Source organism: Arvicanthis niloticus, chromosome 30 (genome assembly GCF_011762505.2).
Source record: "Arvicanthis niloticus isolate mArvNil1 chromosome 30, mArvNil1.pat.X, whole genome shotgun sequence".
Classification (NCBI taxonomy): domain Eukaryota; kingdom Metazoa; phylum Chordata; class Mammalia; order Rodentia; family Muridae; genus Arvicanthis; species Arvicanthis niloticus.
Window position 1 is genome coordinate 14,459,055 of NC_133438.1, and position 72,089 is coordinate 14,531,143.

General features: G+C 37.4%; 1 pseudogene; it reads left to right on the forward strand.

Annotated features, from left to right (window-relative positions):
* The first annotated feature begins 21,776 nt into the window (after nt 1–21,776).
* Nucleotides 21,777–23,586, forward strand: LOC143440698 (ezrin-like; annotated as a pseudogene).
* The last annotated feature ends 48,503 nt before the right edge of the window (nt 23,587–72,089 follow it).

The window sequence follows — 72,089 nt, forward strand, 5'->3', positions numbered from 1 at the left end:
GTAAACTCAAACAGAACTGGAAACAGATTTCCTAAATAGTCATGAAGTCCTCTTTATCATAGCTATGAATCTCAGTTTCTGAGAAAGACTGGGCAGAGCCCAAGAACAGGAGCACTGGCTAGAAATGAAAAAATGAATAAGATTGCACCTCTATCCTTGCAAACTGTGGTGTTAGGGCTAGCTGTCATGTGGATTTTGCTTATGAAAATCGGCTGCGTGGGACCAGGGCTTGTGTCATCTCCCTATTATCTTATGAGAGGCACAGGATGGAGCCCTGGAACTGGATCCTTATCTTCTGCTTCTGCTATTAGGACGATGGACTATCTCAGTCGTGGGTCAAGTAGGACACTTAGCAATAGGAAGAGTAATCTCTCCTAGGACAATCTCCTTCCTGAAGTGTTCTCTGGAATTTTCCCTGACAGGCATCTGTTTAAGGACATTTGTAGACATTTGACAGTCTGTTATGTATTCATTTTGTTTACATATAGCTACCCCTCTTTCCCAAGACAAATGACCTACAAGACAAAGGTGGGCTGATCTCTGTGAGTCTGAGACCAGCTTGCTCTACATAGTGAGTTCCAGGACATCCAGAGTTACATAATGAGTTCTTGTATGAACAGGCCAATAAACAAGCAAAATAACAAATAAATAGATAAATAGATAAAGGAAATGAGATTGAGCAGAACATAAGAACAGAGCACTGGATGGAAATGTGAAAATGGGCAAGATTACATCTCTGTCCTTGCAAACTGTGGCAATGCAACTAGCTGTCATATGGATCTTTTCTGTGCGAATCAGCTGCTTACTATCAGAGCAACAATGAGAATAGATGGAATCTAAAAAGAGCTTGAGAGTCAGACTATCTGCAGAAAACCATCAGCAAAACTCATCACTAAGACTATGTTCCTGTAAGTAGAAATTAAAGACTTTGAAAGTCCTTATATCTCAAACATGTATTTTATCTATGCACAAACGAACACAGATTGAATACATGTCCACAAGGAGTAGGGAAACCGTAAGAAATAGTAACAGAGGTAACTACCTGAGGTTGAAAGCCTCTGATGTCCTGGTTTTGTAGGTCATTTGTCTTGGGAAAGAGGGGTAGCTATATGTAAACAAAATGAATACATAACAGACTGTCAAATGTCTACAAATGTCCTTAAACAGATGCCTGTCAGGGAAAATTCCAGAGAACACTTCAGGAAAGAGATTGTCCTAGGAGAGATTCCTCTTCCCATTGCAAGTGTCCTACTTGACCCACGACTGAGATTTCTAGCCAGTGCTCCCGTTCTTGGGCTCTGCCCAGTCTTTCTCAGGGACTGAGATTTATAGCTATGATAAAGAAAGAGGACCTCATGACTACTTAGGAAATATGTTTCCAGTTCTGTTTGAGTTTATAGTAAGTTGATAAGAAACTCAGAACAAGGAAATATACTATGGCTTCAAAGTTTCTCTTCTTGAAGCTTTCTGATCTAAATCGTATAGAACTCTAGTTTCACAGTATCAGCTGTACACTGAGCACGTCTCTATCCATACTCTAAAGATGCTTAAACAAACAGGGGCCCAGTGTTTAATATGCCCCAAAGTAAAAAAAATTAAAAACAAGCTAGCAAAATCCTCTACTTCTTTCAGCTTTTCTTAAAAGAGTAATGCAGTTGACCAGATCAGAACCAGCTCATTCCTGTTCAATTCCTATTTCTTTGAAACAGTTGAAGCTAGTCTCATTAAGTCCTCATAATTCTAACTGCAAGAACAGTTGTCAAATATTCTTCTGTTTCTACCACTTCAATTTCTCTGCATTTCTTGTTAAGATTGCATATACTTCTCCAGCCTTATCCTAGGTCTTCTTCCTAGCATATAACACTATTATATTAATATATTGTTAAAATGCTCTTGTTCTAAGGGTCATCTACAAACATCAACACAATATGTGCTCAAACACCTACACACACGTGCATTTTTTTTTTACAAAGAGAAATTTGGTGGATAGAAAAAATAAAGACAGATTATTTTCATTAAGTTAAAACAAAATTTCAAAACCTAATATAGAAATCTTTAAAATAAAAACAAAGTATTTACCTTTAAATATAGAACATTTAAAGAACTATCAAAATTGGGAGGCATTCCCAAGGAAGAGTGTCACTAATTACTTCATCAGATACATTGATAAAAAGACCATTAATGCTGTGGGTATCAACTCTGGGTTTTATTTTATTCCATTCAAACAAGAAATAAACTTTAATTGCACACAAAATCTCATTGAAAAAAGACACCATCGATGTGCTGTGACCATATAAGTTTTCTTTTTCTTCTGATGTAAAATTCCTTAACATAAGACAATATTTTACTAATGTCTGTTCAGACCTGGGATCAACATGTCAAACTAAAATTGAGCTTCATTCTGCTCATTTTACAATTTCTATCAAATTCCTAGAGTACAGTTAATATTAGATATTTTTAAAAGAGGTAACAATGCATTTATTAGTAGTATGATGCTATGTTTCTGGGAGTGAGGAATTCACACATGAAACACTCTCAATAAGTTCTTGGGCATGAAGACTACATGTCCAGTTCCCACTGTCCTGAAAATTGTGAGTCAGAGCAGGAATTCTAGCTAGTAAGTCCTAGAGCAAAGTGGGGTTTAGGGCTGGTATTGTCATGACAAAACACTGAACCCAGAGGAAAAGGACATTCCATTAAGAAAGGGAACAGCTCATGGTCATAAGCTAGAAACACTATCCCTTGGGGACTCGCTACAGGCATTGTGATTGCAAAATGATAATTTACCATTCTCCCAGTTTAGATGGCCTGGAAAGATCTCACTCACACTTTGTTGTATGTTCTTCATCTGTTACCATTAAGTATGGGACCAGAATCAATGTCTCATAATTAATTAAAAGTTGCTGAATGTTCTAGGAAATGGAATGGTATAAGGTGTCATGCTTTGTAGAAAATGAATTTGATAGGTTGTGCATGACAGCTTATAGCATGAAACAAGACATATTGGTTGCATTTTTCTTACAAATATTTTGATTGTGGTTATTGAAGTTAATAAAAGGTAATGAGGATTCTTAGCCTCTGGACCAAACTAACACAGAATTTAATTTGCACTAGTCATCTGATGGCACAAAATGTTCCTGGGGGAAATTATGCTGTTCTATGCAAACATGCATCTCTTACTGACAGCTCCTTGGAAATCAGGCTCAAAAACTTTGTATTCAAGCAAGGAGGGAGAACTAAGAACGACTAGAACAAAGTAAGTGCTCTTTGTAACAATTTAAGTATTTTTAGACTTTAATTTCCTTCCTAAAGTTCAATATTTTATTTTATTTTGTTTTTCAACTTGAAGCAAAGGGCATTGGCAAAAAAAATACATAATCACTGGCATCAGGGGTATTTTTATTAAGGAAATTTAGTAAGAAAGTGTAAGAATGAGTGAGCAGGAGAGAGAGAGAGAAAGAGAGAAAGAGAGAGAGAGAGAGAGAGAGAGAGAGAGAGAGAGAGAGAGAATATGAAGCTAATTCTAATTATTTCTTAATGGTGAGCACATGATCTATATTCCTGAATACTGGAGATGAAGGTGACTTTCTTTTGGTAATTGGAACAGAGTTTTTTTTTTTTTTCTTCTTCTAGTTTTTAAAGTGAGAAGCATACGACCTTGTAAGTCATTCTCATTACTGAACTATTGACAGACATACATATTGGCTGTTGCCAGCAGGAATATGGACTGACATTTAGGGGAGGAGGAAGAAAGAACAGGTGGAATAGGGAATAGGAATTAGGCAGTGGGAGGTGCACACAGACAGCTGGTGGGGGTCAATGCTGCTAAGTTCAGGGGGAATAAGGGGTGCAATGGCTGGGAAGGTGATAGCCATCAGTCAGCTTCCTCATTCTGAGGAGAATGAGCTTGTGTTCTGAGGATGGAAGAAAGGGGCTGGTCATCCCACACATCACAGTGGGGGGGAACTTATCTTTCACCTTGTCAGAAGGAAGAATAAGAAAGTTATTCTGAAAACATATTGTTGTGGGTCCTTTTCAGAAGACTCAGTTGACTAGCTATCTAGAAGCTGTGAATTTTCAAGAGTTTTTGTTTTTCAGTAAATATTTTGCTGAGCGCCCCTTGGGAATGTATGAAAACATTTTGATAAAGTTTACCAGGTGGTGCTCCAGTTACACAATGCCTTTCTGGCAATGTGCAAGACATGTGGAGTGCTGTCAGGGAGGCTACCTGCTGGTGGGTTTGTATGCTCCACAAGATAAGTGATTTATGGACCTTGTTCATCTCTCATATCTATGGGTATGAAACAGATGAAAATATTTATCAAATGAAATAAGTCAAATTGTCAAAAATGTGCCAAAATGATTTTACAATTCAAGCAGACCGATTTTCCAGCCCATTCTCTGACTCTGTTATAACTTCAGAGGCAGGCGGATTTCTGAGTTCGAGGCCAGCCTGGTCTACAGAGTGAGTTCCAGGACAGCCAGGGCTATACAGAGAAATCCTGTCTTGAAAAAAACAAACAAACAAAAAAACACTTTATTTTATTTTTTATTTGAAACTTCTGCAGTTATGCAAGTCAGCTGAAGTAAGAGGTCACATAGCAAGTGGCATCGTGACCTGGAAGAAGTTCATAGTCACATGGGTGTGAGGTGATACACTAGAATTTCTGCTTAAGAGGAAGCATGATCCAACTCTGAGAAGAATGCTCATTTCCTTCTAGAAAGTGCACCCCACCTCACTGCAGCTCTGAGAACTGATTCAGCTTCAGGGACCGTCAGGGCAGAACACAACTGTCTGCCTCTCAGCTCTGTCATAAAAACAGTGAGAGTTAGTGTGAAAGCAAGGAATTTAAACAATTATTTTGTACTTATATAATTTTTAAATCAAGTATGGTTTCCAAGAGCTGTAGAAGACACAAAATTACATGTGTGTGTGTGTGTCTGTGTGTTTGTATATATGTGTGTGTTTATGTACGTGTGTGTCTGTGTCAGTATGTATTGAAAACATGATCCCATAGAAAGTAGAATAGTTTTATAAGTCAGAACAATGAAGTGACTAAAAATAAACTTAATAATTAATTATAAATGGATATAAATTCATCATTAGAAAAATAAATTAATTAACATTAAGAAAAGGATAGGCAGGAGTCAATGGCATATGAAGGTCTCTGATATGACTTGCATGCCATTAAGACTCTACATACATACCTTCTTTCCTAACATCTGTCTTTTTTCCCTTCTTTCTCTTGCCTTTTTTGTGTGATCAACAGATTTTAACCAGCACTTGATGGGAATCCAAAAAGATGTTCAGGAGGATAGCTCAGTAATGGCTGGGATAAGGTTTCTGGGATGGTATTGTTTATAATCTAAGCTTTAGATTAATGGTTGGGTGTTTTTACCAAGGTTCTTATGATGGATGCTGAGTCATGGCATGGCACTGTTGACAGAACCTTGTGAGAGGCGGGGTCTAGAAGATGATCTTTAGGTCTTTGTGTGTTCCCATCTTTGGAAGGTTTTAATACCATTGTCACAAGACCCTAGCTAAGTCCTTTGAAAATTGTTATAAAAGAGAAAGCCTATCCCACACTCTCTCTGACTTCTTGTACTTATATCAAGATAATCTGTAATTATGTAAAGCAACACAAGGGGCCTTAACCAGAGGCTATACAGATAGTGTTACCCAATCTTAATTTCCAGCCTTCAAAACTATAAGCTAAATAAGCCTCTGTTTTTGTTGTTGTTTTTTGTTTTTTATAAAATTGTAAATCTTGGATATTTTGTCAAGGCAATGAAAAACATATCAATACATTAAATGGCAATGTTAGGTTTACATAAACAAGTCTTAGATTACGTAAGTTCACGTCTACATTGTTAGAGAAAGTTGTGATGAAATGTTTGGAGCTCTAAGACATTGACTGGACTCTCGGACTGGTCATGTGGCTTCCTGTGGATTAACTAACCTACACATTTTCTTTCTCCTGTGAATCTATATGCACATTGAAACATATAATACATGTGAAACATATGCATATGTGATATCTGAAACAAGAATACTCAGCGTTTTATTGTCATGGTCCCTGTTAGCTGTACTAATGTTACAGTTTATGTACTAAACACTCAGTCATTTGGTCCTTTTCATTCTGTTTTTCCTAAAACTACATTTAAACAACATCAAAGAATTCAGTCTTTTTTTTTTTTCTTTTAATTTACCTCCTTTCCTTCCTTTTGTTCCTATCAGTTTTTGTATTGTCATGTGGTCAATAGACTTTTAACTGGTACTGTATGGGAAATCCAAAGGACTTTGAAAAATAATTGTTGCAGATTTCAGAAAGTGTAACAGTATTTTATACCACCTGGATTAGACTACAAGAGGGGAATGCCCTAGAAGCAACAATAAATGCTCATTATCACATGATTTGACTCTGGTAAAGTTTAGTTGAGAATTTGAATTATTACAAATAATTTAAATTTAATAACATTAAACATAGCATAAATAGTCACTGTAGATTGAATGCATTTCCATTAGGCCAATTCTTAAGTTTTGTGGTGATGTGGTCTTGATCATGGCTCTCTTGATTATCTTAAATACATTGAAACATTTATTTTCTTTATATGTATTTTCTTTTTCAATGTGTAAGATGCTCATTTTATTTAAAAATAAAAAATGTTTTTATTTATATTGTAAATGTGGGCCAGCCCCCTGCCGCGTGACCCATCTCTATCTCCCAGTTTAATCCGTGTGCAATTGTTTGGATTTCTATTGACCTTAAAACAACACAGAGGCACAACTGGTAAGAAAAAGTCATGCTCGAATATTTCTACATTTCTAGTTGGATTTGTGATTAAAACTTCAGGCCTCAGTGTTCAGAAATTGTGAATTGAGCAGCATGTAAGACCATAATATGAATTAATTTTCAAATGCTTTGGGTTTGGAGAAAACCTGAAATGATTATTGCCAAACTCCTTTCTTCTTCATTAAAAAAAAAAAAAAAAAAAGTCATTTGTGTTTCAAGGGACATTTAATCCACATTTTCTGATTCATTTGTACTCACGCTGTCAGTTTTGTGAACATAAGTCTCTACCTTTCTCCACAGAAAGCTGAGTTTTTCCAGAGCATATGAACACATCTCTCAGAAGAATGCATTAAATTTTAAAAGCAGAAATCAGGGATGGGGAAAAAAAAAAAAGAATCTGACTATCTCACCTGCTATGAAGGGATAGACTTTGGGAGCTTTTAACTCTGACTCAAATCTTTTGATGTAGCTGCCCTTAGAAATATGTGATTCTTTCGTACAAGAAAAATTCCTTTAGAGTTCAAAAGATTACAGGAGAATGTGGTAAATAATCAATGAAACATTTAAGTATAAATGAATGTGAACAGTAAATATTAGAATTTTATAGAAAAAACCCTACTCATTTCAAACTTCATCTCCACATTTAAGTTTTGTTCAATTATTAAACCTTTTTCTTAGATATTAACTTAATGAAACAAACATACAAGCTTTCTTTTTCCGTAGTACATTATTTAATATCAGCTTGTTTTAAAAATAGATGAGAGATGACAGATACTTGTTTAAACCTTGTCATTTCTTCTCTGAATATAATTCAGAACTTGCAATGGCCCTCTCTTTTGAAAAAAGTCCTAGAGCATGGTTCAAATGCCGGGGAAGACTCTTAATAGCCCTGTTTGGGAACACCCAGGGCTTCAGTTTTATGAGTATCTTACAATAGCTACCCCTGTTTGGATCTTTCAGGAAGTGTTGATTCTGAAGACTTTCTCTTTTATCATGAGATCAAACCATTTAGAAGGCTTATTATCGTGTACCTTGCAAAACTCAATCTGTTGTGTTAATTATGTAAACACATTTATGGAGATGAAGAGGCAAGCAGACAACTGGGTAGGTGAGAAAAGATCAAAGGTCTTCCTGGGTAAATGGGGAGACTAATTAGCACCCAATTGTCTTCTAGATCTTTGCCAATGGAGCCTTTTAAATGCAAGCTTGAGAAAATGTAATGAACCCAAAAGCTTTTGCAAAACAACTCTTCCAGGCGTTTAACAATTTTAAAGCAATATATGGAAAAGAACTATCTGATCAAATATAACCAACTAGAAAACTGCTTTTTTCTGAGCTGTGTCTTAACAAGACTGCCTATGGATAGCTTGTTGTGAGATCATGTAGAGGACTTCAGTATCTCTGCTTTCATGATATGCTCTATCCAAAGCACCTAAATTTTAGTAAGAGGAAAACCTCTGGAAAGTATTGGACTCTCTGTAAAATTACTTGGGCTTTTCCTGGCCTCATACAAATATACCAAACACTTTTCCTTTATCCCTTTTTATAGAAATGTCATGTGAGAGATACAGGACTTCTTTACATCTGCCAGTTTTGCCCCATGATGACTGAGTGACTGACTGATTGATTGAATGAATGAGTGAATGAATGAATGAAACACCGAATTTTTTCAAAATTTTAGTCCTATGAATTTTACAGCATGTTCTTGGTCACCACAAATAAATCTAATAGATACAGGGATTTTAATAAAGTATAATGTCCTTGGCAAATATAAAAGTCTTTATCTTTCTTATAAAAATTCTTTCCTATCTACTTCTTGATTCCCAAATGCAGTATAGGTCAGGGGACATGGCATTTCCAGTCCTTGGTGTTGATGTTTTTAAACCAAGAGCATAATTACCCACTTTCCTCATGTTTTTCAAGTGAAGTCATATATGCTGCTTTATAGGTGCAATTGAGTTGCACTATCCCCGGCCCTGTGTAAGTTCTGCTCTAGGACCTATCTCAATTGACAGCTCTTTCCTGGCACCCCATCCATGAAGAAAAGAGTTAGATACAAAAACTCAAGGAATTGCCTTTTCAGCATGACCTTCACATGGCACCCTGCTGGTTCACAAGCTCCTGGTTGCCACCAGAAATTCAACTTAAATGCTTCCTCTAGCCTACCAAAGATTTCCTTTGTATAAAAAAAAATAATATGATAAAAATAAAATATCTGGTTGTTTTAGAAAACATTGCTAGATATATGGAAATGAGTGAGATCATCTGTAATCTCAGTAGTCTAACTTTACCTAGCTTACAAATATGCTTTAAATATGATATAGTGTCTCTATATATTTTAGGGTTTTTGTTTGTTCGTTGTTCTTTTTGTTATTTAGCATAAATTAAGCATTCCTAACACACACACAATCATTTTTACAATGTCACTGAATGGCTTCATCCCTATTAAGACAGTTCTTTGTCAGTAGATATCTTGGGAAATGTCAAATGCACGAAATAAGGCCCCGGGGCAGCAAGGGAAATGATGACCCATGGACCTGCTACATAGATCAGAAAAGTCTATTTTTCAGAGCAAACAATAAAACCATCAAGTTTTCTTATAGTAAAGAAGAGGGGGAAATGACAATTTTAGTCTTTCCCTTGCACAGTAAAGACAATGCTAGTCTTCCTTTTCTCTCGGGTATACCTCACAGAAAAATACTCAGTCTATACACTCATGTCAATAATGTCAAACTCCAATCAAATTTTGTTCTACATTTTTTTTCCTCATTGATTTCACACTGCTGTCCCATAAACAACATTTCTCAGTGAGCATCGGGTGGGTTAGTGAGTGGGTGCTGCTAAGTCACCCAAGAATACCATCTGCTGATGTTTACTTCGGGATTTTCTCCAGTTTGATATGTTTTTTTTTCACTATTGGATTCCAGGGATCTGCAGTGTTTTTACATGCCTATCTTCTAAGTGTCACCATTACCTGTGCTTAACTTAGTGATCTATAATGCACAGGTAACCCAGCTGAGGGTGAGAACACTTGCTGTAAATGCAAGCTAGATAGACTCCACCCTGAGTATGCTGATGCACCTTATCTGTATTCAGATCCCAGAAAACTAAACCGAAGACATTGTACTATAGGACATGATGCACTTCCAGGCAGCAATGGATGAAGAATGTATCACATGAAAAAGAGAACTTTTTCATGTGATACATTCTTCATCCATTGCTCCATCCATGAAAAAGGTAAGAATAGTGGTTTGTGACTTCATCCATTCTTCATCCATGAAAAAGATAAGAATAGTGGTTTGTGACTTCATCCATTCTTCATCCATGAAAAAGATAAGAATAGTGGTTTGTGACTTCCTAGGGGATAGCAAGAACTTAATGACTCCAAAGAAGGCAATTTTGTTTTGTGTGGAAACAATTTTATTTTGTAATTCTAATAGAGGAAGGAAGGTTGAGACTAACAGTCTAGGTTTATAAAGCTTTTTGTTTACACTAAAAGATTTCATTTTATGCATAGCATCTTATGAGATGAAAATTCTTGAGAAAATGCCCCTGTTCTGGCAATTAAAAAAAAAAAAAAACTATAATGTATACAGGATGTTTTCTTGTACACTTTTAGAAGTAACTAAGTCTGCATAGGTATTGTCCAGTCTCCAAATGCATTCATTACATCACTATGTCCAATCAACACAAAGAGAACCAAAAAACAATATTCATTTTTTTTCAGGAATATGTGAAAATTAATATGGCATGTAGGTGCTGTTGGTTCCAATTAAAATCAATATCTGTCCTGATTTGTGCCTCTTGTCTCTATGACAGAAAGGGGGCTAGCTAAGGGGATACATCTGCTCCTCGCTCCCAAAGGGGTTCCAAACAAGTGAATGACCCGCAGTGTTTATTATTAAGTTTTCAAAGGGAAAGTTGTTTTGGTCTAATTGAAGCAATAATATGAGAGAGGTTATTTCTGGTCAGTTCCCTGCTGTTTTCACTCTGGAGAATATATTCCAGGTGTTCACTGGTCTGCTCTGCGGCACGAGGCTGCCTTCCCGTGAGTTTAGGCCTGCTTGTGCCAATAGAGCAGTAAACTAGAATCAGGAGTTTAAGCCAGTTTGGATTTCTCAGAGTAGCCCATTTTAGTTAACTTCACAGTGAAGCAGATGGTTAATGCATGCATAATTTTCACAGTATCCATTATCCATGGACTTAAGTGATCTTCAGTCACTAATACTTTAAAGTTTTTATTTAATTCCTCCTAGTCCCAATGGTCACAGCACAAAGAGGATAGTCATCATTTTATTATTTGTGTGCTAGTCTCTTTAAAATAAATAATGTTTTCTTTCCTTACAGATTAATTACTGGTCTTTTGAAATAAGTGAAGGAATGAAATCTCTCTAAATTACTCAAAATAGTTCATTATTGAACCATAGCAGAGTGTTGTGTTTCTATGTTTTCGAGAAATAAAATAAGCTAGATCATGGTTTTTAAATGTCCTGGAGATTTTATAACTGCCATCAAGGCTGACTGGCTGAGGCTACAGACTCTAAAACTAGATTTTAGATATAAGGTAAATATATAGTGTGCATTTGTCTACAAGTTGTCCAAGGTTTGTATAATGAGCATTTTAAAGAAAGTATGAAGACGGCAGCAAGCAACAGTTAGAGAATTTTAATAGTAGCTTTGCACTTATTTACTAATGAGTGTATGCTGTAAACTTGGATGTTATTTTAAGATATTTTCCCTTAACGTTAAAAAACAAAAACAGTGAATTATTCAGTAGCAATTAATCTTAATTTTAAGAGTTGCATGCAGTATTTATTTGTATCAACTATTAGTTGAATGCGCAAACAATCCACATCAGTAGTTGCAGGAACAAGAGACTCTTAAAGTTGAAATTCAATGTCTTCTTGGTTGCAAATAGAAGGGGAAGTTTTGATTTTGCTTAATTTCATGTGTGAACCTAATATGAACCCTCAGAGCAAAATAGTCACATTAACAACACAGGCTGGGTTTCAGGCTAATCAGGGGAAATGCCTGGGGAGGGTGGTGGTGGTGTCCTCTGTTGCTTACCCCCTTAATCATGCAGACTTTCTGAGTAAGAGATGCTTACTAACTCAGAATGGTAGCGATTTCTCAGTTCACATTCCCAGATGTGGGAGTCAAAGTGTCCTCCAAGGAGATACCCGGGATGGGAATAACTTTGGTTCTCCAGAAAGAGAATAATGACCAGCACTGTGTCAAGGGCATTATATTTATAAAGTGCTTTGGGTTCTTTGGATGCTCTTCAAATGCTCTGAAAGATGATTACTTACCTGTTTTCCCCGAGAGGGCAGAAGCCCAGCTCCAGTGGCTCTGTATCAATCAAAGGAAGCCGACACCACATTCCTTTCCTTCTTTTTTGCCTGCCTCTCCAAATACCACACACACAGCTAAGGTCAGTGACCAGGGAGCAGGTGAGGTGTGCAAATTAACAAGGGAGAGAAGAGGCAAGAGTCCTGGGGGAAGGGAGGTTAAAATGGAGAGAAGAGAGAAAGCTGGAGCTGGCTAACTGGGAAGGGAAGGAACAGTGCCCCCAATAAAGGTGAAAATGAATAAAGAAGATTTGAATTGTGATGAGGAAACAAGACACATTCAAATGCTGCTCGCCAAGTGTTGCCAAAGGTATGATGATGATGGAGACCTGTCCCAACACAACATCAAAAGGAAGTTCCTAATATGTGACTAGAAAAGAAATAGATGCACCTTCTAATAAATAATTCAAAACAAAGAAAAATAGAATTACATTACCCTACATTGTGGCCATTGTTATCAAGATCGTACAATAACCCAAATACTGATGAGCTTACTTAATCATTTTACTGGGAACATCTCAGAGATCCATAGTTGTTAGAATGTGGGACAAGATTTCATTTACACTCTGTTCTTCAAAACCAAAGGTGATGTTTAAGTATTTTTTTTCTGATATAGCAAATTATCTCATTTTAAAATAAAACAGCTGGCTTACTAATTTGCTTATTCACTATTAAGAAAAAGTGCATTGATCATCTGTATTTTTAAATCCATTGATAATTATGAAGTTTTAAAAAGTGCCTATCACTTGCATAACTTGCTAAATGAGAACTGAGTAGACCTAGTAAACAACACAAACCACCCACAAAACTGTGCCATAGGTGTTAGCATTTCCTCTAGGCTCTACCCAACAATTACCTAGTGGTAGTCAGGTACCAGTCTGGATTGCTATAAAAGAACTGTTAGGCCTTCATCTCTGGCCTCCCTCTCTCTCTCTTTCCTCTTCTCCCTCCTTTTCCCTGTCCTCTCTCTCTCTCCCATCCTTCCCAAGTCCATGATCCTAGCCGGCTTCTTCCTTCTTTCTCTCTCCTCTTTCTTCCTGTCCTTCTCTGTCCCCTTTCTTTCTCTGCCTCTATTTTCTTCCCCACACTCCTTTCCCATGCCCCAAATTAACATCATTTTATATTAGACCAGTCATAGGGCTGGTATGTGGAAGCTGGGTGCCTCAGCATGGGCTCACTAAGGTACCATGCTGCCACATTATGCAACATCTCAAAAGACAAATGGAGTACTTTGGAGATCAGGACAATCTGAACCTATTGCTTATTTATGGAAACTATTGTTTTGGAGTGGTGGAGTGTGAGATACTGTAGGCCCCTATAGATCAGAGCAGAATGAGCTCACCATTGCGGATTGTATACAGACATACTTATAGGATGTCCATGTAATATTTGTAGCAGCTGTCAACAGTTACTAATAACTTATGTGAAGTAAAAACTTCTGGTTTGTTTGGAAAGTCAGTTATGTCAAATGATGTTTTGCTGGGGCACACAGGTAAAAGGATGTCTTGTTAAAACAGATATGTGACACAGTGTTTTCCTGAAGCAGACACAAGTGAAAGGATGTTTCGATATAGCAAACATGTGAAAAGACTCATAATAAAGGAGTGTAAATATGACCCCACAGACAGTGGAAGACAATCACTGAGCATTGGTTTGGTTTGTTCTGACCTGCTATTCTTCACTAACGACAGAAATCTATTGTTTTGCCTTACATGCAATTGTTGAGCTCAACTTGTGATAACACCACCATTGATAGAAATTTGTCCAAGAAGTAACTAACTGCTTAGGAGGTTCCTGTGGCAGTTTGCCTTCTCCCCTCAAGTCAGTGGTGAGCCAGTTTCTTCAGGATTGAACTACAGATGCTGGTTCATGCCTGTGTCTGCTTACCTAGAGGACTGGAATGAAGCTACTGAGTCATATTTGTTGTTTTACTATGGGACTGAACTGTTGAAAAAGAAGATCAAGTTTGCATCCAAAGAACTATTTCTAAATAGGTCCACTTCCCCCATATTCTAATAACTTTTCTCTTCCACTACCTCTGGTGGATGGTGGGCAACAGGAGAGGTTGAACACTCATTAAAAGTAGGTTGTAAAAAATTTATGTACATGAGTACTTCATGCTCTTCAAAAGATTTATAGTATGTTCTTTTGGACTTTGAAGATGTTTTATATCAAGTAGACAGACAACTTGATTTTTACAGACATGGGAACTGAAGTCATAAGGCCAGTTGTTTTTCTAAGGTCATAAAAAAGAACATAGTGACCAAAAGCTAAATCTAAGTGACTGAATATTTTATTCCATGGCCCATTCTGTTATAGTATATACATATTATTTTATCTGCACAACAACTTTTATATAATATAGAAATCTCTACGTATATGTTTGTTGTGCAAATGTTTTTTGTTTGTTTTTAACTTGACACAAGCTAGAGTCATCTGAGAAGAAGGAACTTCAATTAAGAAAATGCCTCTATCAGACTGGACTAAAGGCAATTCTCTGGGGGCATTTCCTGATTAATGATTGATATTGGTAGGTTCAGTTCATTGTCGGTATCACAATACCCAAACAGGTAGACCTGGATTGTGGAAGAGCAAAACAAAACCAGTTTAGCAAGCCATAAGAAGCAAACAGTAAGCCGCATACCTCTGAAAGTTTTTCTTCAGTTCCTTTCTTCAGGTTCCTGCTTTAAGTTCTTGCCACGCCTCCCTTAAACGATGGAATGAAATGAACTTTTTCCTCCCCAAGTTTATCACAGCAAAATGAAATAAACAGGAGGCATGACTCTAAAGAATTATATGACACTCTTGCTTAAGTCTCAAAAATTATTAGAGAAAAAGTTTGGTTTGATATTCTGGCTTTATTAAAATCTTTATCAGCCATCCTCAAGACCTTGCATTTCTGCTAAGGACCCTTTGCATTTTTTCAGTTTATCTGTGTGTTGTTTATTAAGGTCAGTGGGAGTGCACATCACTTGGTCTTCTAGAAGAATTATGAGGCTGTTGTGGTTTGTGTTGAGTTATTGTTATAGCTCCAGAAGATAAATGTTCCATTATGTTGCTATCTCCTCACAAAATTTGAGAATGAATGAACTAGGTTATTTTGCTTGGAAGTTCTGAGTATCTGAGTTAAAGATATGAATCCATTAACTCAAAACCAACCAACCAACCAACCAACCAACCAACCAACCAACCACAATAACAACAACATGAAAATGAAAATGAAAAGGACACTGAAGTAGAAATTTCTGGTTTCTTTGGAGACTCAGTTATGTCATGTGATTTTTTTTTTTCTGGAAACTGTCTTTTGCAAGGATGGTTTTGTTGAAGCAGACATGTGAGAGGATGTTTTGATGAGAACAGATATGTGGCGTTTTCCTGAAAGCTGCCTGGAAAAAGGGAATGTAATGGAACAAACACTTGAGAGAACACGTGATGTTTGGAGCCCAACAGACAGTGGATGATGACACTGTGGCATCGGTTCACTTTGCCACTCTTTTTGGTCTTCACTGGGGTTTGCTGATGCTGGTCTTAGCTGATGACACTGTGACACTGGTTTGCTTTGCCTTCTTTGCTGATCATCATTTGTCATGACTTATTAGAAAAAAACACATTAAAGAACTCCTGGTGGTGTTTTGGCTGCTTATTGTCACTTCTGTGGACTTGTCCCCATTGGCAGAGCCTTATAATTTCTTCTAGATCTAAGTGTCATTGATGATTTGTGAATGGTGTTTACAAGTAGGTTGGTCTACCACTGCTGATTTGTGTGAACTGAACTGCTAGTATCCTGACAACACATATTGGATTCACCCCAAAGAACTATTTCCAAACAGGTCCACATCTTCCTTTAACCTGTTAACCTTTCCTGTCCACTACCTCTGGTGGGTAGTAAGCTAGAAGCGAGGTTAAAAAATTTAAGAACCCATATAAAAGTAGGTTATAAAAAAATATAAGCCTACAGCACACACATTTGTTTCTGTACTCCTCTTGTCTTACCTTGTTTTGTGAATTGTTTCTATTTCCTGGCTATGTGAGGATCCCTGTCCTTGGCAATAAGCACTTAAAGACACAGATTCATCTGTTTATTCCATTTATTGTCCTCCAATCACTTATCCTATGCACATTTACTGATGACCTTTTAATGGCAGTTGTAGTATTAATTTTTAATAAAAACCTGGACCCTGGATGGCTTCTGATTTTACTGGCTTATGTTACCAAATAAAAGATACACACACAACCTCTATAATTAAATATACCCTAAGTTGCACAATAGCTGGACAACTGCCTACCCTCCATATTGCTAGAATCTACCTCCCACCAATAATTCTGAGTTACTACTTACTAATTTCTATGTTCGATCTTGACTGCTCTAGACACAATTGAGCAACCCTTTTGGCTGTGTTCTCTTGGTCCCTTTACATGGTGTTTCCCCTTTTCTTCTCTCCTTGCAGTCTGAAGCCCAGGAATCATAAAACCTTGCCTCTTTCTTTTCTCCCCAGCTATTGGCTGCTGGCATCTTTATTTACAGTCAGAATGAATTGAAGGCAGATTACCCAGAAGACTCATGCAGACCCTCTCTTGCAAACTAATTTGGGGGACTCAACTAGAATACAAGCAGCTACCAGCAGGCAATGTTCCACGCCCAGGACAAGGCACTGGGCTTAGAAGAATAGAAGGAAGAATAGAAAGTTTCTATGCTCATTTGATTATGCTTTGGAGACATTAAACAAATAAACCTAAAATGTATAGGTAGGGAACTGAAAAATCTGAGAATGCAGTAAGTAAGGGGATCAGGAACACAGAGAAAGGACAACTACAGCTATAATGTAAAACAAGTAGGTGATTAGGAGGAAATACCTGAAGAAGTGAACCACATTGAGATCAAAGGGAACAACAACAAGAAAAAAAATGAAAAAGAAAGAAATGGGGAAGACTATGTTAAGCGAAAGAAAGTAAAACACAGGAGCATTATTTTACAGACATAAAAAGAAAATACATAAAATCACCCCAAAGACACTTCAACCAGATTCTTTAAATGTACTAAGGACAAACACAATTGGACTTGTAGAAAAATATTTTACAAAGATCAAGGCCCTGAGTTCAATCCACTGAATAGTCAAAAGAAAGGAAAAAAATCGTTGTAGATGAGATTAGTTGCAGACTGAACTGACAAGCAAAGGTCAGCCATTTTACATCAGTGAGTGATAGTATCCCTAATTTAAGAGGTTAGAAAAAAAAAAGAATGAATTTTAAAATTCTGTTGCACATTGTGAGAATTAACTGGAGAGTAAAAGATTAAGGTGTCAAGTAATCTAGTTACACACAGAGAAAAATTCCTGCCATGAGTGATGAAGGCCTAGGACAAGATAGACAGTCAAGTTCTGGTCAAGCTTTGGTGATAAAGATGGGGAGAGGGGTCTTTGAAGACTTGATCTAAATGAGATGTAAAGTAAATAATGATTCTTGCAGTTTTAGGCCCAAATATTCGGATTGCTCTGTTTCTTTAAAAAAAAAACACACACACACATTTAGCAAAGCATCAGAATTTTTTGTTTTGATATCTTATACTTGAGATACACAAGCATAAGCAGTGAGCTTGACAAGACAGTTGAGTTAGAGTATCAAGAAGATAATTTTGGATCATGGTAGTTTAGAAATCTGGCTCAGGGGCCAGAGAGATGGCTATGGCTTAACAACTCCTAGTGATTGCCCAAAGCCTGACCTGAGTTATATCCCAGAACCCACATGATAGAAGGAGAAAATCAACTTTTGCAAGTTGTCCTTTAACCACCACACACATGGGCACCAAGGCATGTGTGTGAACTCATGAATAAACTCACACATGCACCCCCCAACACACAGTATGTACAAATATGAACAAAAATATAGGACATACAGCAGCAATTTTAAATGTTTTACACCTATTATATGTTTTGAACACCATTTACTTGAGAAGGTTTTATTCAACTTCAAATATATAGGTAAAGACTAGGTATGCGAATCAAATATCTATTGAAAACAAATTACAAAAGTATTTTAAAACAAGTTGGTATGCATATGATTTTACCATTTATTTACTTTGAAATCAATTTTGTATCAGAATGAGATTTATTTATTTTACATAAAGAAGAAACTCCTGGCTGAATATTTGATGCAATGGTTTTAGAATTTGATAGGTATTTTGATTTTAGAATCAACTATACTAACAGTGCAACCTAATACATAGATGTGGCAGAAAATGATAGAGATATGTTTTATGATTTAAAAATATGATGGGCATTCTATCCTAATCCTAAGGGGAAAAGTTTTACTATTTTTAATGAAACTGAAGTTAACAAGTTCAACCAGTAATTTTAAAAATCAAACATGCTAACACAAGACACACTTCAATGATAATTGATTTGCTATATACATAAAGAGAAATGAGGAGAAAAAGCCTCTGTTTTTTATTATTAAAACATTGTGTTTTTATAGGAGTAGAAAACTTCATATGCACAGAAAGAACCCCACTACGATGCATAACATAAAGCAGTCAGGATAAGAGGTTTTCTGAATCTTCTGCCAATCAATGTGGCATGGTGGGGGGAAACGTGCAGTACTCAGGGAGTTTGCTTTGTTGGGGACCAAGGCTAACACACACTGTGATGCCACCTGGAGAAGTGCTAATACACATACCTGGAATCATTTGATTTTGGGTTACTTTTAGTCTTTATGTACTCAGGAAACTTTCACTGTTGTCAAGTTTTTTCATGACCCTGTCAGTTCCATAGACAAAGATGCTACGTTCATATTTATGAACCACTGTTTCTGAAGCCAGAAGTTGAGGGCGTGACAACTGAAAGACTAGGAGGCCTCTGAGGCCAGATGAAGCTAGAATTTTAAGGAACAAATACTTCATTGGGTCTAACTTCTCATTTGCTTTTTAATCAACAAGACTTTAAAGGTCTGGTTGATAATAAACTGTGAGATTGTGTGGTTTAAATATGCTTTAAATTTTATAAAAATTACCCAGTAGGTCAGAGTTATAGGCAATTATTTATTTATATTTTGTATTCACCGTCTTTTCTTGTCTTACTTGACTTCCAAATAAAAGTTAGGTCTGGGAAGGTTTGCTCTAATGTAATGTTATCATTAGGAAGACAAAAGGATTAAATAAATAAGAAGATTGAATTTCCATTTTGTCACAGAAAACGTAAAGCAAACTTAGTGGAAAGAGCAGTCTGTAGATGAACATTGGTTTCCCACACATGCAAAAGTATAACCTGGTCATTCTACTTCCATCTCTTCCTCCTACAGGGAAAGCTCTTAATACCTACCTCAGAAGGCTACAATTAACATCAAGTAAAAACAAATATAAAAGAGATTGCATACTATAAACACATACTATTAGCCTTAAGTCAATAAATATCTTTCAAAGTAATTAATTACTTTAAAAATATATGATATATTAGCATAGCCTGGGTTATCTTGGTCATAAATTATTCAGTGACATATTTTTGTTTGTTTATTTTGTCATGGCTAGATTTACTCTTTAAAACTTCAAAACAATTGTTTTCTTCCTTAAAGAGTTAACTTTAACTCTGGAAGACCAGATGACTTGAAAGCCCCCTCTTGTCCTTTCTCATGATCATAAGACTTGTCTATCCCAGAACAATCACTGTTCCTTCTTTAAACATTGCCCCACTCAGTTGAAAAACACAAATTAAAAACTCTTCATAAAATAGCTGGTGACTTAGGTTAAGAAGAATTTTTTTTTTTGATGGGGGAAAGGAGGATATATTTTTTAAACATACATAAAATGAATGGGCCACCATATTAAGCACTCTGTATTTTCTCTAAATTAGCATTTTGTGAAGACCTAAGTAGATACAGAACCTGAATAATAGATTACCTGTTTATCAGAAAGACACTGCAACATATTAATACATATGATAGATCTATAATTGATTATGAAATTAGAGAAAGGTCATCTTCAAATGAAATCTGCACAGACAGTTCTAATTCAAAACCATTTGCTTCTAATTGTATTATTTTATCCTCAGGCTGAGACAGTCATTGTCACCAAGGCATACTCTTATTTAACTGGGGTTTCTTCTTCCCAGTAGGCTCTAGTAAGGACCAGAACTGTATCCCCTCTGAGCTCATTAACATGGAACCTTTGTTCACTACACATATGGTTTTGGTTCAACTGGAAACCATCTTAAGATTTTTCTCTTTCCATTATGCCTCTAAGGAAAAAAAAAAAAAAAGAGAGTGGAGCAAAAAATTATAAAGCAGACTTCAAGCACAGAAAAGAAAAATGTTCTTTTACCAACTTAGGTTTAAATAGAAATAATTTTTTTCTTTCAATTTGTTTATATAGTGGATTACATTACATTTGTCTGCTGAACTCTCCCCACATCTCTGGAATGAAGCCTACTTGGTCATGGTGGATGATCTTTTGATGGGATCTTAGGTTCAGTTCATGAGTATTTTATTGAGATTTTTGCATCAATGTTTGTGAGGGAAGTTGAACTGTAATTCTCTTTCTTTGTTGAATTTTCATGTAGTTTGGGTGTCAGGGTGATTATGGTCTCAATTGGGCAATGTTCTTTCTGATTTTATTTTGTGGAATAATTTGAGGAGTATTAGAATTCTTTCTTCTTTGAGAGTCTGGTAAAAGTCTGCTCTTGAGGTATTTGGCCCTGGGCTTTGTTTGTTTGTTTTGGTTTTGGCTTGTTTTTGTTTTTTGTTGGGAGATTTCTAATGACTGTTTCTATTTGCTTATAAGTTTTAGTTCTGTGTAAATTGTTTATTTAATCTTCATTTAACTTTGGTAACTGGTTTCTATCAAGAAAATTATTCATTTGCTTTAAATATTCCATATTTCTAAAGTATAACCTAATGATTCTTTGATTTCCTCACTGTCTTATTGTATCTCCATTTCTTTTTTTGTTTTGTAATTTTGATATTCTCGTTCTGTCTTTTAGTTAGTTTGCATATGGGTTTGTCTATCTTGGTGATTTCCTTAAATAACAAACTCTTTTTTCCCCACATCGATTCTTTGAATTGTATTCTTTGTTTCTATTTTATTGGTTTTAGTCTTCAGTTTGATTATTTCCTGTCATTTCTTTGGTGTGTTTGCTTCTGTTTGCTTTAGAGTTTTCAGCTGTGCTAATAAGTTGCTAGTGTGAGATCTTTCCAAATTTTTTTTGGGGGGGGCACTGTGGTAATCACCAGTATGTTTGACCCAGGAAGTGACACTATTTGGAGGGGTGGCCTTGCTAGAGTAGGTGTGGCCTTGTTGGAGGAAGTGTGTCACCGTGGGCATAAACCCTAAGACCCTCTTCCTAGCTGCCTGGAAGTCAGTCTTCTTCTAGCTGCCTTCAGAACAAGAGGTAGAACTCTCAGGTCCTCTAGCACCTTGCCTGCCTGGACGCTGCTATGATCCTACCTTGATAATAATGGACTGAACCTATACACCCGTAAGCAAGCCTCAATTAAACATTGTCCTTTATAAGAGTTGCCTTGTTCATGGTGACTGTTAACAGCAGTAAAACCCAAATTAAGATAGGCACTTAGGGTTGCCCCCGCCACCGCTGCATCCTCCGCACAGCCCACTTGCCAAGGACACACACAGAGCCACCAGCCAGCCAAGATGCCCAAGCCAATCAACGTCGGGTGACCACCATGGATGCGGAGCTGGAGTTCACCTTCCAGCCAAACACCACCGGGAAGCAGCTCTTTGAACAGATGGTAAAGACGATTGGCCTACGGGAAGTGTGGTACTTCGGCCTCCAATATGTAGACAATAAAGGATTTCCTACTTGGTTGAAACTTGATAAAAAAGGTCTCTGCACAGGAGGTTCAAAAGGAGAACCCTGTCCAGTTCAAATTCCGGGCCAAGTTCTACCCTGAGGACGTGGCTGAGGAGCTCATCCAGGACATCACACAGAAGCTCTTCTTTCTGCAAGTCAAGGAAGGCATCCTGAGCGATGAGATCTACTGCCCCCCAGAGACAGCCGTGCTCCTGGACTCCTATGCGGTTCATGTCAAGTCTGGAGATTATAACAAGGAAATGCACAAGACTGGGTACCTCAGCTTGGAGCGGCTGATCTCTCAGAGAGTCATGGACCATCACAAGCTCAGCAGGGACCAGTGGGAGGACCGGATCCAGGTGTGATACACAGAACACAGAGGGATGTTCAAGGTCAGTGCTATGCTAGAATACCTGAAGATTGCCCAGGACCTGGAAATGCATGGGATCAACTATTTCGAGATCAAAACCAAGAAAGGAACAGACCTTTGGCTAGGAGTGGATGCCCTTGGACTTAACATCTATGAGAAAGATGACAAGTTGACCCCAAAGATCGTCTTCCCTTGGAGTGAAATCAGGAATATGTCTTTCAACGACAAGAAGTTTGTCATCAAGCCCATTGACAAGAAGGCACCTGACTTTGTGTTCTACGTTCCACGCCTGAGAATTAACAAGGAGATCCTGCAGTTCTGCATGGGGGAACCATGAGCTGTACATGCGCTGCAGGAAGCCCGACAATACCATCCAGGTGCAACAGGCAAAGGCCCAGGCACGGGAGGAGAAGCACCAGAAGCAACTGGAGTGACAATAGTTGGAAACTGAGAAAAAGAGGAGAGCAACCACAGAGAGAGAGAGAGAGAGAGAGAGAGAGAGACAGAGAGAGAGAGAGAGAGAGAGAGAGAGAGAGAGAACAGATGCTCCGGGAGAAGGAAGAACTGATGCTTCGGCTGCAGGACTATGAGCAGAAAACCAAGAGGGCAGAGAAAACGCTCTCTAAGCGGATTGAGAAGGCCCTCCAGCTGGAGGAAGAGAGGAGGCGAGCCCTGGAGGAAGCTGAACATCTGGAGGCTGTCCTGCGGACCAAGGAAGAACTAGAGAGATAGAACAGGCACAGGATCAGATAAAGAGCCAGGAGCAGCTGGCTGCAGAGCTGGCAGAGTACACAGCCAAGATTTCCTTGCTGGAGGAGGCACGGAGGCACAAGGAAGACAAGGTGGAGGAGTGGGCAGCACCGGACTAAAGGAGCCCAGGAAGACCTGGTGAAGTCCAAGCAGGAGCTGCACCTGGTGATGAAGGCTCCCTCACCCCCACCACCCCCAGTGTACGAACCCGTGAATTATCATGTGCAGGGAGGACTACAGGACGAGGAAGCAGAGCCCATGGGCTACAGCGCCAAGCTCTCCAGTGAGGGCATCCTGATGACCGCAACGAGGAGAAGAGGATCACAGAGTCAGAGAAGAATGAGCACGTGCAGCGGCAGCTGCTGACTGTCAGCAATGAGTTGTCCCAGGCCTGGGATGAGAATAAGAGGACATACAATGACATCATCCACAACGAGAACATGCCGCAAGGCCGGGACAAGTATAAGATGCTGCGGCAGATCAGGCAGGGAAACACCAAGCAGCGCATCCATGAGTTCGAGGCCATGTAGAAGCCAGGTCGGGAGAGGCACCTCACAGCAGGCAGGTGTCACACTCACTCGGCTCTTTGGTACTCTTAAGTCTGGAAACCTCCTTGTCGTGTTCCAGTCCCTTAAAGAGCAGTTACCCGGCTGACGTTCTGCCCCATGGCCCAGTGGAATCCTCTCTGGTGACTTCCAATTGTATCACATAGTGCCAAACAGGCCAGATCTTTATGACAGTTACAGAATCTCTTCCTGTTTGGAGCAGGGATTCAGATGGCTGGCCCGCATGACACGAGATTCAGTGTCACTGGGTACCGCACTGTGGCTCACACACGGGTGCCATACTTTTCTCTACTTTTACAATGAGCCCAAATCGATTTTGTTCTTGATTTCTGTGAAGGATCCATCTCTGTGTGTTGAGGGGTGAAAATGATTTTGAAATTGGAGTCTTAAAGGACACCCCCACACAGTCTCCTTCCTCCAGACCCCTGGCAGTGTCTCAGGCGGTCCTTCAGAGTATACGGTACAGGACTCTTCTCTCCGTCACAACATTTTCATGCTTACCTGTTAGCATACGTTGCTGGACCTATAAACCTAATAATCTGCTATAGAGGATAGTATTTATATGTAAGCGATAATATGGGTTTGTAACATTAGTTTTAAAAAACGGAAAGCTTTGTTCTGTATATTTTGTTACCTTTTACAGAATAAAAGAATTCAACATTAAGAACCATGTAATAATAATAATAATAATAATAATAATAATAATAAAAAGATGGGCACTTAATGCTGTGAACTTTCCTCCTAGCACTGCTTCCATTGTGTCCTCCCATGAGTTTTAGTGTGTTGTGCATTCATTTCCATTGAATTGTAGGAAATTTTTGATTTCTTTGTTTCTGCCTTGACCAGCAGTCAGTCAGTAGAGAGTTGCTCAATTTCTCTGGATTTGTAGGTGTCCTGCGGCTTCTGTTGATGTTGAAAATCAGCTTTAATTTGAGATGGTCTGATAGAATACAAGAGGTTATTTCGATTTTATTCTATCTGTTGAGACTTGCTTTGTGACTGAGTATGCAATACATTTTGTAGCAAATCCCCGAAGTGCTGGGAAGAAGGTACATTTTTTTTGTGTTTGGGTGAAATATTCTATAGATAGATGTTTGGTCCATTTGAGTCATAATGTCTGTTAGTACCATTATTTCTGTTTAGTTTTTGTCTGTACCACCTGCCCATTGGTGAGAGTAGGGTGTTGAAGTCTCCCACTATTAATGTGTAAGCTTCTATTATCATATAAACTTTCATAGCATTCCTTTTATAAATGTGGATGCCCTTGCACTTGTGGCAGAGATGTTAATAATTGAAATGTCATCTTGGTGGATTTTTTTTCCCTTGATGAGTACAAAGTGTCTTTCACCATCTCTTTTGATTAATTTTGGTTTGAAATCTATTTTGTTAACTATTAGAATAGCTACACCAGCTTGTTTCTTGTTTTCATTTGTTTGGAAAATCTCTTTCCAAACTCTTACTCTGGGGAAACCACATGATCATTTTATTAGATGCTGGAAAAAAAAAACCTAACAAAAAACAAAAAACAAAAACAAAACAAAACAAAACAAACAAACAAACAAAAAAAAACTCTGACAAAACCCAACATCATGCCATGATAAAAGTCTTGAGGAGATCAGTGTTATAAGGGGCATACCTAAAAATAGTAAAGGCAATTTACAGCAAATCTATAGCCAATATAAAATTTAATGGTGAGAAACTCAAAGCAATTCCACTAAAATTTCACTTAAAAACAAGGCAAAGATTTCGACGCTCTCCAAATCTATTCAAGAGAATATTCAAAGTTCTACCTAGAGCAATAAGACAACTAAAGGAGATCGAGGGAATACAAATTGGAAAGGAAGAAGCCAAATTATCACTATTCACAAATAATATGTTAGTACATACAAGCGATCCTAAAGATTTTACCAGGGAACTCCTACAGCAGATAAACACCTCCAACAAAGCGGCTGGATACAAAATAGAAATAATAAGAAAGAAAGAAAGAAAGAAAGAAAGAAAGAAAGAAAGAAAGAAAGAAAGAGAGTTAATGAAATGATTCCTAATGATATACTCATAGATCAGAGTGTAACATAATTATCATCAGAGATGTTTCATACAGCAACTGATAGGAACTTATGCAGAGACCCACAGGCAAATATTAGGCAGAACTTGGGGAATTCTTAGAGGGAGAAAAGATTGTAGGATCAAGAGGGGTCAAAAATACCACAAGCACACATCCCACAGAATCAAGTAACCAGGGCTTATAGGAGCTCACAGAGACTAAAGTGACAATCAGAGAGCCTATGTGGGTCTGACCTAGGTCTTCTGTATATGTGTTGTGGTTATATAGCACGGTGTTCTTGTGGGGCTCCTAACAGTGGTGAGTTCAGGGACGTCTCTGACCCTTTTTCTCTTACTAGGTTGCCTTGTCTTAATGTGAGGACATATGCCTAACTTCCTATCTCATATTCAGTTGATATCTCTGAGAAGTCTATTATTTCTGAATAGAAATGAAAAAAAGGGTGGATCTAGGAAAAGGGGGAGGTTGGGATGGTTGGGAGGCGAGGAAGGAGGAGAAACGGATATTTGGATGTAATATATGAAAGAAGAATAAAAGAATTAATGAAAAATAGAAAGAGGAAAAAATAAAATTTTCATGAAAAAGGCAAATAATTGCTCTAATACTGGTTAAAAACAGCTAAATTTGAGGTCTATCCAATTTAATTTCAGTGCATTAAAAAGTTAGAATGGACTTCTACATTAAAAGTGGAGAAGATTTTAAGCAAACACAATAATTATTTAAACATATTTTACAAGTAATAATTAGTTCACATTAGTTAAAATATTACTAAGCATAAAGTCATAGAAAATACTTCATTAAGGAACAATAAAGTAATTCATAAAAGAATAAGATAGTTTTCCATGTTTTTAAACGAGGTCTGTGTCTTTCTTTAAATACTACAAAAGATGTGAATGTAAATTTTTACATTCATGTTCATGGTAGACAGATTATATATGTATATGCATGCATATATATTGTCTATGTATATGTACACATATAGATGTGTTATACATATATATACATGTATATACATATATATATACATGTATATATATGTACAACACATATATATATATATGTACATGTGTATATATATATGTGTATATATATATATATATATATATATATATATATATATATATACACACACACACACACATACATATACATGTATATAGTCTGTGGAATTTTTACCAGCTGAAAAACTGCTCTAAGCCTTGAGATTATGACAATGAATCAAAATGTAAGAACTGATTCATCAAAGAAACTCAATTTCTAGTTAGTTTAGCGAAACTTTTAAATGAACCGTAAATAAGATTAGTAAACAAATCAAGACATGCAGAAAAAGACACCTATTGTTCTTGACCATTGATCATTGGAGACTAGTTGCTGTGCTGTGTAAAATATTCTTAAGTCAGTAGCAAATGAGATATGTCTGATTGGTTAAACTGACCAAGCAAAGCTGTGCAGTTGTAAAAAAAAAATCTTAATTTGTTATGGAGAATAGATGTCTGTAGCTATGGCATTGAGTCCATAGAATATAACAATAAGGATGACATTGCAACCTAGAGATAGATATAAGACTATCATCTGAAGTATCTGCACTGAATCCCACATAAACTTAGAAAGCATGTATGTGTTTAATTCTTAAGAAGAGATTGCTAGGTCTATACAATTCATGAGAAAGATGCACACTATCTACCATAACTCTATATGTGAAGTAGGAATACAGTTTGGATATATGTTCAGTCTGCTCTGAGATTTTTTTCTTCCCTCTTAAATTTTTGTATTGAATTTTGGTTTCTCTCCTGATACTTAAAATAACTCCTTTCCCCTAAAGGGATAAGAATAGCTTTGGGGTAGTTAGGTACATGTGGCATCTTGTCTTGTGATCACTCCGTTTATATGACAATGTCTGTCTTTCCCAGTTTTACTCACTGATTTTTCTACCTAGGGTTATCATTCTGTTTATCCTTGACATCACCTGAAATAAAATCAGTCTGACAAGCAATATTCTCCTGTTCTGCTAAGTTTGGCATTTAAGGGTTTTAGTATCAGTTACAGAAGTTTTACTCTGCTAACTGTACCCCCAGATTACTGCCCTGTAATGGTATTTACATATCAAAAGTACTACTGACCTTCTCTGTCACCTCCCTACTTCCAGCCTTGGAATCCCATCTCTGAGCCCGATACAATGACCAATGTCTTTCTGTTTATGAGCAAAGAGATCTTGACATCTTGCCTATTCCTTTCATCTGTAATCCCAGCATGTCCTATTGCCAAGCTAAAAATATAATCATAACTACATCTATAATCAAACTACTTTTATAACTAAACTTCCAGCCAGGTGACTTATCTGACCTCTCTCTATTTGATGGTATCTCTTGTCAAGTATTCAGAGGCCCAGGCACAGAGCAGATCCCAGGTGGCAGCTCTGCCCGCAATCTCACAAAACCCAGAGTAAGCAGGCCTCCTAGGAGCTCTAACCATGGCAGTATCATAAGTAAGGAGACAGCAACACCCACCCCAAACAGGGAGTAACTGGGACCCACTAGGACCCAGGAATTCACTCCTGGGCCAGAGCACTGGATCCTTCCTGTCTGTGCCTGAGCACTGATCAGATCTTGCGCCCCAACTCTAACCCCAGTAGTAATACCCACCCCACACAATTCTGCTACAACCAAGATAATAGAAAGGACAGGCTCCAGTCAGAGACAGATCAGGTAGCACTAAAAAGATTCACATGGCAAAAGGCAAGCACAAGAACATAAGCATGAGCAACCCAGGGTACTTGGCATCATTAGAAACTAGTTCTCCCACACTAGAAAGTCCTGAGTTTCCCTTATCACTAGGAAAGCAAGATTCAAATTCAAAATCACTTCTAATGATGATGATAGAGGACTTTAAGAAGGACATAAATAACACTCTCAAAGAATTTGAGGAGAACACAGGTAAAGCCCTTAAAGAGGAAACACAAAAACCACTTAGAGAATTATAAGAGAACACAACCAAACAGGTGAAGGAATTGAACAGAACCATCCAGGACATAAAAATGGAAGTAGAAACAATAAAGAAATCACAAAGGGAGACTACCCTGGAGATAGAAAACCTAGGAAAGAAATCAGGAGTCATAGACACAAGCATCACCAACAGAATACAAGAGATAGAAGAGAGAATCTCAGGTGCAGAAGATACCATAGAAAATACTGACACAACTGTCAAAGAAATTGCAAAATACAAAAAGTTCTTAACACAAAACATCCAGGAGATCCAGGACACAATGAGAAGACCAAACCTAAGGATAACAGGTATAAATGAGAGTGAAGATACCCAACTTAAAGGGCCAATAAATACCTTCAATAAAATTATAGAAGAAAACTTCCCTAACCTAAAGAATGAGATGCCCATAAACATACAAGAAGCCTATAGAATGCCAAATAGACTAGACCAGAAAAGAAATACTTTCAGTCACATAATAATCAAAACACCAAGTGCACAAAACAAAGAAAGAATATTAAATGCAGCAAGGGGGAAAGGCCAAGTAATATATACAGACCTTTAAGAATTACACCAGACTTCTTACCAGATACTATAAAAGCAAGAAGATGCTGAACAGATATTATACAGACTCTAAGAGAACACAAACACCAGCCCAGACTACTATACCCAGCAAAACTCTCAATTACCATAGATGGAGAAACCAAAATATTCCATGACAAAACCAAATTTACACAATATCTCTCCACAAACCCAGGACTACAAAGGATAATATCGGGAAAACTCCAATACAAGGAGGGAAATTATACCCTAGAAAGAGCAAGAAAGTAATCCTCCTCCAACAAATCCAAAAGAAGATAGCCACACAAAGATAATTCCACCTCTAATAACAAAAATAACAGGAAGCAACAATCACTGTTCCTTAATATCTCTTAACATCAATGGACTCAATTCCCCAATTAAATGACATAGGCTAATAGACTGGATACATAAACAGGATGCAGCATTTTGCTGCATACACTACCTCAGTGACAAAGATAGGACTCTACCTTAGAGTAAAAGGCTGGAAATTTTTCAATTTTTCAAGCAAATGGTCCTAAGAAACAAGCTGGAGTAGCCATTCTAAAATCTCCAGCCAGAGAACACAAAGGGAGAAACTCATGGCTCCACCTGTATAGGTAGTTGAGGGTGGCCTTGCCAGGCATCAGTGGAAGTGGACAGCCTTGGTGCCTGAAAGTTTGGATTTCCTAGTGTTGGGGAATTCAAGAGCAGGGAGGTGGGAATGGGAGGATGGTGGGAGCACACCCTCATAGTAATAGGAATGGGGGGATGGGATAAGGGGTTTTTGCGGGGGAATGGAAGAGGAGATAACATTGAAAGATAAATAAATAAAATTTCCAATTAAAAAAAAACAGATAATGGGTCTGGCTATTGTAGTTAAGCAGTCGAGACTTTTTGTCAACAATTTATTAAGGGGATTTCATATAATCCTCAAGGACAAGGTATTGTGGAAGAGGCCCATGGAACTTTAAAAAGATTGGTGAGACATACTGTTGCTGAGACAAAGAATGATGCCGACCTGTGAGCTTGCTGAGTGCCCTGACAAGGTTGACTAGGGAGCTGTATTGGACATATGTTTCTGATCCACCTTTGCTTGACTATATCCCAGATGGCCAAGATGCCTTGCCTCAAGTTTTTAGACCTTGTGGGATAGAAAATGGAAAAGAGAAACTATGTCTCTTGTACTCTTCTTAAAGGTGCCGAGCTATTAGTACCCAATCATGTACTGGTCTAGAAATCAATCCAATATGGGAAATAACAATCTACTTTTGGAAGACTGGATCTGGACTTTGTCAGAGACATATTTGGAAGCTAGCTGTAGCTCACTATGATGTTATAATAGCAAGAGATAATGTTGGGACTGGATCTGGATTTCAAACAAGGGTTAGTGCATGTTTTAAGGCTTTAATTTTTTAGTTAAAACAAAAAAGATTTAGCCTGATATCTTTTAATTGTCAGGCTAAAATTGGTTTTGTCTCTTCTATAGCATTTATTGTAAGTTGCATTGACTGTATAATTTCCAATTACATTAGTGTGTTGAAACCTGGCATGTCTGCTATGGGGTCTATCAACCAGCTTTTGTCTCACTGTCCTGAATATTAGAAAACCTTCATTCTCTGCTAAAAAGCTTGAAAGTGCTGGAAGAAGTGAATTAGGCTTCAAGCAGAAGCAAGAGGGTAGCAGGCTTGATTATTGCTGGTATAACAGCTTTAATTCCTTTAATTGCTAGCACCACTGCTTCTGCAATAGCATTGACACAAGGAGTTAAGACAACTATTTTTGTTAACCATCTAGTAAAAAAAAAAAGTTACTAATGTATTGAGTATACAAAAGGATTTAACCCATTCAAATTATCTGAAGGAGGTTCAGGGTTCAAGAGTTAGGAGCCATCCCAAGTGTCAAGACAAATATTATTGAAGTAGTGTTATTTTTGAAATTCACAATAATTGTCATTATAATTAGAAAAGTTTAAAGACACCTGTAGGATATTTGGCATAATCCTAATACCTCTCTGGGTGTGTTAACATTGCATAATGAGATTATGAATTTAAAGAATGCTGCTCTGTTGACCTTTGATCCTGCAGATAATCCCAATAAAATTATCCATGGCCTGAGCACAGTATTTCCATTTTGGACTAACCTCAAGAATGGCATATATAGCTTGATCAGGCTAGCCCTTCTTTTCCTGGGAATACTTTTATTCCTGCCCATCATGTTAAAGCTTATTTTTAACAACATCAACATGTTGGCAGCCCAAGTACATGGCTTAAACCCGAAAATGGACCCTCAGACAAAGTTATTAAATTAATAGGCTGGCAAGCCAAGGATGGGTAAGATTCTGCACAGACCCTTACCAACCTAAGACAGAAGTGCATTGCCTTTGATAATGCATATTCCATGATGGGTTAGGAAGGGATTCTTGTCAGAATGACCTAAGACAGGCTCAGTCTTGTTAATAAAAATAAAATAAAAATAAAAAGGGGGAAGAGGTGGAGAGCCTTTGGGGCTGCTTGGCAAGAAGCTGACATTGGCCAAGGACAAGGAAGTAGGCTTCAAACAGGTATCTGACATTAGACTAGAACAAAAAAGTAATTTCAGGTAGGAGTCTAAATCATAGGCTACAACAAAGAAGTAATCTCAGGCAGGAATCTAAGTATTAGGCCAGAACAAAAAAATAATTTTAGACAGGATTCTAAATTTTAGAATAGAACGAGGAAGTAGGCTTCAGACATAAAAATGAACTTGGGCTAGGATAGGGAAGTAGGCTCAGATACTTTGGTCATCCTGATAAACCTTTAGAAATAGTGATCATGGTTCACGTAACTGGCTTTAATGCCTTGGTTTTTTTTTTTGTTTTTGTTTTTGTTTTTGTTTTTGATTATTTGCACTTATTGTATTGCTTGTTCCTCAACTATTTGCATCTATTGTATTGCTAGACCCTCAACCTAGAACTGACCTTATTACAGGCATGTAATCAAAATGGTATAAAAGCATAAAGGAAGAAGGGTTATAGGATAGGGGATTCTAGGAAGGGAAAATGGGAAAGGGGGATGGCATCTGTACTGTAAATAAATAAAATATACAATAAAAAAAGTATTCAATCCCTCTCCTTGTGTGCATTTCCTCACTGTGACTCATATGCAAGTACCCAGGCAAACCAGTCTACAGAGTTTCAAAATTGTAGAAAGTTGTTAATTATTGAACAATGAAAGTAACAAAATAAGTATTTCTGGACTGTGTCCATAAATTGATGTTAAATGTCAGGTTCACCTATATTGAAAGAATGAGAACTTGGACTCTTTGCTTGAAAACAAACAAATGAACATCTGTATTTCAGAGCTCCACAGCAGCAGGCTATGTGTGGAGGTGACATAGTCCTCCTTGTGCCCCTTGTGCTCTGTCATCACTGTGCCCCCAGCCAGAGTTCAAATCGTGCTTAATCACAGGAACACGCCCGGAATGCAAACAGGAAGAAAAGAAAAACAGTTCAATTGACTGTTGGTCCATTCCAAAAAAATTTAAAAAATGACGGAAATTCTTACTTTTTAGGGATCTAATATATTAATATTTTCAGCTAAGATAGTACAATTAGAAAAAAATTGAAGAACAATTCTTTAAAATTTTTAATCTTAATTGTATTGTTTCTGTGGTTTTTAAAGCTAATTACTAAATGCTGATTTAAACAAAATTAACGTTGATAACATGTTCTCTGTGTGTTATAGTCCTCCAACCTGAAAGATAATAGGTTTCCTCAAGACCTTTGGACTGAAAACCTTTCCATGCAATTTCCTGGAATCTGAGTAACAATTTCTCTTTTCAAATAATGTGAATCATAATTATTCTGGGAAGCACTGGTCCACTGTACAAAAATATTGAAACAGTATTATACCTTGTACTTGACAGCGTTCTATCTCAATATAGAAACAGCACAAAGCTGTAACTAAGGGCTGCTGTAATAAAATCTGTAGTCAGTGAAGTGTAAACTGCAGCTTACTTCTCACAGTTCAGAGGCCAAGAAGGCCAGATCTAAGTGCTGTCAAACAGCCTTGTGAGGACACATTTCCTTGTTGCTAAATAGCCATATTCCTGCTGTGTTTTCTAACGGTGGAAACAGGGGGGAATATGAAGTAGTCAAAGGACTTTTCATGAGCACATTAATCCTATCTGACAGGCCTCAGCCACTCACTCAAGTCCTCAGCTCTTAATATTTTTTTCTTTTATTGGATATTTCATTTACATTTCAGATGCCATCCCCTTTCCCCATTTCTCCTCCCTAGAAAACCCCTATCTCATGCCCCCTTTCTCCCTCAGCTCTTAATATTGCCACGTATAATTTATAGAGGGCACAGATACTAGTCTGTAGCACTTTCTTTTTAGTTTTTTTCCTTTCAAAACTAAAATATGTCTCAAAGATGAGTGAATTTTTTTGGATTGTTAATCGGTTGAAATATCATCATTTCTACTGCTCCAGACAAAAATTAAGCAGATACTCTGAGAAATATTATGGCAGTGGGAGAAGATGCTTAGTAAAATACACAGACTTAATGAAGGAACAGTAGACTAGTGTCCAAGCATGATCAGAAACCACACACATGGATTCATTCTTCTTTAAGATAATGGGGTTTGATCAATATCATATCTGGTCAGCCAGGAACTACACCTTTCAGAGTTAAGATAAACAACTCTTACAAATTATATAAGGCAGCAGAACATTGAAGCCCATGTTTCAGTAAAGGTGCCAGTGGCATGGTTGGGATGGCAGTCCTTGTGGTTTTCAAAGTTTAAGTCCAACCACTCAAAAATGGAAAGTTTTCATATACCTTTCAGAGGATCCCTTGATATATATTTGATCTCACCAGATACTCACACCAAAGGAGATATAGAGAACGATGAAGTTCAGTAAGTTTCATCTTTAAAATTCAGCCATTAACCCTGCAAAACAACTGAAAAATCCTGCTTAGGGGACAAGGAAATGTCTTAGCAATTAAAGTTGCTTGCCCTGCAAGCCTGATGACAAGAGTTTGGTCCCATAAACCCAAATAAAAAGCCACATGTGGTGGCAAATATCTGTAATCTCTTAGGGTGAGAAGGGAGGTGGAGACAGGCTAATCAGCCAGTGAGAAGCTCCTGGGCCAGCTACCCTGTAGCCCACAGCACAGCAATTTTGCAGTGAGATACCCTATTTCAAAAAAAAAAAAAAAAAATCAGTTGTCCTATGACCTCTATACATAAACTGTGTAATATAAGTTTCTATACACACACACCCAGACACACACACACACAAACACAAACACACACACACTTCACATTAAAAACACAACAAACAAAAACACATGAACATGACTTTCTCTTCAGGACCTTCCTAGGGTCCCAGGACCCTTCTTGAGAAACAATTTCAGAGACCAAAAAGAGTGAGCCCTGCAGACTCGGCCACATGCCATGCAAGATTAGAAAGAGGGAGAAACAATCTTTCTACTCCTTGAGCTCCTGGCACAAGAAATATGTTGTTCAATTCTCTCACAGAAAAAGTCCAAAAAATTACATAGATAATTTCTACTATACCTTAATCCTGCCAAATTCAAACCAAGCAAGCTAGGTTACATTTCAGGGATCATCATAGGGTCATTTTATGGCTTAGAAATTACCATGTTTTATGATTTGATAGCCTTCACTATAAAACAATCTCTCTTCTATATAATGTAAATTACCTCTTTACAAATTTTTTTCCAATCACCCTTAGAGGAGACAGTGAACATCTGGTCAACTGATGTCTCAATGGTATTTATGACAATGATGTTTCCATTTAAAAATTTAAAACGCCAGTCAGGAGTTTTAAAGAGACTTCCACATTGATTTAGGTCCCATTTTGTTTATTTGTTTGTTTATATATATATATATTTTTTTCTTTTTAAAAATATTTGCCTAATGCAACAGAATGGATATGACTTATACAAGTGTTTGTCCTATATTTCATTTCTATTGATTTAAGCCTTTATATATTAGAAAAAAATGAAAGATACATGCAGTCTTTTGTGTTGACATTTAATTATTGATATTAATAATTTAGAAGGCCTGTGGTGTCCAAGCACTGGACGGGTGAGCCCATCAATTTCTTATTGGGTACAAAGAGTTTCTAAACCAACTGTTATTTTTGAAATGCAGTCAGCAGGTCATTTGCTTTTCACCTCAATCTTTTCTCCTCTTACTTCTCCAATGTTTTTATTTCATAATTTTCATTTTCTCTTACAACTTTGATACTTCATTTACTAGGGCCCAACTCTTGGCTTCAGCAAAGGAGGATGGTCTCAGGAGGCTGAGAGCTTGAAGAGATTATGAGAAACTAGGGATGATAAAGCTTCTTTTATTTCCCAGTACACAAACGGCTCAGAGGTAGATACACAGGCCTACAGACAGATGCACATAGGCAGGCTGGCAGATGCAAAAGACTAAGACTTTCTGACCTCAAGGTCATATTTATATACAAAACCCAAACAAAATGTGGCATTCTGCAAGAAATGGTTATGTAAGGGATGACATCACAGTTTACTTTTGGGTTCCCTAGACAGCTGGTGTCAGCCATCTTGCACTGATTCATAGTCCACCAGATGTCTGTGTTAGGCATCTTGTCTCATATTGGGTATCCATATCAGTGCCATGTTGTGTAAACATAAATTGGCCCTCAGGCTCTCCATCTCCACTTAACTTATGACTTAAAACTCCATTCATTCTTTCCTTCTTTATGTTTTTTTGGGCAGGAGCGAAGGGCACTTGCCGTTATATTAAAAATGCTCTTCAAAGCTAATATTGATAAATATCATAAATACATTGGCAATGTTCACTCTAGTGGTTAGTGAAACAACAGGAAGCAAGATTGATAATTTTCTTGTTTTTTTTTTTTGTTTTTTTTTTTTTTTTTTTTTTTTTTTTGAGACAGGGTTTCTCTGTGTAGCTCTGGCTGTCCTGGAACTCACTTGTGTCTAAAAACAGACACTGAAGATCCATCTCTCCCCAGGAGCACCTACAGGGGTTTCTGATCCTTTACACAAAGTGGGCGTGGCCTATAGAACTTCTCATTTGTTGTTTCGAGTTCCGGTTTCAGTACTAATGTCCTTCACAGGGAGATGAGACAGACTAACCACTGACCATCTTTATTGATATAGCATGGCCATACTACAAGAAGTAATTAGAACCTGATTTGCTTTTTATGGTACAATATAAATCTCACATTGTTGAGAAAAGCACCTATTTGAAGTCATCAGGGAGACTATTGGGGCTGTTAAGCTTGGTTCCCTGATTTCAGTGGCACTTACACAGTGATAACGGTTTGTTATGGACTAGAAACAGCCACCTGGAAGAGCTGACTGTTATTTGAAAGCTCCCCTGGAGAAACATTGTCGTACGCAAAAATTATAAATTGATGTACACTGTTTAAACTTTGATATCTTAATAAATTATTCCTAATGAATAGCTCACTAAACTTTTTAACTAATACCTTTGCCTAAACATAATAGGACATGGTGTCGGATTGGGTAACTTTTATTCTCTCCAAATGGTAATTTAGGAAATGAGCTGTAAGCTCTCTGTGCACAAGTGTACCATAAAAATCCCATTGACTGAAGTGCAAGCACAGTGGGTCTGCCTGCCATGCACCCTCCTGTTGTGGCCTCTTAAGAGGTGTCACTCAATAGCATTCCTAAAATCACCTTGAACCCCTAACGAGAAGGGAAAATGAGACAAGGGGTAAAACTGTTTCCCCTCTTAACAAATCAATGAGCATTTTTGTCTCAAGTCAAGTCAGAACTGAGAAAAGCAATAACATAATATAGCTTGGTCTTCTTCCAGAATCAGTGAGAGTCCTGCCAAAAGCGAGAAACAGTATCTGAAATGTTTGAAAGGCAGGAGACGTGCCAACCCTCATCTGAAAGGTTACTTGAGACAGGAATAGGGAGTTCCTGAATGATTGGCAGGACTTGTTGCCATTATCAATTAAGTGTTAGAGAGCTCACTTGATATGCCTGGTTATTTTACCCAGTACCAGAAGGGCAGCATTTCTCCATGGCAGAAGATAGTTACAGTTTGTACAATATAGCCCACCACAGAATGGGCCTAAATGCAGGGAGGAGGTTGCTTGATAACAGTCACTAGCTACAAGACTAGCCCATGAGTGATGTGACAACCATCCTATAATTTGATGATGTATCAATTAATGTCTTTCTTGCTGGTCAAGTAACACCTATAAGGAATACTGCTTAGTGCTTATTAACCACTGCATAACTCATTTAAATAGGAACCGTTCTGCTCAATAGGCATGTAATGATTTGTGTAGTGTCTCAACAAGAAAGTCTGGTTTGTTTTCCTTTAAACATAAATTCTTTGAGGCTCTACACGACTACAGATGGAGAACAACTAGGGACAGTTCCAAAAAAGTTTGGACAGTGTGTTCCTTTGCTCACTTCTGTGGCCTTCTCTGTGACTATGGGACCGGGTAGGACTGAAGACAGGAAAGTACTTATAAAGCCATATCAAATCAAATATGTTTTACCCTTTCTTATTTTCTACATTGTACCTGAAACAAAAAATCTGATACCATAATGTTTTAATCTGAGAAGAAACTTTCCAGATCTTCCTGATGGGTAGATCTTTACTAATTCCTTCAAGTATCTGGAATATTCATGTTAGGATTGTGGTGAAACCTATCACTCATAATAATAGACATACACCATACATTAGAACATATTGAACTTGACATGGATTCAAGGACCACAGACTATATTAAGCTTCAGGGCTACAGTTTAGCATTGTCTTAGAGAGACTGGCATAATGAATAAATTAAAATAGGTCTTTCTCTTGTTCTTTTTTTTTAAATTTTGTGTGTGAATGTCTCCTTGTTATTCATAATCTATGACTCATGACATAGATTTTCAGTGGTTCACCAAACTTTCCCTTTCATAGACAATTCAATAGAAAATCTATTGAAAGAAATGTTAATTTGAGGTAGATGAATTGAAGATTTTATTTATGCCTTAGAATATCTGGAAGTACTTTTAGAAAAATCTAGTTAGTATTCTTTAATTGAAGAGAGAAACTTGCATATGCAGAGAGATTAAATGAAACCTCTGGGGTTGTAGAAATAGTTTAGTACTCACGAGCACTTGTTCTTGCTGAGGACTGGTGTATGATTTCCAGCCTCACGTCAGTTAGGCAACTCCCAACTTCTTGGAACTCCAGCTCCAGGGGATTCAGTGCCCCCCTCTGGATTTTGCAGGTATTACAATATATTTACACACACACACACACACACGCACACACACACACACACACACACACACACACAAATAAAAATTTTTAAAAGGTAAAACTTTCAACTAAAATTGTACATAGGATGCACATATTTAGCTATGCTCACCGGAGATCTAGTAAAAAGACCATTGAAGAATATACAAGGAATAAACTAAACAAACAAAATGTTTAAGGAACTAGAAAACAGAGTGATAACACGGGTAATAGTTTTTAGGAAAAGAAAACATCAGCAGCAATACTGCTAGGGGTGGAAATGCAGAGAAGATGGATTTATACATCAAAAGTCCTCAAAGCTGAAGGCTCAGAGGCACCAGGAACTCCTGGTATAGAGGCACAGACATGGAGATACAAAAAGAAATATAGCTTCGATTCCAAAGTGATTCACATGCTGAAAAAAAAATTAAATTAATGAGTATTTAAAATAGAAAACTGGGATGCGAGCCTAGAAATCTGGCTCACCATTCTGTGTTTTATTTATTATGTGAACATTAATGTGCTCTGTGTGTATATATGTAAGAAAGCCATAGCCAGAGAGTCAGAGAAAGACAGAGAGGCAGAGACAAAGACAGATAGAGGCATACACAAAGATATTCTTATAATGCTATATGTTTCTAAATAACTGATTGTATGCTCCCAAATAACCGAAATATATTTAAAAATCTAAATCATTATACAGAGATTAAAACAAAATTGTTAACCAAATGCTTGCCTCTTAGTCAAAAATTTTCATTTGAATGAATGTATTAATTTTTACTCTTAATTTATTTTGAAGGTACTTTTCTTGATTATAGTGCCCATGACAAAGATATGATTGATTTACTGGCTGAAGGAACTCTGATATCTGAGAGGATCTCCACAGATTATGACTATGTGAGCTACAAGGCTCCCAGAGATGGAAAAACTCAGTATACCTTTGACTAAGAGATCTCTGGGGTTACAACAAATTCTCACATATAAGGGAAGAAGAAAGCTATCTTCAAATTAGAGGGTTTGCTTTAATTCTCTGACAGAAGATACTGAGCCTAAAAGGAAAAGCAATTTAGTTATTTCAAAGATATTTTTAAAAGATATGAAGTATACAAAGCCCAGATGAACCAGAGCTTATTAAAGGGAAAAAGATTATCATAAGCTTTCTATTTTCTCATAACAATAACCCAGGATATGAAATGTCAAAATAGACCCTATGAGAAGCAGAAGAACAAGACAAAAGCAAAGGAGAGGATGGAGGACGGTGAACAAAGAGAAGTCAGGCAAGTGGAAGTGGATTGAAAAATAGAGCCAAGAGGCAGCCTGGGGAAGCCATGCAAGCAGGAGAAATTTAGGAGACCTCAGTATGGGAAGTGTTGTGGGGTTTAGATGAAAGCAAACTGAAAATGTAGTAATTAAATATGTGTATGAAGATTCGGAATCAAATTCCAAATCATCACACCTTGCTGGACATGGTTGTTAGTCTGCACACCCTGTAAGATATGTACCTCAGCTTGTTGACCTTTTTGAGTTCTGTGGACTATATCTTGGGTATTCTGTTCTCTCTCTCTCTCTCTCTCTCTCTCTCTCTCTCTCTCTCTCTCTCTCTCTCTCTCTCTCTCTGTTTGCCAATATCCACTTATTTGTGAGTACTTTTGGGTCTGAGTTACCTCACTTAGGATGATATTTTCTATTTCCACCCATTTGCCTGGAAAACTTAGGATGTCTTCATTCTAAATAGCTGATTATAACCACATTGTCTTTATCTAGTCTTCTGTCATGGGACATTTGGGCTGTTTCCAGCTCTGGCTATTACAAATAATACCACTATGAAAACATGGTCCTGTGGCATGATGGGATATCTTTTGGGTATATGTCGAAGAGTGGTATTGTTGGGTCTTCAGGTAGATCTATTTCCAATTTTCTGAGGAACCTCCAGATTGATTTCCAGAGTGGTTGTAGCAGTTTGCAATCCCACCAGCAATGGAGGAGTGTTCTCCTTTCTTCACATGCTCACCAACCTGAGGTTTTGATCTTAGCCATTCTGATTGGCGTGAGGTGGAATCTCGGGGTTGTTTTGATTTGCATTTCTCTGATTACTAAGGACTTTGAGCATTTCTTTAGGTGTTTCTCAGCTGTTAAAGATTCCTCTGTTGTGAATTCTCAGTTTAGTTCTATACCCTATTTTTCGATTGGGTTGTTTAGTTCTTTGTTGGTTAGCTTCTTCAGTTCTTTATATATTTTGGATATTAGCCCTCTGCCAGATGTGGGGTTAGTGAAAATATTTTCCCAATCTTTAGGTTGCCAATTTGTCTTATTGACTATGTCTTTTGCCTTATAGAAGATTTCCAGTTTTATGAGGTCCCATTTATCAATTCTTGATCTTAGAGCATGAGCCATTGGAGTTCTGTTTCGGAAGTTTCCCCCTATGCCAATGAGTTCGAGGCTCTTTCCCACTTTCTCTTCTATTAGATTCAGTGTATCTGGTTTTATGTTGAGGTCCTCGATTCACTTGTACTTGAGCTTTGTGCATGGCGACAAATATGAATCTATTTTCATTTTTCTACATACAGACAGCCAGTTAGACCAGCACAATTTATTGAAGTAAGCTATGTACTGTGAAACCGTATGATGGTGGAGGTATAATGCGTACACATGAAAAGCTCATGTGTGGAATGTTTCTGTTGTGCTTGATATGAATGGATCATGGAGACCCTAACTTACAGGTTCTTAGTGGGTACTAGTCAAAGGAGGGGGTTTATTGCCATTGAAGGCTCTATCTTTTTCAAAGCCCTCTCTTCTCTTCCTCCCCCCTCTCCTCCCCCTCTGCCTCCCCCTCTTCCTCGCCATTTCTCTTTCTAGGCTATGAGTAACCATAACCATATTCTAGTCCTCGCTCCCTGAACCTTTCAAACAGCCAGTCAAAATAAATCTCCCTTCTTTCCCAATGTCTTCTTAGGTATTTGTCACAGTGATAAAAAGTAGCTAACTTGGACCATTTGTAATGAATGTTCCTGATAGTATGGCATATGTTTGTTGGCTCACTTCAGTTATTAATAATATCATCTTTTCTTCAAAAGCTTTTGATAAGGATAGTACACTATATAACCACCAAAACCTTATGGTATCTCAGGAAAGAAAGTTGAACTGTGTTTGGAAGAAAGGAGCTGAAAGTATGGAAGAATGTTCCTATTCCTCTGAAGATAGATTAAAAGGAAACCCATCATCCTATTTGATAAGAAGTAAAATGTAGTGTATAACCTAGAGTGTTGCATCTTCTCAGAAAATATGGTTATGATGTTTCAATATGGTAAACTAAAGACTGTCAGTAATCATCTGGTTGCTAATTCTTAGAGCTGTTCTTTACTCAGTCATTTTAACTCAGGAGACGATCTTAAAATATTTAATTGAATAGACATTTAAACATATTTTGCCTTTGTATTTTTTAAAGATAAATTTTGGATTATGGTCATGCCATTAGGGAAAAGTAAAAAAGTCTTTTGTTTGCATTTTATTTTCAAACATCATTGCTTATTTTGTGTAAAATTATGCATACCTTTAACTTTAGATCAAAAGCAGTTATATTTCATGCCACAGGATCTGTAGGGAACAAATGGTTATCTTTTAAGTCTTTGGTGATAATCAAAGATCAACTTATATAAAAATGAACATAAATCAACCTACTAGCTTAAGGACAATAGTATTACATTCTGCTGGGCATGTGCCCAGGATTGGATTTTCAGTTGAAATGTCATACCAAATGACCAACCTGCCCCTGTTGACTTGGAACAGTACCCATTTAGGACCAGAGACCTCTACATCAAAAGAAATCCTTCAGCTCTTCACAAACAAGTATTTCTCTGACCCTTAGAACGAGCTATTATATGAGGACCTATAAATCAATTCATTAGGGGGAAAACACATTTTCACAAAACCTCAAATGTTGATATTCCACAATATTAAAAAACATTCTATTCTTTAATTTTTTTTTGTTTGCAGTTTGTAAGCAGCCATCAGAAATAAAGGTGCCAAAAATCCTAATAAAAGACCGTCCTCCTGTGGTTCCAAGCCAGGGCCAGTAAAAAGCCAGAAATTTCCAGGCCAATTCTTAGGACTTAAAAGGTTCCGATAGTTCGGATAAGCTTTGGACAAGCAGCCAAATTCTGGAAGCATATCTGAACTTGCTCCAAATCCCAAACCTTTTGAGGTTTACATCTTCTTAGTCCAAAGCCATTGCAAGAGCTGACAGCCCCTTCACAACTTTACATGAGCAATAATGAGTCTGAGATTATTGGAGGCGCCAAGTCACGCCATCCCCACATTGTTTGGATAATAAAGTTCAGAAGTACTGAGGGTAATCTTAGAGAGAGACAGAGACCAACTTTTACTTATCTTTTTTTGTGTTCACTTCCTCTTTAGCTAATTAAACCTTCGTTCTTCACAGGAAATAAAATTTTGCAACCTCTATAATAGTTTGGCTTCATAATATTGTATATATCTTTTTCCGGTTTGTCTGGAAAAACAGGAAGAGAGAGGTGCCAGTGTGAGGACCCAGAACAGCAAGTTATCTTTTTAAATTAGCAGATTTTTCTTTGCACATGGCCAAAGATAGCTGTGCCACTGGGTCAACAAGGATGCTTACCCTGGATCACTGTCTGGAGCATTAGGGAGATGGCAGGGGAGAAGAGACTTAGAGATAAACGGGGCTAATTTTTAAGCACTGTGGGTCAGTGGTTCTGATAGTCCTCTTAGAGGCTACTTTATATGGTCATGTATAAGCCTCCCAAAAGGCTGAGTCAAGTCTGATGCAAAAGGAGGCAAAGAAGAAAAGAAATCTGTGTACAGGCTTTAAGCAAGTTCAAGACAGTGATGGTTTTTTATATCCTATCATCTTTGTGGAGACTCTGGATCCATATTGTCTGTAACTCCCAACTTCCTCTGTCTACTGATTGAAGACCAGAAAGCAGAGAACACTAAAGGCTATACCCATTTATACAGCCACACACAGCTATTATGAATTCTATTTTAAAGCCATCTGAGGAAACCTTTTCCCTAATGAATTTCTAAAGGAGGCTAAACGAGGGGAGAGGAAAGAAAGCTACATAGGAGATATACTTACAATTAACACATTTTGATTTACCACTTGGAATTTTACATATGGAACCTAATAACAATGAATATTCATACAGAATAACAAACTGCCAAGCAACGTGTTAATTAAACAGATTTAGTGGGATAAAAGGGTGGAAATAAATACACTAAAATTAGAAAGGAACTCAGCTAGGATTAATATGTTTCTTTATTACCATGTTTTCTGTCTTGAAAAACCCTGTAATTCCCAAGTCCTCCAGGGGTTACTTTATATAATAACGTAGTTTTGCTGTGTGTTGTATTTATGCTTACAAACAATGACAACTCACAACATTAAAAATCTTGTATGATAAACCAATTTGAGAAAAGTTTTAAGTCAGATCACTGTCAATTGAAAATCAGAATGCTATTCAAAGAAACTTAGGAAAATTAAATACCCTTTAGATGACATGCCCCAATACTTTCTACTTTTTCAATGATGACAATGATACAAATAAGAGGTATTTGTATTTTGATGTTAAATGTGAAAATCCAGTGTTTGGAGTATTGAGGATTCTTTTTCTCCACATACAAGCACTTACAGCATGCATCAATTAGAATATATAGTTTTGATTCTAGAAATAATTTAGCCACGCTATCTGTTGCAGAAGTAATGCAGCTTCTGTGCATGGCAATGAGGGCCTAAGGGAAGGTGGATAACTCAAGCAAAGAATTTTTTCATTTCTGCAATGAACAATAGGCAAAGTATAAAAGTGGTGAGTGGTAGACAGCCCCTGCCAAATGTATCTCTTTTAGGTAAATATGTTTTTATTGATGGGGTTTGCCCCAAACAATGTGATGGAGAAATATCCACTTGGGGTTCTCAGCTGTCTGTTGCTTGGATACACCTCCAAGCTTCACAGTGCTGCAAGCACTTTAAAGTAGAGTATGTCAGAGGTGTGCACCTTCCAGAAATCTGTTTCTTTATGCAATTGGTAATTGAAAAGCCAATGAGAAAGTATTAAAGGCCAGAAATAGATCTACTTTCCAACATAATTTCTTGGGACAATGATGGCTGTGTGGGAGCCATTTTAGGATGGAAGAGGAACAGGAATTGGGAAATAGAAAAGAACACATATTCCTCTTCAGCTTTAGTGTGCAGCCTGGATAAGCCTGGCCATCTTTTTTAGGATATCTAAGTATTTGCGATAAAGGAAATGACATGACATCACATCATGAGACATCACATGGTTCAGCTTATTTGTTTTACACCTGTTTGAACCAATTTTCTAAGATCACACAACAAGCTGGCCGCTATGGAGCTTTCTGATTCCAGGAAAACTTCCTGCACATAATGTCTGCAGAATTCTTAACCAAGTCAAATCACTAGTAGCGGTGAATGAGTACATATTTATCATGAAATAATCTTTCATACATAAATATCCATCCCCAGATATTGCCCTGCCCTATAATAATGCAAATCAATAACAATATGTTTCACATGCAAAACAATCAGTTATATAATACTATCTGAACAATAAGATACATAAACATGACTATACATATATGATTTTATCTTATCCCTTTGGATTGTTTTTTACTCAAAACTTGGTGCAGGGTGAAGTACTTCCAATATATGTACACAGTATATAAGAGGTCATGTGTTAAATGTAACCTACACACACTCTCTCTGTCTCTCCCTGAGCTATTGAAAGTTTATTCAGCTGTTTTTGATACCTTCTTTCTAACCATCTGTTAAGTTTTTTTTTTTTTTATTATGAAAATAGACCAAACCTGTCCATATGGCATTTGGATATAATGCTAATTTTGATTTCTTTTGGTTGCATGAGGAGAGTACTTGAACATTAGATTTAACAGGCCTATCACAAATTCTCCTCACCATCTTCCAGCCCACAGTGTGAAATTGTGTACAACTGTTTTCTTTACCCTTTCTGTGTGGACAGCATTAGTCACTGTAAGCACCATTACAGAACCAAGTGTCAATGAACCACACAGTGAGCTGACAGCTACTTAAACAGCACATGATGCAGAGCTGGTTGAGGGAGGCCAAATGCTTCTTTTTTCAACAAGTTCATTTCATCCAAGGGGTGGGAAATAATTTCACTTAAAGATTTATATTTATGAACATGTTATGAATGTTCTGGATGTTCCCTGTAAGATTTTATGAAAGATACAGATGCATTTCCAAGAATCATGAAGCAAGCCGGCTGGCCAAGGAGACAGTTTGGCCCTTAGTAGGCAGATCCAAGGGATGCAAGGAGTCAGCTGAGCCCTCGAGAGGGATTTGCTTGCTTGGCAGTGGGATCTGCTGATTCTCCACCTGACCGTGTTCTCTGGTACACTGCTTTGTTCTGACTTCCTCTCAACTCCCCCCAGATGGGTAGTGGGACGAGAACAGCTGCTTGGGAAAACAGTCACTCCTAGGAGCCCCTCCCAATAGTTCAGGTTGGAGGTCAACCACCTGAAAAGAATTTTAGCCAACAAGTACTTGTCCAGTTCTCTGGTGAGCTGCTCTCTGGAGCTGACTGAGAGGAGAAGGCCAAGAACAACAGAAGGCTGTCCCAGGGAGAAGGAGAGAGGGGCTCCTGGGAGGGAGTCTGAAAGAATTCAGGCAACTACAGCAAACTCCCCTTTTTATACAGTTATCTATCATATAAGTAAAAATGAACACGCTATCATTTGGACTGTTCTTCTAGTTTTACATTTTAGATGTTGTCTTTATTTCCTGGTTTGATTGGTTGAAGCACGTGGCTCAGTAAAATAAAAAAAGTATAAATACATGGTCCTTAACATAAGGATCTATCGCATTCTTCGGAAGAGATATTTGTATTTGCATTGGTAAAAATCTGTGCCCACAAAATCAGATATTTTATCCAGTGCCATGTGGTTGATTACAAGAGTAATGAAGAGTAGGATAGTAAAAAAGATTAGGGATAATTCACTGCCCGTATGGGAAGAGCCATTTGGTGTGTGTTTCTCTCTGGTGGCAGGTGACTTTGCTTGAGATTCCCAGAAAGCAGTTTGAGACAAGCTTGATTTTGCAACGAATTGCCAGAGCAGGACTGGAGCAGCGAGAAAAGTAAAACAGAGAAGGGAAGATAATCTATGATGCATTAGTAACTCCTTGTCCCTGGAGTCTCGACTCACTGCTGGGAATCTTCTGGGGAACCTTCTCCAAGGCCCATACACATTTCCTGAAGAGTTGAAGGGGGTCTATTTACTCATGACTTCTGTTATTTGAGGTCGTGATTTATTCTGCGGATTCTTAACTGCCTTGAACTCTCAGCTGGTGAATTCAGTTGCAATTGATATAGCCTCTGCAGAGAAACCCCAGGGTAGACGTTGGAGCTAAGTGATATTGTGGAGGCAGGTGATCAGGATAAACATTTGTGCAGCAAGATGCTTAGCAACCTCTGAGGCTGTGCTTCCCAACCTTCCAAAGGCTGCAGCTCTTTAACACAGTTCCTCATGTGTGGCGATGCCTGGCCATAACAGCCTTTTGTTGCTTCTTCATAACTGTCATTTTGCTACAGATGAGAATCACAACGTAAATATCTGATATGCAGGATGTCTGATGGTGACTCCCATAAGGGTCGTGACCCACAGGTTGAGAACTTTTCATCTAGGAGGAAAAGTACACTCCCGGTGTAGGAGCTATGTCACGGGATGTGCCCCAAACGTTTCCTTTCACAGTGCCTAGGAAGACTGTTTCCTGTTCATCTTTCCTCTCCACGCTAAGTGTCACATGGCTTTCCTCTCTACTAGGTGCCTAAATAATGTCATCTGTCTACATTCAACTCCCAGTTTTAAATCATGTACTTACAAAGCAGAATTAATAAACTGTATGTATGTATATGTATGTTATGTTTGTATGTATTTTATGTAACCTATGTATGTATGTATGTATGTTATGTTTGTATGTATTTTATGTAACCTATATATGTATGTATGTATATGTATGTTATGTTTGTATGTATTTTATGTAACCTATGTATGTATGTATATGTTTGTTATGTTTGTATGTATTTTATGTAACCTATGTATGTATGCATGTATGTTATGTTTGTATGTATTTTATGTAACCTATATATGTATGTATGTATATGTATGTTATGTTTGTATGTATTTTATGTAACCTATGTATGTATATGTTTGTTATGTTTGTATGTATTTTATGTAACCTATGTATGTATGTATGTTATGTTTGTATGTATTTTATGTAACCTATATATGTATGTATGTATATGTATGTTATGTTTGTATGTATTTTATGTAACCTATGTATGTATATGTTTGTTATGTTTGTATGTATTTTATGTAACCTATGTATGTATGTATGTACATATGTATGTATGTATGTATATGTATGTTATGTATGTATGTATGTGTTATTTCTTAGCACTTACCACCAGTTTTCTATCATTACATGAATCAGGACTTCCATGCACTGAGCTCACTCTGTTTCAGTGGGTAAGTAATCTGGGGTTTTCTGAGCTAATACACTGTCTCTTCCTTTTTCTCTCATGCACTTAAAGGTTTTGTACAGTGCTTCTCTCCACTCTTTTGTGTTGTTGATCTTCCCTTCTCTGTTCCACCATCTGCATTAGCACACAAACCTGGAATATCCCCAACCATGACCATAAAGCAACTCTCGCATGTGCTCACGATCCCATCCACCTAGTGCCCCATTTCTCTGCAATTCTTTATAGCAAAGCTCCTCTAAATCCAGTTTTACTTTTGGTTGTGTCCATTTACTTCTCCCTTTCTCTTGAGCATATCTTCATTCTGGGTTCTTACTTCTAGCACTATAATAAAGTTAATTCTAAAGTCACTGGCCTCCAGTTGTCTAAATCTGATTTTTCTTTTTAAACCTTTGGTTCCTTTTGTGTGTGCATGTGCCACAAAATACATATGGATGTCAGAGGACAACTCTCTCAGCAGTTGGTTCTCTCCTGCCACCTTGTGGGATCCAGGTATGAAACTCAGGTTGCCGGGCCTGAGTCCAGGCATTTCTATCCACTGAGCCATGTAGCTAGACCTGAAGTATTTGATAATATTTGCCACGGTAATTTTCAGTGACTCGTCTATTTCTTTCCCTTAGCCCTTAGGCTCGTTGCAAGTTTAATAAGTGGAGTATTCAAGGTTTATTCTTAAACTAAGGTTTGGGATTTGTTTGTTTGTTTGTTTTTATAATCTCATTCTAAATGATCTCATCTAGACACATAGCTTTAAATATTGCCTACACTCTTCTGGGTCCTAATTAGTCTTTCATTTAGACTTTTACCAAACCCTTGTCCCATATGATGAACTTCCCACTCATTTGTGACCGCTTGACTATCTAATGGATATCTCAAAACTGAAACACCCCAAATAGGGCCTGTGGATTTCTACTCTAGCACACGCCAATATTTCCAATGTTCATAAAATGTGTTTAGGCTAAAAAGCCAGAAGGCATTCTTGATTTGTCTCAGCACTGGACTCACTGGTGATCTGTGTTTATGCCTCTGCTGTCCATCAGTACATTCTCTTCTCTGAAGCCAGGAAAGGCTTCTAAAGAAGTGATTCCAATCTTTCACTCTCCTGCTAGGAAGAGTCCCATGGCTTCCCGGCATATTCAGATAATATCTATAGGCCTGCAGGGGATTTGTGGAATCTGGGCTCTGGTTAACTCTTCACCACCTTCTCCCATAGACTTCCTCTTCCATCACATCAACTGATCTGACCTTGTTATTCCTTGAACGAGCTATGTTTGTTCTTGCCTCAGTGCCTCAGCATGGGCTGTTTCCTCCATCTGGAATGTGGCTCACCCAGATTTCTAAACACTTGCTTTCTCATTTCATTTTAAACAGTTGCACTCAAATACAACTTTCTGAGAGAACTTTCTGGAACACTTTTGCTGGAATACCACAACACACTCACCAGCAGTTAAATTTTTTCCTGTTCATGCCTTTGTCTTTATCTGACTTCTTATTTCTTCAAATAAATGTATTCCTGACTCTTTGACTGCTTCTAATCACTAACATTGGCAGGTAAGCTGTACAAGGCAATAAAAGCACAACATTGGGTTAGCCGCAGTTGTAATGAGTAGTATTCTCGACAATGTTTAGGCCATAAGAGAAAATCAGTAAATAGTCATCAAAGAAGATAATTGAAAATACTACTGTCAAGTTATCACAGATAGCTACTTATGTGAGCCATTACATGTCTCACAACTCTACTCCATAAAGCTAATTCATTGAATAGAAGAAAAGAAAGCAGAATTGCACAGAGTACAAAAAAAATATTAGAGTCATTTTTGTTCTTTGATTTAATGAATGAACACAAAATTACTTTTAGAGACTCCATGAAAATCAAAAATTGATTATACCTTTCTTCTCTGAGGCTACCTAAGGTCCAATCTGTACACTAAATACTTTCCTTAAGTTTAAGTTGTTCACATTTTTATTTACAGTCTGCTTCCTATATGAAGCCTTAGGACATGTATTGGTTGGTTTTTCTTTTTTTCTTTTCTTTTCTTTTTTTTTTAAATCAACTTGACACCTCAGTTGGGGCACTATCTTCATCAGACGGCTTGCAGAAAGGTCAATAGTGGTTTTCTTGACTAAGGACTAAAGTGGGAAGTTTCAAAACGCTGTAGTGGTTGACACCATTGGGCAGATGGCCATGAGGTTTATGAGAAAGCAACCTGAGCAAGCCACGGGAAGCAGACCACTTTGTTTTTCCTCATAGTTCTCTTAGGTACTCAATAGGAAAAGTGCAAGCTTGCTATTCTTTGTTCCATTTTCTATGAGCTTATGTCACCATCTGTAGGGGGTTCAGCATGGTATGAGTGTGACCATCTCGATCATAACCACCATTTGGCCAGTCAGGTGACCCCAGCACCTATCTCTGATCCTATAGAACATATGAAATAATGAAGACAATTGACCAAGCTTGTTGGGCTGGTCACTGATATCTAAAGTGTGTTATAACTATACTTAGTATGGTAACAGTTTTGGAGAAAACCTAGGTATGTAAGTGCTAAGTTACCTTTATGTGTTTTAACATGTGATCACTATCTGCCTGCCTAAACATGCCAAGGTCCTCCTTGCTGGCTGCCATCCAGGATATGTTTTAGTATGAATGCCCTTACAAAGTACATTTTGAATAATATATTTACTTTGGGTTAATGACCCCCTTCTCTGTTTGCGGTCAGGTTTCATACTAGGGCTGTTATTCAGAAATACCTTCTTGACTCATGTTGTTTCTTGCAGCCTTTCCCCAGTTTCCATTAACATAAAATATAAAAATACCGAAAAAGCAACAGTTACATTAACAGGAAAATGATACATTTTGACTGTCTTGTTTTTTTTGTGACAAAAAATTACCTTGCAAGTCACTAGGCAAGAAGCACCATTGTCAAGAGTGAATGCAGAGAATCACATTCTGTAATGAACAGGAGACTGATGTTATTTTGATATATTAATTAGAGTGTTTATATGGCATAAAGAACAGAACTGATTCAGCAAGACTTACGTTGAGTAGGAAATAATAATAATAATAATATAAAAATGGAAGAAAAGGACAACTCGATCAAGATAATATGTGATAAAAAGAACAGAGAGAAAACACAAGAATAACGGGAGCAAATCTTATGTTGAGGCTGGACACAGGTGATGAAGTGGGCATTCAGGCTTCTGGTTAAGATCCATGTTTACTGTTTAATAAATAAAAATCATTTCAAGGATTTTTCTTGAAGTCTACTGCAGTGTTTCTCAACCTATGATTCATGATTCTTTTAGGGGTTGCATGTCAGATGTCCTGCGTATCAAACATTTTCATTCGGATTCACAACAGTAAAAGTGCATAGTTGTGAAGCAACAGCGAACATCACTTTGTGGTTGGAGGTCACTACAATATGAGTCACTGCATTAAAGGCTCAGCATCAGGAAGAGTGGCAGGCACTGCTCAGTGGTGATAGTCTGCATCACTGGAAATAGAAATAAAGTGGAATATTCTGAGATGTGTTTCAGGATAGACGATGGTCTTAAGATAAAAGATAGGATTGCCTAACAAAAACAAAGCCTAAGTTGATGGACATTATGACACACAGATAGATTGAAATAGAATTATTCCAATATTTAATTTGTCAGAAGTTGCAAGAATGTTTAAAGCTTTTACTAATATGAATAATAAGGTGAATTATACTCACAAAGCTCTCTGACTCTAAAATAGCTGATAATTTTGAGGAATTAATTATAAAACTAATGTGGGTCTTGTAATTATGTTGTACAAGTTCCTCCCCACTACACTAAATGATTAACTTTGTATGTAGGGTAATTTCATGATCATTTCACTGAAATATTTGAAAGTCTTAACCATCTCATAAGCACATTCTTTAGTAAGAAGTATTGTTCTTTATCAACATTCAAAAGATTCCTTGTTACCTTTCTTCCTTTAAATCATGCATTAAATTCATTTTAACAAATTTTCATCATATTTTTTTTATTTTACAAAAGTTAATCAATAAACATATTTTCATTCCCTGTGATCAAGAATGTTGGTCCTTCTTATCCAGTCGTTTGTCAGCTCAAGCCAGTTTGCTGGGAGTACCAACGGTGAGTTAGTGAGATAGCTATGCTGTGGTTGATGTTTTATAAAATGTGGGATGATGTTGAGGGAGGGGGAGTCTTAGCGGGTCCATGCTGAAGTTCCCCCCTACCCTGCTGCCCCAGAAATCAGACATAGGAAGGTTCTAGTATAAAAGGAAGTTTATTTGGAACCTGGGAAGGAGTCTGGGGAAGGGAGTAGAGGCGAAGATAGGGACAGAGAAGGACAGAAAGAGAAAGGAGAGAAAAAGAAGAAAAGAGGTGGCCAGGAACATGTGGGGATGAGGGGAAAATATGAAGAGAGGATGGCAGAGGAGAGAGAGAGAGAGAGAGAGAGAGAGAGAGAGAGAGAGAGAGAGAGAGAGAAGAGGGGGAGAGAGGGAGGAGAAGCAGAAGGAGAAAGACAGGGGGAGAGGGAGAGGGAGATGGAGAGACAGACAGAGAAGAGGCAGACAGAGATAGAGACAGAGAAACAGAAAGCTGAATAATCCTTTTATACTTGAGCCAGGCTGCTACTGGCTGTTGCTAGGTAACTGTTGGGCGGGGCCTAGAGGAACCGCTTACAGTGTTTCTGAGGTCTCTTCTTCAGTAGACCTAAGTTAGAAACATTTCTCGAGAAAGGAAAATTAAAAGGGACTACTTTAAATAGAAAAATTCTCAATCTTGATCACATTACTAATTCTGATTTCTACTCCTAAAACATACAGATGTAAAAGTGAAGGAGTAATTAAGTATTTCAGTAAATTTACTCAATCTTCCAAGCCATCATCCAATAATTCCTAAAGCTTAGCTAGCTTCCCCACAGCTAGGGACTGTGGGGGTTACCTCAACACGGACAGCACAGCAAAGCCACGAGAGAAATGGATAATTAGCACAGGATTAAAAACAAACTTCAGAAGCCAGTACAAAAACCGACGTACACGTACACACAAGTAGAGCTATAGAACTCAAAAAAAACCAAAAAAAAAAAAAAAAAACCAAAACCAAAAACAAAAAACCTTTTTCATGTCAGAAAAAAATGAATCAAACAGAAAGTTAATCTACAGAATGGGAGAACATACTTGTAAACAATACATAAAACACATAAGGAAAACTCAATAATTAAAAAATAAATTTTAACAATGAGCTAAAAGAATATATTTTTAAAGAAGATATAAAAATGACCAAGTGTATTGAAAAGTACTCAATGTCATGAATCAGAACAACGGCATCACCTTACATCATTTAAGATGAGTAGAATTAAAAGAACAAGCGATAAATAACAAATGTCTGAAAGAGTATGTAGGAAATTTTTTTTTTTTTATGTTTGAGGAGAATGATATAACCATGCAAAACAGTATGTAGACGCCTTTAAAAATTAAACACAGAAAAGTTGCATCACGGACATTTTACGTGTCTATGTAAAGTCAACATTAATATGTTTGTGAAGACTCACCACCATATTAATTTTAAGATAATTCACAACAGCCTACATGAAAACAAACTATTAAGAGACTTTTAAAATGTGCTGTGTATGCTCTGGAATATTATTTAGGCATTAAAGAAGGATATCTGGCCACTTGTGAAAAACAACTCTGTGGATATAATACTAAGTAGTCAACTTAAGAACAGAGACATAGATAGTATGTGACTTTGTTCATGTGTGGAATTTCAAAACGCTAACTTATGAAACCACAGCCCAAAATGGTGGTCCTGGGGACTGGGTACAGGAAAACGTAGAGATGATCAAAGGGAAACAACTTTTAGTTATAAACAAGCCCACTATAAAATCCCTTATGCCTCATGGTAGCTATTAAGAAAAATAAGAACTCAATGCTTATCCCCGTACACAAAACAGAGCAAGAGGCCATGACCCTTGTAAATGCCAGTGGGTTCACGTTGTCCTTTCTTTGCTGCTGGATCAAGTAGTACAATAGAGAATGTCAAATTTTTAGAATAATTAAGCCAGGTTGTTAATTACACCCAAAGCAACCAGGACTTCTATGGTCATAGCTATGGCCTGAATATCTGGTGGTCTACCCAGGGTTAAGTCACCATGGCCATGAAAGGCAGCCGAATTGTTCCCATCCAAAGTAATCATGACATAAATTTTTATTAGCCCAGACAATTACCAGCAGTTTGTTTTTGTGAGTTATCATAAATGAAAAACTGGTTTTGAAATCTCATTTATTTTGCCTCTACTTTGCTTTAATCTTAACAATAAAATGAGGATTTATTTTTTTTCTGATGCTTTCCTGCCACCCCTTGACCTCAAATTCTTCCTATTTAGGTACAATTAAACTTTCAGTCAGCTGACCTCTTACCTGATTCCTCACTAATCTCCTTGGGGTGGCCTCTGGGATGGTGTGGATGTCAAGTGATTCCATGTGGTGCCTCTGCACATGATTTTGCAGGAAATGTGGGTCCACTGTGATTTTCTTAAAGTCAGGTTTGCTTCTTCTGCTTCTCCCTTAGACCTCATTTGTGACTTTTCCTCCCTGACAATCCAGTCCTCTGCAAAGCAGAAAGACCCAGTGGCTTGGTACCACCTTTTTTCTCAGAGAGTAAATGGGAAGGTCTTTAGGTTTTGACCTGTATGTGACATGACACAAGCATCCCATGAGCCATTGAGACTCTGCTGATTTCTAGAAATCTGAATTTTGCTTTGTTGTCTCCATTTAGGGACCATGGACTATGATGAACAGTAACTCACTAATTTTCACTTTTTTCCAGTCAAACTGTGAATGGCCTCAAATTTTATTCCAAGCATTTTTTCTGTATCTCATTCTAGGAAGTTTTAGATTAGCTAAAAATATGTATAAACAACTTTGAAGTCTTTTTTTTTGTGTGTGTGTGGAGGGGGTGTTGTGATTAGTGTAATTTTTGCACTCTCTGTTCCTCTGGTTAAAGATAATAAGTCTGTTGAGATCTGTGAGTTATTAGGAAATGATCTTGTCCACAGTATTTTCCATATCATTTCAAGAATGGACTGTAATGTGACTAAGTAGAGAATTTCTTATAAGCTGATCAAAATATCTATACCACATTCTTTATTAAATATCTGAATTATAAAGGCTTTTTAGTACCATGCTTAAGTTCTTTAAAATAAAATATAAACTGAAGGATCATTGCAGAGTTTGTCTCATTTGTTGGATACTTCCCTCCACCACACAAGTGTCAAGAGTTTATGCACTGTGAAAGTTTATCTCATTCTTTGTGAATGCTCAAAAATTTGTTGGGAGAGAGAGGAAAGAAGACACACACACACACAGAGAGAGAGACACAGAGAGAGAGAGAGACAGAGAGAGACAGAGAGAGACAGAGAGAGACAGAGAGACAGAGAGGGGGAGAGAAATTTTTTATTGGATATTTTATTTATTTACATTTCAGATGTCATCCCCTTTTCCCATTCCCCCCAGAGCCCCCCCCATCTCATCCCCCCTCCTTCTTTTTGCTTTTATACCATTTTAATTATTGACCGCAAGTATTAAGGTCAGTTCTAGGTTGAGGAACTAGCAATACAATAGATGCAAATAGATTTTAAAACCATCTTCCTATTTAGGATTTACTAAAGTATTTGAGTTTTCTTCTGCTACTTCCTGGCATGTTGATTGAGCTAATTAATTTTCAGTTGTGTGATGTCCTAACAGCAGGGATTAAACCAGGCATTCTTACACTAAATCTTCAAGTCAGGCTCCTTAATTTTATTTATTTTTTTTTTTTTTCAAAGTGAGAAAAGACAAGGCCTGGGAAGAAAATCTTCATTGCTCTGGAGATAGATTTTCCCCATGAAACAATTTCACATAAACTTTCTTTATTAAAACATACACTCACATGTGCTCACATGGACACACACACAGTTACACACACAAGAATACACACACATACACACACACACACACACACTCACACACACACACACAGAGACACATACATACATAGTCATCTTGGTTTGATTGCCATGAAAATAACTATCTGGAGACCCAGTAGTGGGTGGTATCAAGGGTCAACAGACCCCCAGGGAATTGTCGAAAGGCTTAGCATGGCACATTTCCAAACATGTCTGTATTTCTCTCCTAGTCCCCATCGTACCTTTTCCTCCCTCACTGCCCTCCTGACACTACCCTACTGTGTCCCTCAGAATTTCCTATGACAGTTCATTAAGGAAAAACCTTTCCAGCTTTCTTGAGGAAAATGATAGTTTAACTTTTTCTGTTTCCCACAGTTGACTTGACCAAAGTACAACTTAATCATGTGTGTGAACATTTTATGGGACCACACAGAATGTTTCCCAAGAGACCTTTTGTCTAGTTTCACCCCCAATTTTCTAAAGTGATCCACTTTTCTGACCTCCTGTCGACATATTTCCAGCCCCCTCTGCCTCTTTCCTAGTGGCTTGCTTTTGCTAGAGACTCTTTCTTAATAGTTACTCACTGTGCTGACGCTGGGAGGAACCAGGACCATGCAAGTCAACAAAGTCATGATTCTAAAGAAAGAATTCAAACATTTTATGAAATATAATGTGGCGAGGGGTACCTGGTGGCCCATGACAGGGTGTGCCCCTGAGTAATTGTGCCATGCAACAGATCTGGTATAAAGGGAGATTACTGTGGGAAAGGAGAGAAGTAAGGACCCGGGAAACGGGCAGAAGCAGATAAATGGACATATAGACAGGCAGACAGCAGACAGATGGAGGCAGAACCATGAGGACTGAGAAAAAGGTGGGAGGAACATATAGAAGGGATGATGCCTGTGAGAGAGAGAGAGAGAGAGAGAGAGAGAGAGAGAGAGAGAGAGAGAGAGGCTCATAAGATACAGAGCAAGATAGACAGACAGAAAAAAAAGACAGACAATGAAAAAGACAGAGAGACAGAACAAGATAGGCAGAGAAAGACAGAGACAGAGCAGAGATAAACAGAAAGAAACAGAGAGAGTGAAAGAGAGCGAGAGACAGAGAGATAGAAAGAGAGAGAGAGAGAGCTGGTATACATGGAGGCAGCAGCAGGTGATAACTTAAGCAATTGCTAAGTCCCTGAGGGCAGGCTAGCGGAATGCCCTGGACACTAACAATGGATGTCACAGTAGTGGCAGGAGAAATATCACAAATTTGATATGGCAAAGCTAGGACTGGAAGTGGAATGAAAAGTTCAGGAGTGAATGATAATATGGCCATTGGAGGCCTAAAACAAAGACTCGTCAGGCCACTGCCTGGCAGAAGGTCAAGTGAGAAACTGAAGACAGCAGTAAAATTAACATTACCAGTACTATAAAAACTATCACCCCAGATCAGAACTTTGGTGGTGTATGAACTAGTCGTAGGCTATGCTTTCATACCCATGTGCCATTGTGAAAGAACGAGCCTTGTGGGAGGGACTGGTGGGTAGCAATTGTGTGTCCTAGTCCATCCTTTGTTATGCATAAGGTTTCCCATCTCATCTCAGTGGATAAACACAGAATCCTGTTTCATACAACACCCTGCCAGCCACAGTTTGGCCCCTTGCGTGCAGATGATGAAAGTGTGTCGTGTGTGAGTTTTTGTCACCACTTTCATCTATGTTGTCATCTACGTTTCCTACAGACTTCCGTTACAAGGTTCTTGACATGAAGGAGGTCTGCTCGTGTGGAAGGCTCACTGTTTTGCTCCCATATCTTCCTGTAGGTGGCAGCACTGACACAGCTCCAGTTAGGAAGAATTAGCTCGATGTTAGATCCCTAAAGGGAATTTTTAGTAACATGGATAGAGGAATTTTTAGTAACATGGATAAAAATCTTGTCATTTGTCTTTGTAATTGACAATAAATGCTCAAAGTCAAGTACACACTATACAGATACGTATATGCACACACACATACACACATATACATACATATATATACACACATACACAAATACACACACATATACACAGATACACACATACACAGACACTTGCACACACATGGAAAGGGCCATATCATTTAAAGAAAACATAGGAAATTCTGTAATGTGACATCATGCGTCACATGGGAGAGACTTCTGGTACTTCACGTTCTCTGTTCAGCTTGAAGCACTTCCCAATGATAAGCACGGAGGCATAATCCAATCCAGATCTTTTCCTTCTGCGAACTCTCAGTAGTTAGTCATGGTAGAGTTAGAATACCACACTACATGGTTAAGAAGAGAAACCATATTTCAATATATTACTGCTACCATATCATTTCATACTTAAGAGATTACTGACTGGTAAGGAAGATAAAAGAAAAATCCAGTTAAAAATAAATACCAAATATAAAGATTTTGTGAGCGTCATAGAAATCAATACTTTCTGATGGCATTTTGATAAGACATACAAGTGATCATTTTGAGAATTTGCTTTTGTAGAATTTCATTATTAGCAATTGATAAATCTTAAGCCTATAGTCCTGGTCATGAAATTAAATCAATGTTTTGTAACTCATTCTCTTATCTCTCTGATTCTCAAAGTCCATTTGGGGGCTTGTTTGTTTCTACATGTTGTGTGTTCGCTCCTCAATAAGCACATTGTGTCATCTCTAACAGCAGCAGCATTGTTGTAGGTGTTAAGACAATCCCCACATAGAATTTACTTCCTGTTAATCCTGCCACCAATAGCAAGTTTGGCAGGATTATTAGTCAACTTGGCCTCCCTCTATTAAAATAGCTAAGGAAGGCTACCTATGAGGCAATGAGAAGATTATTTTGGCTTACAGTGCAAGTGGATCAAATTGGAGACTAGGCAGTAGCACTGTGTGGAAATGGCATCTCACTTTGCTGTATTGGAATGAGTATCAACCAAGAAGCAGAAAGACAAAGTACAGTAGTGCCCTTCGAAGACCTTCAATGACCTTCAATGACCTTCAATGACCTTCAATGACCTTCAAAGACCTTCAAAGACCTTCAATGAGCTGAGGATCTCCAGCAGGCTCCATATCTCAAAGGGCTACATCACTTCCCTACACAGCCACTCTGGAGACCACACCTTTACAAATAGACCCATCGGGGACATTATTGACATGCCGTCCACAGCAGATGGTGATGTTTTCTCCATCTGCCATACTAAAAAGGTGAGGATTGAGATCTGAAACAACTTACCCCCTGTTGGGGGCCGACTTTTAGCAGAAAGCAGCTATCAGCTTTGCAGCCATCTTGAGCCATATACCCTGACATGTGACTTGGATTACAATAGCCTACAACAGCTGAGCACACTCTGATAATCTTGGTTTAGATACCTTGAGATTAAAGGTGCGTGAGATTAAAGGTGTGTGAGATTATAGAGATCAGAGTTAGAGACAAGACCTAAGGGCATGATTAAAGGTGTAACTTAGAGGCGTGGCTTAGAAGTAAGACATATAAAAGGCAGAGACAGAACAGATCAGAATCAGACTGAGATCAGAGAATCAGACACATCAGACAGAGAAGGAGATACTTAAAGGAAGAGAGACTGAAGAATAAACCGGATTGAATCACACCCTGTCTGGTCTCCATTCTTCGAGTCTGCCCTCACCCTCGCTCTTGCTGAACCCCGACCCGCAGACTGGAGCGGCAGCTTGGGCCGGGATACAGTGGCCGCCCAAACGTGGGTCGGCCCGGGGGGGGGGGGGGGGGCTCAACATTTTGCCTGGGCTGCGACATTTCTTGGCCGCCCCAACGTGGGGCTAGTGTGGACCCCAACAACCCCCATAGGCCAATTAAGTCTAATGCTACAGTGTAGATTCAGGTGCAAAGAGACAATGTTCTTCACATTGACTTTTGCCCACTGACAGCCAGTTCTAGTTGCCAAGCAACACAGCGATGTTCAACCAAATAAGTAGGTTCCATTATTTTAGAACACCATTACTCTACATGATTTTTTTTTTTAATGAAACATTTTATCATTCATTATGTTGAATTTATTGAAGTACTGTTCACACACAGAGAAAGGAAGGGCACGTAACTACTGTCTTGTTGAATTGTCATTCTTTGCTGAAAGATGGTCTTCTGGGATTAAAATGTAAGTTATGACACCACCATCAGCCTTTAAATAGTAAATATATTTCTTGTAATTTTTTTTCTTAAAATTTTATTATTAAATCACAATCACTCTGTTATCTTTTGAATAACCTATTCCCCACCCTGTAAGTGAAAGCAGTGTTACCCAGAATTCTTCTAGTGAATTTACTTTTCATATTCATTGTGACCACTGCCTCTACCAAGTAAAGAGACTCCATGAATTCCAAAAGAACAATATACTGACCATATAAGATATGCTGATATATATTCAGAAAGAATTCAGTCTGGATGGTAAAAGGAAGCATTTTTGTGGTATTTCTTCTGGAGAGGACTCAAGAATAAGCAATGTGGTAATATTTCTCCTTGAAATACTGCATTTTTCCTCCACTTGTGGCAGAAGGAAACCATGAGAAAAAATCAACTCTCCTACAAGGCTTTTCTTCCTGCTGGCAATGGGTCTGGGAGAACGGGAGGATTCACAGGTGGATCTTCTGCCAGGGAACTTTGCACTCACCAATGCCTTTAACCGCTGAGCCAGAAGCACTACACAAATGTTAAGTACTCCTTCAAATATCTTTATGCAGTATGTAAGTTACATAAGCAAAATCTAATAATGCAACTTTGCAAACTTAGAGACAACCACAGAGCTCTCTATTGTCAAACTAGTCTTGAAAATAAATTCTCTGCTGTTCAGCTGGAGGGAAGTATAATGAAATACACACCTGAACTGTTCAGACAAAATGAACTTCAGGGAATTTGGCATCTCCACCTTACGTGGGGTCAAATATCCCAAAATGTCAAACCTTGAATGCTTCAGTGCCAGGGCTGTATACTCCCTGCTGTTCTATAAGTAGGAGTCTGAACACTGTACCTCTGGGATCTGTTATGTTCTTCCTGATTACATGTTGTCTTGAATCTGTTCTTTAGGTAAATGACTGACATATAACTAGAAAGTCAACTTTGTCATTTTGCATATTTTTATAAAACATCCCTTTGAGGGGTTGATGGTCAGTTTGCTTCACTACAATTTGTTTTGTAGGCTGAAAATTTTTTGAGGTAAAGAACGTTATTTTGATTGCTGTTTAAACTTCTCATATTGAATGTCATGTTTGGGATATGCTGAGCTCTCAGAAAATGTTGGATAAGTGAAAAGTATCAGAGAATCTGTTAACTCTTTGGTACTCTGAATTCATGTATTTTCTCTGAGCATAATTATATTTCTCAGATTATTGCAGATAGGCAAGGTCATGAAAGCATTGTGGAACTCCATGGATATTCCACCTAGAATACAGCCAAACACTGTAAGATAGATGTAAGTCTCTCAATAACCACATATCTGCTCATTCACTTTAACCTATCTTTTGCTGAGTGCAAACTGCTTACCTGTTTTTTTTTTTAAACACATATTTAGGATTATTCCTTCTCACAAACATACCTATTATATCCCTATTAATTTGCTCAACAGAAACCAAATATTATCATTTTTTGACCTCTTACTAGATTAAATACTACCACAGATATGATTTGGGACAGTCTGTTTTCCCAATTAAGGACCAAAATAAATTGCTACCTAAAATGTTGTGTCATAGTTTTTTAGTGATAATTTTCTGAAATTGTCCCTAGGCTGTTGCCTGTCTCTTTTATTCTAAAAACTAGTTACATGAGGATATGGACATCAAGAACACATCATTTAACATTGACCATCTCACATAATATGGAAAAATAAATCACCACATTAGTCGATGGTCATGATTTTTAAACGAAAATACTTGTGGGAGTGAACTTTTGTAGCCTTAGGAATGGAAGCATGGAGACAGCGTCTGACTCCGTTGCATATGCAGAAGATGAATTCAAAACTGTAATCTGGGCAGACGTTGAGTTGAGCTTGAAGTCCTGCTGCCTTAGTCTCCAGAGTAGCCAGTTCTTTTCAGTTCTTTACCACCAGGTTGCACTGTAGATGGAACTTTCTAACAAGGACTTTGGGTGTTTCTATTTCTATAGTTACAGAAGCACAGATTTGGCGGATTCACAGCCTCAGTTTCTTTACTTTAGATAAGCTATCCTTAACTCAAAGGATGCTACCAGCAATTCGGTTGAGGAAAATAGTGTTGGCTTTCAAAGCCAGAGTTCTAAAGGACTTTCATCTCAATGGTGACAAGTATGGAATGTTTGTGATCATGAGACTTAAGGATTGAATATGAAAATTTATTTACTAGCTATCAAGATCCTGCTGTCCCTTATCCCAATTAAAGTGAGCATGTTAATTCAGTAGTCAGTAAATTATAGGGCAGGTTGCATCAACTTCTATTTTAGTTTACAAATGACCACCCTAATATTTAGAAGATAACAACTAACTCATTATTTATTCTTCCTAAAATAATTTCGTGTTTAATAGTTTTCCACTTGTCACACTTGCTGATATACCACGAAGACAACTGAGGCTTCATGATAATGACCCAAATTTCCGAATTCTCCTTTGACTCTCACCTGATTCCCCTGCATTCCAAAACTTTGATTGACAAGCTAAAGACCATTGCATGCAAAGAAAAGATAGTTTAATAAACTGAGCTAGTTTTTAGGTATCTCTATTAGGTTTAATGTAAAACCCCGTGCAATTAGTATTTAGGTGAAAAGCGACTCTTAGACCCATTGTCTCTGTTTTATAGCTGAAATATAAAAGGCAATATAGAATATAAAAGGCAAAGAAATTTCATGTAGAAGAATATATTTCAGAATCCCACCTGTTGGTACTTCATTTAAAAAGTCTACCCTAAACACATAGACACTCTCACTCCTGATGTATGCTTTGATCAGTGGACGACTCATTCACAAGGAGGGAGGTGACAGCACTTTTGTTGCACAGCAGTAGTGCTCACTGGCACTAAAGTGGAGGGCAGGGAGCTCATTTAGGGCTTCAACTATGAGCAACAGAATTTCTCTACTGCTAAAACTGCTGGGGAAAAGAGGTCGCAAGCTTTAACTCTTCCAGAGAAACACAAACCTTACACGTTTCTTGTTTATACAAAACTGTGAAAACCATGACAAACGACAACAGACAATAGCTTTTATATACACAGCTTTCCAATGAAGCTATTTGGTGGGAATATTCCAATTATGTAGGTTTCACTATAGACTGAAACTAGCAAGGTGTAATGTGACGCTAGCAGGCTAAGATCGGTGTCAGTCGGGACGTTCTATCCAATGTTTGGCTGAAAGTATTTGAAAGCAATTAGGTGAAATATAGACGATAGTCATCACGTTCATAATTAATATTTTCAAAACATATCTTCACATATCAGATATCCATAACTGAAAAGTGTCAGACACATTGTGGGGGCAAAATAAATACTTAATGGCTGGCTGACTGTGTAATACATACCATTTAAGAAAATGTGGGTAACTCAGATGATTTAGAGAAATACATATATGTAACATCTTACCAACATACAGTATTATGCTCGATGTTGGAGATAAAGCTGTATTATCAAACTAGGATGTGTAAAGTCCTAAGTTCTCACCTTATTTTTTGATATAGCTTCTCTCACCTGCTTAGAGCTCAGCTTAATAGGGAGGGTGGCTGGTCAAAAAGCCCTGACAACTTGCTTTGTCTGTCTCTGACTCCTCAATACTGAGCTTGTAAGCAGGGGCTACCAAGATCAACTTTATTTTTAGGTGTGTGCTCTGTCATAATGTTTACAAAGCAAACACTTTACTGATTTCCACATCTTCCAAATATATATTTTTATTGTCTTGGATTTCATGAATTCTATGCATGACCAAGATTATGTATAGACTTGATATTAAAACATCTGGTTAGAGAGCAAATACCGTATTACATACAGAGATTTAAAACTCAAAGTAGATTTTATTTTCTTCTCTTTAGGAAATAGTCTAAAATATAATTTTGTTAATCCATGGATTAACTAATATATATGTTGCATTACTTATGTATAAATAAATATATTATACATTATATATTATACACAAATATATGTCTGTAAATATACTTTATATGCACATGTGTATATGTATATATGTATATATAAATCTATATACAAGTGGAAAAGGCCAATGCTCGAATATGTATATGCTTTTTCTCTTCCTGTTCTTCAGTATTACTGAAAAGAAAACTAATTACCTGGGTTGAATACTCTCTAGTACACATGGGCAGAGAGTCTATGGATGGATGTTTCATTCACTCTCTCATTTCCCCAGAGATCAATAGATTCGTGTTCATATACTCTACCTTCCTTGGCTTCAGCCATTTCTTTGCTCTGTCTTTGTATTACCAAGGCAACTGTCTATAGCTAATTTGCACCAAAACCCACACAGGCTATTTTCCGGGACTTCGAGACCTTTGTGTGAGTCTTGTAGTTCAATCATTAACATTTTATGTTAAGATGTACACTAAAGTTCATTTACAGGTGGTTGTTTTAACGGAATAACCTTGAGCCCTGTGATATTTAAGCTTCAATTATTATGTTCATCATTATTATTTTAGGTTTTTGTGGTTGGGGCTGAAGCCATATATGTGTTGCTATTAAACAAAAATTAAAAAATATATGTACAATACTAGTGTGAATAGGCTGTGCAATCTCATACTGAGAAATAATACATTAACACAAGTGTGTATCCTGGCTCAGACTTAGAAAATCCATAAAACTGAAGCTATTCTTTATCAAAGAAGAGAAAATTGAAGAAATGTTCCCAGTGTTTATGTCTGATTTCTTAGGTATCAGCCATCATATGTATAGCCTCACTCAACCTTCACAGTAACTGTAAGTGGGGGCTATTGCTTTATCACTATTACAAGGGACAAAAGCCAAGTGATGTAACAAGACCAACTATTTGGCAGATACAGCATCTGTGCCTAGGTATCCTGTCCCCACAGGAGGCAGTTCTGAGAACACAGCCAAGGAAAGACAAAGCCATTATGGACACAGTTTCTAAATATCTCAGACCAGGTTCATTCAATTCAAAGAACATATCCACACTTATGAAGTGAATTCTTTCCCCTTACTTCAGATTTTTCCCAATGAGTTAGGTTTTTTATTTCAGCTGTATCACATACATCTGAGATGTTGCATTGTAATGCAAAAACTGACCAGCAAATTAGACAATTCATATGACAGTTGAATCTACAATGAAGCTATTTTAGTACTACATTTAAATAATATATTTCTTCTTTAAAGTTGTATTTTTTTCCGTTAAAATGGTGGTTTGTTAACAGATTAAATAAATTTATAAACTTTTTCTTCATTTTTTTTCTTTGATTATTGGACTGGTTTTGTTTTCACTATAAAAAAATAATACTATAGAATGTTTTGTGGTGATGAGGTATGAGAGAAAAGCTTAACAATATGTAAACTTCTAAAATCTCTCTCTCTCTCTCTCTCTCTCTCTCTCTCTCTCTCTCTCTCTCTCTTCCTTCTTCCCTCCCTCCCTCCCTCCTCAAACACATATTAAACTTCTCAGCTCTAGGACCACTATGCACTTTGGGGTCACTAAAAGAGCAGCTAACCATTTGACACAGTGTTTGGATTCTCACCCCCACACAACAGACCCTCATTACCTAACTGTTAATCACTGCCAAAGGAGCAAGGCCCCTGACAACTCTCAAGCCCCATCCCCCATGTAGATCTTTCCACACGTGGTATCAAGTTGCACTGTAATCTCAGCACAGGGACTGAACAGTTTAATTGCACATAAGCAAGATTTTTTTTTTCTTTTTTAACTTGGACTTAAATGTTTCTTTAAATATTTACTACATGTTGTACATCAGCCAGGAGCATGGACTTTGAGACCTGTTCTCACAATATAGCACACTGTATACAGAGCACTTGAAGCCTAGCTTTGAGTTAGAATTCCATTCCAAAGAGCTCCAATTGCCAATGGAAAGGTATAAACAGACCTTTTTCTTTTATTGTTATTACTGGAAATGACCCCACCTATTGTTTAGCTATTACGCTAATGTTATATACTTATCTATTAAAGGAAAACTTTTTACCAGCAATAGTTATTTGATTTAATGACTGCAGGATGCTGCTGCTGTCTATCAACACAGCAGGTTCACTGAAATTGTGTGGTGTGTTGACAGTGTTAAAGCATTCGAGAAGTACGGAGATAAAATTTAACGTAACTATTTGCGTGGCTAATGGCAGTATTCATGAAACATACTTAATTATGTTCATTTTCTAAGACCTAAGTTATAGTTAAGAGTCTTTCTAACAACACTAAATATTCTTATTTAAAAGGCAATTTATGCTAATAGAATCCTTCATCTTCATTTATTAGATTAAAGAAAGTACTTCTTCCTGCTTTTTTGGTCTTCAATGTATTTTCTCATTTTTGTCTTGTGCTGTTAAACATATTTCAAGTAACATGATACTGATATCTTAACTAGGTATCAGTCATCAAACTATCCTAAACTTACATTTATTTTGTGGGATATTAACAAAATGGATACAAACAAAGGTTCTTTCTGTCTAAGCTCAACAGTGTGACCAGCATTTACGCTTCTATTGACTCTCACCAGTGGTTCAATATGGCACCAATCAACATCCAATCCCTGACTGTGAGAATAGGAATTATTTTACTGTTAATCAATAAATCAAATACCAAATGCAAAAGGAAGAAAATAGTGACTATTGCCATGTACACTGATAAACTATGAGGAGCTTATCTGATGATCCCTCATAAAAATTTTACTAAGACAAGCAATGTTGTAGTTAGTGATATCGATAATCAATTAGAAGATGGTTAGGGGTCAAAACAACAACAATCACAAGAACAACAACAACCACAACAACAACACAGGAGGCTTCCTATGTCACTGAGACAACTCAATAGACTGAATCATCAGGATAAAAAACTAATTTAATTTTCAATAATTATAATCAAAAAATATTTTACTTATATTTCACTTCCCAGGTGGTTAGGGGTGTCATGGACATCAATAGATGATCTGTTGTGTGCCCATTTACCTCGATACATGCACATTAACTTTTTATACAATGTTGTATTGTAAAATTCAAGGCAAAGATTTTAATTAAATGTGTAGAGCTTCAGTAGGATGATCATGTGTCACATGAGGCAAAATACTATGGAGCTGTGACTGTCACTTACAAAAACACTTCATTTCTTTTGCTTAAAGACAATTTCCTAGAAGTTGTCAGCCCTTCAAGTCCTGCCAGTATTGTATCTCGACTATCCATGCATTCTAAACAGGTCATTATTTTCCTGTCTCTATTGCCAAATATAGTTAGCTAGAAGTGTATGTGCATACAATTTACATATGTGAAACCATGAGTTCATATATGTGTCTGCATATATGTGTGTGTGTGTGTGTATGTATTTGTTAATTTCATTGGACAAAACCTAGCTGCTTGAAAGAATAATATTTTAAATTTTGAATTTTTTTCAGGATTCAGAGCTCACTTCTCAGCCTTCTTCGGGGACTTTTCCCTAGCTCCATGACTCATATTTTTCCAAACACTAAGTCTGAAGGAAATTTAGTTTCATAGCAGAACATTGGTAGGTTGTTTAAAGTTAGATAAGATAATATTTCTTTTTATCAGGTAACTCGGAGCAGTTCTACAAATGTACTTTTTATCAGGTAACTCGGAGCAGTTCTAAAAATGTACAGAATACAGAAAATAATGTCTAACACTGAAAGTTATTTTTGCAGTTACACTATAAAAATTTAAGAACATTAGACATTTTTAACTTAGGACAATGTTTAGATGTTAACATATATATTCCTAATTAGTAAGATGATAATATATAGGGTTTACAACGTTTAGTTTTTTCTCTTTCACCTATTTCTGAGAACATCTCGTGTTTATTCTTTGACAATTTTGTATATGTATCCAATCTGTCTTATATCTCTACCATTGATTTCTATTTCAATGTTTTAAATCATATTTCATACAAGGTTTTATCCTTTTATTTACTTAATAAGAATATGAAAGTGTCCAGGAAAGAGCTGGAGTATCTATGTATTCATTCACTGAAGACCGATGTTTTTCAGATATATGCTATAACTACTCTTTCAGAAAAAAATAGTCAAAAATTAAAAATTGACTAAGTATTTTCTCTCAGATATTATTTATAGAATATATATATATCTTTGAAATATCCATCTAAATTATACTAGGACACTGTTGTCTTTTTGTGTGTACTATAAAAAAAGAAACAATTCAGTGTTGAACACTAAAACATTATGAAAACATTCAACGTATTGCCTGTTAGCAACTACATCATAGCATGGATAAAAAAATTAAGTTGTTTTAAGCAAGATGTGTTGGATCAACATGCAAATAGAGGCTGGAGAGGTAACTGGACAGAAAGAGAATATACTTAGCACTCTTGTGAAGGACCAGCATTGTATCCCTTTAAGAATAACAAAAGATATGAGCATTATTTACTAGGTTTAAGGCTTACATATCTCCAGTTGCAGTTTAAGTAAAATGTTATATACATATGTTTTTCAGGGTGGTGATATTTTCTTATATGCACATAATATATATTTTATTAAATCCACTTGTACCCTCTTCCTTCCCCTCCAAGTCCTTTTATTCACCATCATTTGTCCAGCCCTACTCCATGGGTGTTTCTCTCTCTCTCTCTCTCTCTCTCTCTCTCTCTCTCTCTCTCTCTCTCTCTCGACTGAAGTTACCACTGTCTGTATGTACATGAATATAGGACTATCTACTGAAGCATGAGTACAAAGAACTTCAAGGTCTGCATCCTTGAAGAAAACTTATTCTGTCTCTCCCAGCATCTATCGATTGCCAATAGCTTCTCTGCCGTGGATGGAGCTTCATGATTTCCTCCTTGACCTTGCTGGGATATGGCTCAGCTTTTTCTCATACAAGTCTTAGGAATGCTGTTTCAGCCACTGTAAGTTTATGCAAGAGCCCTCTTATGTCACGCAAGTTATATTTTTGCTGCATATTTTCACAGTCTCGGAGACTTACAATCTCTCTGTCTCTTCTTCCATAATGATTCCTGAACCTTAAAGGGAAGTAGTCTGAAATTATTTTTCTATTTGGAGCTGAACACTCCACAGACTCATCATATTCTTCAGCTATGGATTATGGCACCTATTCCAAAATACAAATTCATTGGTGAGAAATTGAGAAATATGCTAATAATCTATGGGTTTAAAGATAAGAACTTAAGGGACAATTTAATACTAGGTCTATTTAGTAGACTCATAGTATTAAGTTCCCCCGGAAGGGCGTATGTTACTAGTGCCCAAGGGATCTGGGCCCAAATAACAGTGCTAGGCATGAGTTGTTTTGTCTTGTGAAGTAGTATTTTAATTCAATCATAAAGAAGTTGGTTATTTTATAATATTCATCACTGTTGCACTTCTGGGATTAAATTGCTAGGTCAGTAGTTATTGTAGCTTTCAGGGTGCAAGGCTGAGTAATATTGCAAATATTTTTCTCTCCTAGTAGTGAAAATGGAACCTGTAGGTACCATGAAAGCCAGTCAGTCAGTAGGGAAGAAGCTTCCTGTCAGTATCAGCTTGATCTCTCCATGTCCTATGACTTAAGTCTGTGGTGTTTTTAGCAAAATGGTCCTGACACCAAGTTCTGGAAGGTAACCAAGAGACATGGCACTAGTCTGTAATGTTTTGAGAAACATCTGTGGAGCCATTCTGAACAAAAAACTTGGAAAGAAGTAATCCATTAGGCTTTTATGTGATAGACTATGGTGAGGATGGGGCAGCATTATCCCTACGTCCACTATTAGGCAAGTCCACGTAAATTCTTTTATTTGTAATGGGTAAACATTTTAGGTAGCTTTGACAGTAGTAGGTGTCTATATAGCATTTTCAGAGGTCTTTAGTGTTAGTTATTCATCCCCACATCCCTCCTTTATCTTGTTCTTCTATCCCTACCCTGTTTAATTTTTCCTTTGCAATAATTTATGATAAACATCATAAAATAAACTCTTATCATTCTGAAAAGTTGTGAAGAACCGGGAGTTTTAATCTCTTTTTCCTCCTTCACTAGAACCCAGTAGGGTTTCTCTGAAAGCTCCATGTCTCCTTACAGGGAAGGTCCAATTAATCAGACTGCTGGAACTCCCCAAGGAGTTTGTAAAGAATATTCTCTAATGCCAAATCCAAACATAATCAAGTGGCAGCTTCAGGAGCCATCCTGACTGGTAAGATAGTGATCAGAACCCTTTCTCCTCCAAGTGTCTACAAATGTTGAGATTTGAAGTATTAAAACTAAGCAAGAGAAATGTACTAATTCATATCATGTCCAAAGTGAGAAGCTAGTTTCCTGGTACCCTCGTACACACACAGACACAAACACATGTATGCATGTACATGCACGTGCACGTGCACAAACACACACACATACACACAGAGTTCCCTGTTCATTGTTCTCCTCTGTCAGGTCATTTGATTCATTAGTCTGTTATTGTAATTTATCTGTGACTGTACTTTTTATACTACATGCAGAAAAAGGAAATATAATCTATAATTATTTTCAACCACAAAAAAGTAAACATGATTAACCACATTGTGAAGGCTGGGGGAGATAGCTCAGCTGGGCAAGTAAGTAATTGGGTCAAGCAGAAGGAACCCATGTAAAAAAAATAAAAACATCAAACATAGTGTTACAGCAGGAAAATTTCTGAAACTCACTGACCAGTCAGCTCAGTGTACTTGGTAAACTCTAGGCCATTGGGAGAAAGAGAGAGAAAGTAATGTCTGAGGTTGGCTTCTGGACTCCACATTCTGCACAGACATGCACATGTGTATCCCATGATAAATGTATACCTGCACACATAAAAACACATGGACAGGATGCTATGGTTTGATGAAAAATCAATAATTTTTCAGTGGAAGTAATTTTCATTGTAATATAATTTAAATATAAAGGAGAGAAGGAATGAGTCTCAATCTAGTTTCTTGAGAGCTAACCCATAGTAGTAATAAACATAGCCTCTGATTATGAGAAAGGAATTTGAGACATAATGACAGTAAGGGGACAGGAAGCATTAAGTAACATTTCCTATATTGGTGAAGTTCATTTGGTCTTCAGACAACCTAGGAACCAAATGTTACTATTAATTGTATCATAAGTGTATGAAAGCAAAGATTGGTTTCTTCCCAAAAGATAAGTAGTTATTGTCAATGCTCAGAGATGGGTCCAATGTTTTTCCAACTCCCAATCAAAATTCTATTCCACTCTTCATTAAAGATTATGGTATATAATGTAAGGCCACTATGTACCTGTCTTAGGGTTTCTATTCCTGCAGAAAACATCATGATCAAGAAGCAAGTTGGGGAGGAAAGGATTTATTCAGTTTACACTTCCACATTGCTGTTCATCACCAAAGGAGGTCAGGACTGGGACTCAAGCAGGTCAGGAAGCAGGAGCTGATGCAGAGGCCATGGAGGGATATTATTTACTGGCTTGCTTTCTCCTGCCTTGCTCAGCTTGCTTTCTTATAGAACCCAGGACTACCAGCCCAGGGATGGTACCACCCACAATGGGCTTTCTCCCCTTGATCACTAATTGAGAAAATGCCTTACAGCTGGATCTCATGGAGGCATTTCTTCAACTGAAGCTCTTTTCTTTATGATAACTCCAGCTTGTATCAAGTTGACACACAACCAGCTAGTAGCATACCTTAATATAAGGGATAGATTTTTTTCCCTATAACCACAGCTATCAAATGCTTTTATGTTATTTATCTCATTGATGACAGCAGTTGCGTAAATAAGAAACTATTTCATTAAGGAGAAAATGGAAAGTCAGAAAGTTAAATTGCTTTGATGAGCCTCGAAATAGTAGAAACAGAAACACGACTTGACCTTCAGCTTCTCATTTTAAACTCAGAAACTGAGGTTGCAGAGACAAAGTTGCCTACTCATGAAAGCTCATGTCCCCCAAGAACATATCTGATTTTGAGCTTTAGTGATA